The sequence below is a fragment of the Meriones unguiculatus genome, chromosome 21, assembly GCF_030254825.1.
Source record: "Meriones unguiculatus strain TT.TT164.6M chromosome 21, Bangor_MerUng_6.1, whole genome shotgun sequence".
In the NCBI taxonomy this organism is placed as follows: Eukaryota; Metazoa; Chordata; class Mammalia; order Rodentia; family Muridae; genus Meriones; species Meriones unguiculatus.
In genome coordinates, this window is record NC_083368.1 from 21,991,283 (window position 1) to 22,063,371 (window position 72,089).

Genomic DNA, 72,089 nt, shown 5'->3' on the forward strand with positions numbered 1-72,089 from the left:
AAAGTAAGTTTAAACACAAATGGAAAATCTTGTATAGCATTCCAAAACCAATGGGATGCATGAATGTAGTCAAAAGAGGAAAATCTACAGCTCTAAGTGCCTTAATGAATCAAGGAACTCAGAGATGGTCAAGAAGCATTTTAATGATATTCTTTACAGTCTTAGATAATGAAGAACAGGCTGAAAACCCAAATCAGTTAACAGGAAACATTTTTAAGATGAGGGCAGAACTGCACAAAACTGAAGTCCAAGTGGATCAAAGACCTCAACATAAAACCAGACACATTAAATCGGCTTGAAAAAAAAGTGGGAAATACCCTAGAACTCATTGGTACAGGGGGAAACTTCCTGAACAGAACACCAACAGCACAGGCTCTAAGAGCAACAACCAATAAATGGGACCTCATAAAACTGAAAAGCTTCTGTAAAGCAAAGGACACCGTCATCAAAACAAAGCGACCACCTACAGATTGGGAAAGAATCTTCACCAACCCTTTATCTGACAGAGGACTCATATCCAGTATATATAAAGAACTAAAGAAGCTGAAAAGCAGCAAACCAAGTAATCCACTTAAAAAATGGGGAACAGAGCTAAACAGAGAATTCTCTGTAGAGGAATACCGAATGGCAGAGAAGCACTTAAAGAAATGCTCAACCTCACTAGCCATTAGGGAAATGCAAATCAAAACAAGCCTGAGATTTCACCTTACACCCATGAGAATGGCCAAGATCAAAAACTCAAGTGACAACACATGCTGGAGAGGTTGTGGAGAAAGGGGCACCCTTCTCCACTGCTGGTGGGAATGTAAACTTGTACAACCATTCTGGAAATCAATCTGGCGCTTTCTCAGACAACTAGGAATAGCGCTTCCTCAAGATCCAGCCATACCACTCCTGGGCATATATCCAAAAGAGGCTCAAGTACACAAAAAGGACATTTGCTCAACCATGTTTGTAGCAGCTTTATTTGTAATAGCCAGAAGCTGGAAACAACCCAGATGCCCCTCAACTGAAGAATGGATGCAGAAATTGTGGTACATCTACACAATGGAATATTACTCAGCAATGAAAAATAAGGAAATCATGAAATTTGCAGGTAAATGGTGGGATCTGGAAAGGATCATCCTGAGTGAGTTGTCCCAGAAGCAAAAAGACACACATGGTATATACTCACTCATATAGACATACAACATAGGACAAACCCACTGAAACCCGTGCATCTAAAGAAACTAAGCAAGAGAGAGGACCCTAACTAAAATGTCCAATCCCCATCCGGAAAGGCAAAGAGGATGGACATCAGAAGAAGAAGAAAACAGGAAACAACCTAGGAACCTACCACAGAGGGCCTCTGAAAGCCTCTGCCCTTCAGACTATCAAAGCAGATGCTGAGCCTGATGGGCAACTGTTGGGCAGAGTGAATGGAATTTTAGGTAAGAACTGGGAAATAGTAAGACCTGGAGAAGACAGGGTCTCCACAAGGAGAGCAACAGAACAAGAAAATTTGAACACAGGGAACTTCCCAGAGACTCATACTCCAACCAAGGACTATTCATGGAGATAACCCAGAACCCCTGCACAGATGTAGCCCAGGGCAGTTCAGAGTCCAATTGGGTTACATAGTAATGTGAAGAGGGACTGCCTCTGACATAATCTGATTGGCCTGCTCTTTGATTACCTCCCTCTGAGGGGGAGCAGCCTTACCAGGCCATAGTAGAGGACAATGCAGCCACTTTTGATGTGAACTGACAGACTAAGATCAGAAAGGAGAGGAGAACCTCCCCTATTAGTGGACTTGGGGAGTGGCATGCAAGCAGAGGGAGGAGGGAGGGTGGGATTGGGAGGAGAGGAGGGAGGGGCTTATGGGGGGATGCAGAATGAATAAAGTGTAATTGATGAAAAATTTAAGAAAAAAGGGAAAAAAATAATTTAAGAACCTTAAATGACTTTCAAAATTGGAGGAAAACATGGAGTTAGTCAATTGGCATGGAGCACGTCTCGCCCCTGGGGGCAATGGTCTCCTGAACCTACTTAGACCTCGGACACCACCACTGCTAGTTCTAGAACTGACGCAGGATGTTCCAACGAGGGGTTAAGGCTTCTCATAATATTTCCTATAAGCCCACACCTGTTTGTCTATATCCCCCATTTTTATTCATTATTAGCCAGATAGAGCCAAGTAATTGTGGTAATGATACTTGCTTTTTTGCCCAATGCTGGAATGCTAGTAAATTTAGGTATGCCCTGGTTACTCGCATGCCTCACTGGGTGCCTGTGCCCGTTGATGCCCCTCACGCTATGACTCTCTTCAGACAAAAAAGGGATCTTGGAACTACAGCCACCATTGTTACTACCATCTCATTGGCAGCTGTTGGAGCTACCACCAGGGCATTAGCCATGAGTCATACTGGGCAGACTGCTCAGACCCTGAATAATCATTTAGCCAATGTAGCTCATGCCTTAGTTGTACATAAAGGAATTAATGCTCAACTAAAAGGAAGCTTGATGGTGTTCAATCAGAGGATTGACCTCGTGCAGGAGCAAATTGATACCCTATGGCAAATCGCTCAACCTGGCTGTCAATGAAAGTATGCTGGACTTTGTGTCACTAGCATACAACATGAGAATTTTTCCTGTGCTGCAAATCTGTCTAAACAATTGTCGAGCTATATTTTAGGTAATTGGACTGGAGAATTCGATACTACGATGGAGCAGCTGAGAGTGGCCATTGTCACAGTAAATTCTACCGGAGTGGACACAGGACTAGCCACAGGATTATCAACATGGATTGCTGCAGCCATGAATCATCTGAAGGAATGGGCGGGCATGGGAGTGTTAGCAGGCCTTCTGGTGTTGGTCTCCTTGGTTTGCCTGTGGTATATATGCAAGATTAGAGTCTCACAACAGTGTGATGCAGCCATGATCATTCAGGCCTTTACAGCCATTGAAGCAGGACATTCTCCCCAAGCATGGTTGGATACCATAAAAAGCTAAAATGATACGCTCAGGATGCGAGGCTAAGCACTGCACTCAGGGTCAGCCGCTTTGGACCCAGAGAAGAGCATGTCTGATTGCATGCGGGTTGATGCCCCAGGTCCCGCCTCTGAGAAAAAGGTATCAGACGGGTCTGATGCTCTTTGGGTGGATGACACCTAAATGAACATCTGTACAAAGTCCCAATTTATTTCTAATATCAGAGATCAGACCTCTACTCTTGCCTGATGCGTCTAAAACAAAAAGGGGGAACTGTAGAGAGCTGCGGAATGCTATGCCTTAAAGATGGAGCTGGTTTCTGCCTTCCACCTTCCCGATGGTGAGTGCTCTCTGTCACGAACAACTCCACATTTGGCTAAGGCCGAGGATCTGGCTTGCTTCCATGTATGTGGACCTATCTGCATTGCCCCCGTGGCACGCCTGGGTTGGCTACCCAGAGGCTATTTAAGCTGTGGGCTGGCTTTCCCCAGGGTCAGATGACTGTTCAAGGTTCCTGAATAAAATGCATTAAAAAAAAAAAAAAAAAAAAAAAGATGAGGGCAGAAATTACTGAAATGGAAATGAATAAAGCAAACATTAAGTAACAATGAAACAAATAATTGCTTTTGTTTTTGAAAAGACACTAGGTTAAACTAATATATTTTTCTTTATTAATTATACTTTATTCACTTTGTATCCCCCCTGTGATTCCCTCCCTCCTCCAGTCCCAATCTCTCCCTTCCTCTACCCTCTGCATGCATGCCTCTCACCATGTCCAATTAGGTCTCATTAGGAGTGGCTGCATTGTCTTCTTCTGTGGCCTGGTAATGCTGCTTCCCCCTCAGGGGGAGGAAATTAAAGAGCAGGCCAATCAGTTCATGTCAGAGAATTACAATAGAACCCACTTGGATACTGAACTGCCATGGGCTACATCTGTGCAGGGGTCTTAGATTATCTCCATGCATAGTCCTTGGTTGGAGTATCAGTCTCAGGAAAGACCCCTGTGCTAAGATTTTTTGGTTCTGTTGCTCTCCTTGTGGAGTTCCTGTCCTCTCCAGATCTTACTGTTTCCCACTTCTTTCCTAAGAATCCCTGCACTCTTCCCAAAGGTTGCCCATAAGTCTCAGCATCTACGTTAATAGTCTGCAGGGCAGAGCTTTTCAGAGGTCCTCTGTCTCAGGCTCCTGACTTGTTCCCTCTTTTCTCCTTCTTCTGATGTCCAGTCTCTTTGCCTTTCTGGATAGGAATTGAGCATTTTAGCAAGAGTCCTCCCTCTTGATTAGTTTCTTTAGGTGTACAGATTTTAGTAGGTTTATCCTATCTTATATGTCTTTATGAGTGAGTATATACGGTGTGCATCTTTCTGCTTCTGGGATAGCTCACTCAGGTTGATCTTTTCCAGATCCCACCATTTACCTGCAAATTTCATGATTTCCTTGTTTTTTATTGCTGAGTAATATTCCATTGTGTAGATATACCACAATTTATGCATCCATTCTTCCACTGAGGGGCATCTGGGCTGTTTCCAGCTTCTGGCTATTACAAATAAGGCTGCTACAAACATGGTTGAGCAAATGTCCTTATTGTGTACTTGAGCATCTTTTGGATATATGCCTAGAAGTGGTGTAGCTGGATCTTGAGGAATGGGACCTCATGAAACTGAAAAGCTTCTGTAAAGCAAAGGACACTGTCCTCAGAACAAAAGGACAACCTACAGATTGGGAAAAGATCTTCACCAACCCTATATCTGACAGAGGGCTAATATCCAGTATATACAAAGAACTAAAGAAGTTAAACAACAAAAAATCAAGTAATCCAATTAAAAAATGGGGTACAGAGCTAAACAGAGAATTCTCTGCAGAGGAATATCGAATGGCAGAGAAACACCTAAAGAAATGCTCAACCTCATTAGCCATCAGGGAAATGCAAATCAAAATGACCCTGAGATTTCACCTTACACCCATCAGAATGGCCAAGATGAAAAACTCAAAAGACAACACATGCTAGAGAGGTTTTAGAGAAAGTGGAACCCTCCTCCACTGCCGACGGGAATGTAAACTTGTACAACCACTCTGGAAATCAATCTGGCTCTTTCTCAGACAACTAGGAATAGCACATCCTCAAGATCTAGCTATACCACTCCTAAGCATGTATCTAAACTAATTAAAAGATAGAAAACACTCAACTTAATAAAATTAGAGTTGAAAACGGAGCTATCAAAACAGAATGTAAATTCAGAAAAATCACTAGAATACATCTTTAAAATACTCTACTAAATTAGAAAATCTAAAGAAATGAATTAAGCTCTGATTGCTTATGATCTACCCAACTTTAATAAATGACATAGATAATTTAAAAGGTATATGACAGATAGCAAGATTACAGCTGCCATAAAGTGCCTTCCAACAGAAAATAGTCCAGGCCCAGATACATTCATTTCTAAGTTCTACCCTCAAGGATGAAAGGATGAACTAAGACCAGTGCTTTTGAACTGTTCCATAAAAAAAAAAAAAAACACACACACACACTAGAAACCATTTTTTCTTTACAAAGCTAACAATATCCTGATACAAAAACAAGATAGACACAAATGAAGAAAAGTATATACCAATCTCGCTAATGAATGTAGATGCAAAAGTTATCAACAAAATACTTGCAGACTGAATTTATTATCAGGACCAAAAACTATTGGAACACAGATTACAGGCCCTACAAAAGAAACTACAACTTTAATCTGTTAATTAATGCCATTAAACCATCTCCAATGAATTATCAATCACTGTGCCCATAGATTAGCATATCTTCAGCTTTCAACTCTAATCAGACGAGATTACTTTTGCAATAGATGGTGATCAATACAGAGACCTGCAAATGTCCACGGTGAAGAGAATAAGAGATGGTGGAATCCTCAGCTTCAAATGGGAACTGTGTGTCCTAATCCTTACCCTACAGCTCATGGATCATTGCATAAAAAGGGGCAAAAGGAGTGTAAGAGATAGAGGTGGTAGTTGACTACAAGAAAGAGTGTCTTCTGGATACAGCAGGGCAACCACACATATGAGCTTACAGCCAGTATGAAAGTGTATACAAGAACAGGAAGCTCAAGAGGGACCAAATATCAACTTTGAAAAGAGAGGCATGAAGTGCCTCCTCCAGCTATGGAGATATTAGCAACTGATAGCATCTTGGAGAAGGAGGGTCAGTGTTCCAAGTGTGTGTAGCTTGGTTGGTTCACCACACTCCAATGAACAGTGAAATATTCAATAGTGTATAAATGTTAAAAACTGAACTTGATGAGTTTAAACAAAAAAGAATCAGGGAAGAAGCTAGGCCTCGTAGGAGATGGAGATGTAAACTGAACATGGTAACAATATAAAATTCTTAAAAAACTATCAATGTATGATATGTACAAAGTAAAAACTAATGAATTCTTATAAAACTTCAAAAACTAAAGATGAGTATATTGTGGAACCTATTTTCCCATATATATATATATATATATATATATATATATATATATATATGTATGTATAAAAATTAGAGTTTATATACATTAATATTGATACTATATGTGATGCTCGATATCTTCCTTTTATTGTCACTTAAATTATCGATAATAATGAATACTATGAAAGGAAATAAAATATTTTACATGTAAAATATGACTTCACATATATAAAACTGTTAACTAGAAATATTGTTAATCGTTAAATAGGAATATTGATGCCTAATAAGTAGGAACAATACCTAATAAAATTGATTTGAATGAAAATAAAAATATTCTTAAAGGGGCTAAGGAACTAAACAGAGTTCTAAGAAGAAGAAGTGTAAATGGATAATCAATATTTTAAAGAGTATTCGATATCATTAGCTAGGGTGGCTTAAAAAGTTTTGACTGCCGTAGACATGTGTTCAAAGGCTTGGCCCATGGGAAATGGCACTGTTGAGGAGGTATAGCCTTGTCAGCGAAGGCATGACCTCATTGAAGGAAGTTTGCCACTCTAGGAGGAGGGTTTGAGGTCTCCTATGCTCAAGCTTTGCCGGGTGTGGAATCTGCTTGTCTCCTGCCACCTTTAGATGAAGATGCGAACACTTGTCTCTTCCGGCACCAGGTCTGCCTGCACACTGCCATGCTTCCCACCATGATGAAAATGGACTAAACCTATAAAACTCTCAGCCAGCCCCAGTTAAATGTTTTCCTTTATAAGAGTTGCCTTGGAGATAACCTAGAACCCCTGCACAGGTGTAGCCCATGGCAGTTTAGTGTCCAAGTGGGTTCCATAGTAATGGGAAGAGAGACTACCTCTGACATAATCTGATTGGCCTGCTCTTTGATCACCACCCTCTGAGGGAGGAACAGCCATACCAGGCCACAGAAGATGACAATGCAGCCATCCCTGATGTGATCTGATAGACTAAGATCAGAAGGAAGGAGAGGAGGACCTCCCCTTTCAGTGGATTTGGGGAGGAAGGGCATGCGTGAAAAAGAGGGAGGGAGGGTGGACCGGGAGGGGAGGAGAGAGGGGCTTATGGGGGGTATAAAGTGAATAAAGTGTAATTAATAAAATAAAATTAAATTAAATTAAAAAAAAAGAGTTGCCTTGGTCATGATGTCTCTTAACAGCAATGGAAACTCTGAGATGCCATTATGAAAAGGTAGATTAAGGCTGCTGTGATATTCCATCTGAGCCCTGTCAGAACTGGTATCATCAATAAAACAAAGGTCAATACATCCTGATGAGGATATGGGGATATTCACTGTGCGTGGGGATGTAAAATTGTGTAGGCACTATAGAAACCAGTATGGGCTTTTCTAATTTTATATATGTGCACTCACATCAGAGTAAAGAATACAGATGTCAGTAACTAGAAATGGAGTGGGGTGAGAAGGTGGGAAAAGAAGCTTTATTGTTGATTAGTTAGAAAAATACAACAGAACATCTAAGACCCTCAAAATAAAAAGAGAAATAGGATGGGGAATGTAGCTCAGGTAAGGAATATTTACATGAGAAAGTCATGGTTCAAATATCAGTAATCCCCTAAAAATTAGAAAAAAGAAAGAAGGGCCAAGAAAAGAAAGGGATGGAAGGAGGGAAGGAAAGAAGGAAGGAAGAGAAAGAAAGAGAGAGAGCTAGAGAGAGAGTAAGAAAGAAAGGAAGGAAGAAAAGAAGGAAGGAAGGAAGGAAGAAAGAAAGAAAGAAAGGAAAGAAAGAAAGAAAGAAAGAAAGAAAGAAAGAAAGAAAGAAAGAAAGAAAAGTATGGAGGGAGATGAGGGGTTGGGAAGGAAGGAAGGAAAGGAAAGAAGGGAGGGGAAAGAATGCTGTCTTTGATCACAAAATACCAAAAACCCAAGAAAATGTATTTATATTTCTTTTTCCTTTACCACACAGATATGATAATCTCTTTTATGAGCTATGTGCTGGTTACAAAGCCAGACTCAGTGTATTAAAATCCATGAAATGAAGCTTTCTGTTTATGACATATGCAGGCTTCTGTATGTATATCACACAATTTTTGAAAAAAATATATATATACACACACCATTTTGGCCTACATGTATGTCTGTGTTACCGTGTCGAACCTCTGTAACTGGAGATGCAGACAATTGTGAGCTGCCATGCAGGTGCTGAGAATTGAACCTGCGTCCTCTGGAAGAGCAGTCAATGCTCTTAACCACTGAGCCATTTCTCAGTTAACCATATGAAGTAAGAATAGTAATAAACCCATTATTTTACATCTATAATATAGAAGCTGTATGAGCTTCAGTTGGTAAGAAAGAGAAATATAATGTGAAAAATCTTAGTATTTCCTAAGTTAACTTGAATGACATATAAGGATCTATTACTTAGATAGATATTAGTCAAGAAAGCATTCCACACACTTTCTTTTTTACTTGAGAATTGTTATTTCTTTGTATCAGGTTGAAAAATGTCAGAAAATGTTCAGAGTAAATATGCCAATTGGACTTCAAGAAAACTTTGAAACAACTCTAGTTTGTTCTACAAATCAATTTTTCTTAATAAATGACATGAAAATGCAAAAATTCTGTGATGAAGTAAGCTTGAGTATTAATGGACTGTTGAAATTTAACAGTTTGCCACACTAAAAAAAATCCAGAATTGAAATTTACTGTTTCCAGAATCTTATATTCATGTACATGAATGGGCGTCTTATACAGTACTTTAGAGATACATTCTTTTCCTTGTCAGTATCTAAAATTAGTCAGAAAAAAATATATTACCAAATGAGGGCTCAGTTAGTGAGTTACATTATACCACTGGGGCAAAAACTTCTTGATGTTCCTTTGAAAAATTCTAGTTTATTCCTGTTTTCAGCTTAAATGTTACAAGAGTAGTCTTCTGGTGTCTCAACCTACTGTGGACAATTATACCTTTAGATAGTAACCACAACTCAGTTCCTAATTTAATATTGGTCAATTTGAATTTTCCCTTTTATGTTCATCTTAGCTACATTTCAGCTTGGACTGATTGGGTTACACATGTTTTTGAAAACATATATTTTAAAATCCTGTTATTGTCTATCTTGGTTCTAACACACGTATGTCCTGATAAGCTTCTGACATGTTTGCATTTTTGATTCTTGCTACTTGAAGATAAGTTTGGCGGCAACTGCCAACAACATGTGAGCTGTTAGCGTTGCTACTCTTATATGACCTAGCTCTAAGTAATATCAGTGACGTCACAATTTGCAAACCAGAATCAATGGTGCAACTAGATCCACATAATTATTGCTTATATATTGATCATTAAGCGATCCAAATTTTTCCGATAGAAATGAAAAGCCATAGCATACCCACCTTATAATTGTACTTATATTTTTTCTGACAACAAATTTTCTTCTCAATATCTATTTTATCTTAACCTCCAAAGCCACTATTTCTCATTACTCATGAGGTGTTTTTAAAGATAAAAAATTTAAATTATCTGTATTTGCCAGTTATGTAACCAGATTTAAAAAAGGAAATGTCAATTAAATCTCCTTTTTTCACATCTTTAAATGACTCAATTTGTTTTTTAAACCTTGTACCTAAATGAAAATGTTTCACAGTGGGGCAAATGTTGCTATGGTTGTGAATTTTAAGCACAGCGATAGGAAAGTTGAAAAATACATTTAAGGAAACTAAATATTTTGGATTTAAACAAAGTACATACTAAAAATAAATAATGTATGAAGAATTTTTCTATAATTACATTTTTTAATTAAAATTTTATATTAATTACAGTTTATTCACTTATCCCAGCTGTAGGCCCCTCTCTCATTCCCTCCCAATCCCACCATCCCTCCCTCATCTTTTTCCATTCCCCTGTCCAAGTCCACCGATAAGGGAGGTCCTCCTCCCCTTCCATCTGACCCTAGCTTATCAGGTCTCATCAGGACTGACTGCATTGTCCTCCTCTGTGGCCCGACAAGGCTGCTCTCCCTTCAAGGGGTGGTGGTCAAAGAGACTACCACTGAGTTCATGTCAGAAACAGTCCCTGTTCCCCTTACTAGGGCACCCACTTGGAGACTGAACTGCCATGGGCTACATCTGTGCAGGGGTTCTAGGTTATCTCCATGAATGGTCCATGGTTACAGTATCAGTCTCATAAAAGATTCCTGGGCCCAGATTTTTTGGTTCTGTTGCTCTCCTTGTGGAACTCCTGTACTCTCCAGGTCTTACTATCTCCTCCTTCTTTAGTATGATTCCCTGCCCTCTCCCGAAAGTTTGGTTATGAGTCTCACCATCAGCTTTGAGACCCTGCTGGATAGTCTTTCAGAGGCCCTCTGTGGTAGGCTCCTGTCCTACTTCCTGTTTTCTCCTTCCAATGTCCATCCCATTTGTCTTTCTGAGTGAGGATTGATCATCTAAAACAGGGTCCTCCTGCTTGCTTATCTTAGGTGTATAGATTTTAGTATGTTTATCTTATATTATATGTCTAGTATCCACTTATGAGTGAGTATATACAGTGTGTGTCTTTTCTGCTTCTGGGACACCTCACTCAGGATGATCTTTTCTAGATCTCACCATTTGCCTGCAAATTTCATGGTGCTTTCTCAACAATTAGGAATATCACTTTCTCAAGATCCAGCTATACTACTCCTAGGCATATATCTAAAATATGCTCAAGTATACAATGAGAACATTTGTTCAGCCATGTTCATAGCAGCTTTATTCGTAATAGCCAGAACCTGGAAACAACCCAGATGTTCCTCAAGAGAGGAATGGATGCAAAAATTATGGTACATTTACACAATGGAATACTGCTCAGCAATTAGAGACAAAAAAAAAAATCATGAAATTTGCAGCAAATAATTACATTTAAATCAACCAAAAGGAGCTGACTTAAAGATTATACTGTATGCATTATGATGGATTATTTAAACTATGTTCCCATTTCTTAATAAATAAATTTTTATAAAGTTTTTCTATATTTATTTTCTATAGTTTTACATTATTTCTACAAATCATTGAAAATAGACATTCATGTCATATACATACATACACATTGCACCTAATTTACACATATTCACAAATTCCTCACAGACAATATTTAATCGTGCTTAATTTTCTATATTTGACTCAATCAACGTATCTAACAACCTTATAAAATAATTACATATAAAAATGTAATTTTTAAAAAAGAAACTCATTTGATAAAAGCATTTGGAAAATGTTTATTTTTTCACATTTATTTTTTTAATTTCATGTGTGTATACTGTATTTACATCATTTCCACTCCTTTTCTTATCTTTTTCAAGCTTCTTCTGTGTACCCCCAGTCACTCTCAGATTTTATTATCACTATATTATTATTGTTACATAATAAATATAAATTATATTAGTATAATCTACTGAGTTCATTTAATGTTGACCATGTATATGTATGTGAAGGGCCGACCACTTGGAAGCAGATAGCTATATTAACCTAGTAGGGAGCTCATCCATGCAGAATATTGAGTCTCCTCTTCTCAGTAGCCACTGACTGCTTCAAGCTAGAGTTGGGTGCCCTGTGAACGTGTCCTCATGCATGTTGACATGCCTTTGGTGTAATCACTCTTCAGGTTTTGTTTATGCAACTATTGTTGAAATTTAATGAAGGCAGCTATCTTGTCTAAGGACTCTCAGAATAGGGATTCCATTAGCACAGGGATTAATGTCAATAATAGACAAATTGAACCTACTAAAGCTAAACAGATTCTGTACAGCTTATAAAACAATCCATTGAGTGAAAAAGAAATCCACAGAGTGGGAGATAAACTATGCCTGCTCTATTGCTGAGAGAGGGTTAGTATCCTGAAAACATAAAGAACTTAAAAAGAAAAAGTCAAGAACACAAATGACTCAATTAAAAGTGGGCTGTAGATCTGGACAGTGTTTTCAAAACAACAAATAAAAATGGCAAAGAAATAACTGAGGAAATGTCTGTCACCTCCACCAATTAGAGAAATACAATTCAAACTATTTTATGATTTCATCTTACCTCAGTCAGAATGGCTAATGTCAACAAAATAATCAACAAGGAAACAGTCATTGACTGATGGTTGTAAACTGGTACAGCCACTCTGCATAACAGTGAAAATTTCTCAAAACACTAAAAATAAGCTAATCACATGAGTCAGCTATACCACTCATTGGCACAGGCCCAAGATATTCGATATCCTACTCCTCATACACTTGCTCAGCTATGTTCATTGTCACCCTACTCAAAAGGAATATATAGTTCCAGCCATTTGCCTGCAAATTTCAACATTTCTTTGATTTTAATGGCTAAGTAGTTTATCACTTGACCGGTAATGACTAATGAGAAATGTGATCAGAAGTCAAGTGTGGATAAAAGACATAAGGCTTCTCAGTTAAAGGATTGGTTGTTTCTGATAGAAGAGGTTGAGAAGTACAAACACCTAGGCACGGCAACCAGGCAATGGCCTGGAGAAAAATGAGGTCTATAATTCTTCCTATAGCACCTTTAGGAACCAATGCTTCAAAAATAGAGAATCTTTAATACGCTGAGGAAACTTCCAAAACAGTCCTTCTTGAAGCTGCCCTAGAGTTCTGGGGCATTTTCTTCATGGTGAACACCGAGGTAACAGTCATTATTTTAAACATCCATCAAGATAGGAAGATGTGATATGGTTTCCTTCTTCACGATCTAGTCACCTGGTTTCCACTGAGCTCCTTCTATACATCGTGTATCAACTCCAAGCACCACATCATTTAACAGGTGGTCGGTTTTAACAGCTATGGTTACTCCTCCAGCTGTGTTAGAATACCTAACACTTGTAAAGATACATGTTTTTCCTTAATGTTGCCATAAAAGCTGAATTCCTTTTATTCTTTTTTTTTTCAATGCAGTTTATTCAGGAACATTGAACAATCCTCGGACACCGGGGAAAGCCAGCCCACAGCTTAAATAGCCTCTGGGTAGCCAACCCAGGCGTGCCACGGGGGCAATGCAGATAGGTCCACATACATGGAAGCAAGCCAGATCCTCGGCCTTAGCCAAATGTGGAGTTGTTCGTGACAGAGAGCACTCACCATGCCTTAAAGATGGAGCTGGTTTCCGCCTTCCACCTTCCTTTTATTCTTTATGAAACGACATATGGAAACATGTTCTCCTGTCTACAATGCGTTCTTTTAAATACCAAGAGAAATCCTGGTCTTGAAAATCACAATGATCAATGATCACATACAACACATTTTTTTTCCATGCTCCAGATGAAAGCCACATTGATTGTATAGATGTCTGTGTTCTGTGCTGCCTCTGGAGACTATGCTGATGTCTGTGATCAGGGCTGCCACAGAAGACCACGAGGTCCATGCTAACACTGGAGGCCATGTTAACGTTAATGATCCATGGCATAGTCAGAAGCCATGTTCATGTCTGCGGTCCCTGCTGGAGCCAGAGTTCACACTGAGATCCATGTTCCATGCTGCCACTAGAAAGCATATAGTTTCTTTGCTGTCCCTGGCTGCTATGGGCAAGGAAGCTTCTTTCACAGCAGTTCCAATGTCCACAGACTCATGATTGTAAATGAGAGACATGGAAGGCTTTTGTGGCTACCTCTACTGTTCCTGTCCTGGACCCCAAAAGTAATAATCTAGGCAGAAATTATTGAAGAAGACCCTTAAAATTTTTGATAAGGTTACTGATCTCAAGCTCAAACACTTTGATGACCTCTGGTGTGGGTAGGGATGGAGAAGAACTCAGTAATTTTGAAGAGATTGGCCACTGGGAATTTGACCTTGTTCCAATGATGGAAAACATAAATTGGATTTGGAATATTTTTTATTTATTTTTTTGGGGAGGGCCCAAGGGTGGGAGAGTGGACCTGGGAGGAATAAGAAGCAAGAGTGATGGGAAGAAATGTATGAAATTTCCAAGTAATTAATAAAAATATTATGTTGCAGATTTTTAAAAAATAAATATTTGACCACATATGCAAGTTTACTTTCTTCTTTAAAGAAAAAAATGCCAGTATTATTGTAAAGCTTTTAAAAATATTATAAGCATTTAACCTCAGAAAACCCCTCCTTAGAATTTTGTTAACTGAAAGTTCATTCTCCACTAATATAAATCTGCTTTTACCTAGTTAATAGTAATTTTGTAACCTAATGTGAAGAGATCGTATGTTTTCAAAATGAATTGGTTTCATTGTTTGTTTACATTTGTTACAGAATACATTTGAAAGGATCCCTTGTGGAAGTGAAAGCACTTGAGCATTCTCTTCATTGTTCATCTACAGGGAAGTCCCTGACCCTTGGCCAGCTATGTGTTTATCTCAATCCATTAAAGACAGAAGTCACTGTCATGATTATTTAGTGAGCCTCTCTTGTTAAACAAAATAGCTGAAATAACAGAAAATATCAATTCTGCTTGCTTTGAAATGTTTGGCTTCTTTATTTGTATTCCAAAGGGAACTTCTGCTTCCTTTTCATGTATTTACATCTGGTTTTCCTTGTAGGCCAGTCCAGTTGCAGGTTCTCTATGTAACATTACCAACCATAAACAACCTCATGAGCTGTTCTTGACGTTTAGCACAACTAATGTGCAGAGAGACACTCATTTGTATCTTTTCTTCTCTCCTAGAACCCTTGAGAAGGGTAGGACATGTCTGACACTCCTTTCCTTCCAATTCTCTGTTCCCCACTCTGTATTTTCTTCCCTTCTATTTTGTCTGTCTTTCTTTTATGCTCTGGATCCACATCCTAAATAAAAAAATAGCAAAAGGGGTTGGGAGCAATGTCTCAGGAGTTAAGTGGACCAGGGAATCCAGTACCATTTTCTGTTCTCTGTGACCATCTGCACTTACATGCATATACATTCATTCACACAGGCACACACATATTTTAGCAATGTATTTGTATTTCTAATATATACTATGTTATATTGTATTTCTTACATATACTGTATTATTATAATGTAACATAGCATATATTATTTTATATATAATAAAACATAAATTTAACGTATTATAATATAGTATATAATACATATTATAATGTGAGGTTTTGAAATTATACACAGACTCCTGTGAATGCGCACTTTACAAGTTCAACATTTTTAGTATATTTTTAATTTATTTATTTTACATGCTGATAGTATCCCCTTCCCTCTTCTCACGCCTCTCCCACCCTCCCTTCCTCCTTCCCCCATCTCTCTCCCCTAGTCCTCAGAAGGGGACTTTTTTCTAAACTTCTTTCTTTACCACCTGTCCCCAGCCCATCAAGTCTCATCAGGACTGCATGCATCTTCTTCACCTGTGGCCTGGAAAGCCTGCCCCACTAGGGGAGAAGTGATCAAAGAGCAGGCAACAGAGTCCATGTCAGAGACATTCCCTGCTCCCCTTACTAAGGGACCCACATGGAATCTAAGCTGCTTAGAGGCTACATCTGAGTAGGGGGCTTATGTCTTCTGAATACATGGTCTTTGGTTGGCACATCATTCTCTGAAGGCCCCCTGGACCCAGATTTGTTGGCTCTGTTGGTGTTTTTGTGGAGCTCCTGTACCCTCCAGGTCCTTCTATCCTCCTCCTCTTCCATAAGACCCCATTGTACTCTGCTCAAAATTTGGCCATGAGTTTCAGCATCTGCTTCCATCTGCTGCTGGTGGAGTCTTTCAGAGGATATCTAGGGAGGGCTCCCACCCTGTCCTGTTTCCTCTCTTCATCTGCTTCTATTTGCCCTTCTGAATGAGAATTAAGCATTTGCCCTAGGGTTCTCCTTGTTACTTGGCTTGTTTAGGTCGGTGCCTCCGTAGCGTGCTTATCCTGTACTATATGGGTAAAATCCACTTATAAGTGAGTACATAACATGTGTGTCTTTCTGGGTCTGGTTTACCTCACTCAGAATGACCTTTTCTAGTTCCATCCATTTGCCTGCAAATTTCATGATTTCTTTGTTTTAAATAGCTGAGTAGTATTCCATTGTGTAACTGTGACACAGTTTCTTTTTTCATTCTTCGGTTGAGGAACATCTAGGTTGTTTCCTGCTTCTGGTTATTGTGAATAAAGCTGCTGTGTACATAGCTGAGCAAATGTTCTTGCTTTATGGTGGAACATCTTTGACTATATACCCAAGAGTGGTATAGCTAGGTCTTGAGGTAAAGCTATTCCCAGTTTTCTGAGAGAACGCCAGATTGTTTTCAAAGTGGTTGTACAAGTTTGCACTCCCACCAGCAATGGTGGAGTGTTCCCCATTCTCAAAGCCCTCTCCAGCATGTGCTGTCACTTGAGAATTTGATCTTAGCCATTCTGACAGGAGTGAGATGGAATTTCAGAGTCGTTTTGATTTGCATTTCCTTCATGACTAAGAAAGTTGAGCATTTCTTTAAGTCCTTCTTGGCCATTGGAGATTCTTTGTTGAGAATTCTCTGTTTAGGTTTGTTTCACATTTTTTTTAAATTGGGTTATTTTGTTTATTGGTGCTTGATTTCTTGAGTTCATAATTTATTTAGTATATTATCCCTTTGTCAGATGTAGATTTGGTGAAGGTCTTTTTCCAATCTGTAGGCTGTTGTTTCACTCTATTGACAATGTTCTTTGCCTTATTTAAGGTTTTCAATTTTAAGTGGTCCCATTTATTGATGGTTGATCTTAGAGCCTGAGCATTTGGTACTCTGTTTAGAAAGTTGTCTCCTGTGCCAATGAGTTCAAGACTCTTCCCCACTTTCTCTTATAATAGATTTAGTATACCTGGTATTATATTGATGTCTTTGATCCACTTGGAATTGAGTTTTGTTCAGGAAGATAAATGTGGACCTATTTGCATTTTTTACATGTAGACATCCAGAACCATTTGTTGAACATGCTGTCTTTTTTCCATTGTATGGTTTTAGCTCTTTTGTCAAAAATCAAGTGTCCATAGGTATGTGGATTTATTTCTGGGTATTCAATTCAATTCCATTGATCAACCAGTGTATTTGTTTGCCAGTACCATGCAATTTTTATTGCTATTGCTCTGTAGTATAGCTTGAAGTCATGGATGGAGATACCTCCAGAATGTGGTATGGTCCCAAGTGACACATAAAACAAAAGCATTTCTGATGAATTTTATAAATGCCATGAAGCAGGCTCATATATTAGTTATTAACATCAGTGGGTTCTCTTATTAAATTGACAATTAGAAATTAAATATAACTGCTGAAACATTGCAAAATATCTATAAAAGTTATGTATGTGCTGTTTTGTGCTTTTAAAATAAAATGTTTAAAAAGTTATCTTCCGTTCTACTTCTAATTAAAGATGTGAGTCTTAGATGCTCATATAAGCTGCTACAAAACATATTTATCCTTTCCTAATTTCATGTTAAAATAGCAGCATTAAGGTGAGATCACTGGGTAGTGACTAGACTGTGAGGAATCCTCATGAGTATGACTAACCCCAACTTTTTTAAAGGTGAAGCTGGTTGTGTTGAGTCATATCAACAATCCTAGCACTTGAGAGCTCATGGCAGGACGATCAGAAGTTCAAGGTTAGGTTCATCTGTGTAAAGATCTGGAAGTCATCCTGAACTCTGTCTCCAAAAATTAAAACTATGTGAGCCACACTTTTTACTGCCTTTGTGCTCTTCTGTCCTAGGCCACATCATGATAAAAACCAGCAAGATACCAGCACCTTAACGTTGGACTTCCTGGGCTTCAGAACTAAGAAAAAAAAATAGTACCTTTTTTTTCTCCATTAATTTTCTGACCTCCAGAAATTCTTATAATCAAGCACAAAAAAGCCCATGAAAGAAGCTATTTTACAATAGTATTGAACATCCAGCATTATATTCAGTTGGTGTGGCTCAAATCCAACAATCAAAATTTCTTGTGAATTTGTCTGGTTTCTGAGCAATGGAAGAGTTGTGCCCAATTCAAGAAACCCCAAAAAGAACACCAGGAGTCAAGTCCTTTGCAAATCACATGAGGATCTTTATTCAAGCTTAAGCTCAGGCCAACAATCTTCTCTGACCCAGCAGGTTAAAAAGTGAGGTCCCTCAGCATCTGCCTTGATACCCTGATGGGTAGAGCCTTTCAGAGGCCTTCTGTGGTAGGCTCCTGACCTGTTCCCTGTTTTCTCCCTTCTCCAATGTCCATCCTCTTTGCCTTTCTGAATGGGGATTGAGCATCTTAGCTAGAGTCCTCCTTTCTGATTAGCTTCCTTAGGTGTACAGATTTTAGTATGTTTATCCTATATTATATAATATCCACTTATGAGTGAGTATATACCCTGTGTGTCTTTCTGCTTCTGGGATACCTCACTCAGGATGATCTTTTCCAGTTCCCACCATTTACCTGCAAATTTCATGATTTCCTTGTTTTTTATCGTTGAGTAATATTCCATTGTGTAGATACACCACAATTTCTGTATCCATCCCTCAACTGAGGGGCATCTAGGCTGTTTCTAGCTTCTGACTATTACAAATAAAGCTCCTATAAACATGGTTTAGCAGATGTCCTTGTTGTATACTTGAGCGTTTTTCGGATATATGCCTAGAAGTGGTATAGCTGGAACTTGAAGAAGTGCTATTCCTTGTCTGAGATAACACCAGATTGATTTCCAAAGTGGTTGTGTAAGTTTACATTCCTACCAGCAGTGGAGGACTATTCCCCTTTCTCCACATCCTCTCCAGCATGTGTTGTCACTTGAGTTATTCATCTTAGCCATTTTGATGGGTATAAGGTGAAAGAAATCTCAGAGTTGTTTTGATTTGCATTTCCCTGATGACTAAGGACGTTGAACATTTCTTTAAGTGTTTCTCTGCCATTCAATATTCCTCTATTGAGAATTCTCTGTTTAGCTTTGTACCTCATTTTTAAATTGGATTACTTGATTTGTTGCTGTTTAATTTCTTGAGTTCTTTATATATGCTGGAAATTAGCCTCTGTCCGATATAGGGTTGGTGAAAATCTTTTCCCAATAACTTTGGGCAGAGTGCAGGGAATCTTAATGAAAGAAGTGGGAGATAGTAAGACCTGGAGAGAACAGGAGCTCCACAAGGACAGCAACAGATCCAAAAAGCCTGGGCACAGGCGTCTTTTCTGAAACTGATACTCCAGCCAAGGACCACTCAGGTAGATGGCCTGGAACCCTTGCACAGATGGCAGTTCAGTGTCCAAGTGGCCTCCATAGTAATGGGGACAGGGACTGTCTCGAACTCAGTAGCTGGCTCTTTTATCACCTCCCCCTGATGGGGCAGCAGCCTTACCAGGCCACAGAAGCAGCCACTCCTGATAAGACCTGATAGACTAGGATCAGAGGGAAGGGGAGGAGGACCCCCGTATCAGTGGACTGGGAAAGGGACAAGGGTGGGGAAGAGGGAGGGTAGGATTGGGAGGGGAGGAAGGAGGGAGGTACAGGGAGTATATAAAAATGAATAAATTGTAATCAATAAAAATAAAAATAATTAATAAAAAAAAAGTGAGGCCCAGAGTCTCAGGGGGTAGAGTTTTTAAAGAGAGAGAGGAAAAAACAAACAAACAAAAAAAAAAAAAAACCAACACAAGCAGGGAATTCCAAGCCTCAGTGTTACAGAGAAGGGTAAGATTGGTCGATTGGGTATGGGGGAGTGGACGGTTCCGCAAGCGAAGTGACTTTTAGGCTAATTGTTCCAAGCCACCTGGCCAAACCGCAAGCTATCTAAGATATCTATATGATAGCCTGCTAGGTGGAGGACCCATTAACGCACTCTGTGGAATCCAGGACAACCTGCAGAGTGGAAGGTCAGGTGGCCCTTCTCGGAACCTGAAGGTGAGGCTAAGTCCTCCAAAGACAGTCAACTTTAGAGTCTGAGAAACAAAATGGAGCCACCCCTGCCATCCTCAATTCCTTCAAGTCCTGCAAACTACGGACATGCAATTTTGGCATACACACCTACACAAACACCTAAAGCAAACATTAAACATTGTAAAGCCAATTAGACAAAATAATTGCTAATAAAAAAGAATATGTCTTTTTAATTTAAGATAATAGATAAATCAGAATTTTGGAACTCTTGCATTAAAAAAAATCACTGCATGTTTCTTTCCTCTTTCAAAATTATATTTATTAGAAATATGCATTAATAAACAAAGTCACTATTGGGAATGTGCCATGCAGTAGGCTTGACTTGCTGTATATGTCACTAAGTTATACAAGTGACCATGTCTCCTCAGTGTTGCAGGATACTTGATCACATTGTGAAACCAGAGATAGTGAACTGGAAAAACCAGTTTCCTGTTGTGGTATAGCCCAGCCCTAACACAGGCCTTTAACCCAAGAGCTTTCTCTATATAGTGAACAGGTAATTTTGGTGAGGCTGAGTCTCAGCACACACCTTTTATCCAAGAGCTTTCTGTAAATAGGATTAGATAAATTTATCTCTATGTCAAGAGGTGGAGCTAGCACCGAGCTGACAGGGAGTGAACATAAGTAAACACAGGAAGGAGGGTCATTGAGTTGAGGGACATTTAAGAGAGCATGGAGAAGGAAAAGAGAGTTTTCCTTCTGGGATGTGAGCCGAGTAGGAAATGTTTTTTGTTTATTTTGTTTATTTTTTTCCTTCTGCTATTTCAGCTGAGAAGGAAGGTCTCCTGGGTGTTTTCAAGGCCTCTCCAAGGTAAAAGTCTTACCCCAACCTCTTGCTCCTTAATCTTCACTGGGAAAATTGAACATCTGTGATTTTTTTAAAATTCTTTTTGTTTTTTATTTTTAGTTTATATATTTACTTTACATTCAGATTGTAGCTCCCTCCTCTCTTTCTAGTCCCTCCCTCCACTATAGTCCCTTCTTCACTATATCCCTCTTCCCCTTGTCCTCGGAAAAAGGGAGCCCCCTCCACCAACCCACCCCAGAACAACATGTTGCATCAGGACTAAGCTCCTCCTCATCCACTAAGGCCAGGCAAGGCAGCCCAGCTAGGGCAAAGTGATCAAAAGCAGGCAGCAAAGCCTATGTCATAGACAGTACCCACTCAGCTGACTAGAGGGCCACATGAAGATTAAACTGTACTGGATTTAGTTTTAAAACAACACCTCAGTAAAACTTAGTATCTGTGAAGTGAAGTAATTTTAAAACTTATTTTAAAAACAAAGGAGGGAGGGTGGAGAGAGGGCTCAGAGATTAAGAGCACTTGCTGCTCTCCCTAAGGACTTGATTTCTGTTCCTAGTACCCATGTCTGGTGGGTCACAGCCACTTATAACTCCAGGCCAGCTCAGCGAATGCTCTCTTCTGACCTTTTCAGTCACCTGTATACACATACACAAACACACACACACAAACATACACAAATAAATCTTATAAAATAGAAAAAAAATCACTCAAACAATGCTTAGGAAAGGAAATAGTTTAGAAATGCCTTAAAAATTACAAATGGAATCAGTCTTTTGGGTCTAGAGGAGATATGGTGACTGCTCTGAATACCAGGTGGCCATGACGTTTGACTAGCTGTAAAATGGGCACACACGCAAAAACAATAATATTGTGACAGTAAACACAAGACAAATCTATCTTATTCAGATAGATAAGTGGCCAGTCATTGGTTTATAAGGAACAGCAAATCTCAGGTTCCTTTTTATATTTAGGTTTTGAAAGTTTACTGTCTTAAATTTTATCTCAAGACCGTGTACAAATCCTGAATCTAAAAATAAAGTTTAAAAACATTTGGAGTGGAGGAGATCTAAGAGAGGTGGGAAAAGCAACTATTTCAGCATGGTGGGTTACAATGAAATTATCTCACTGCTGGATAAAGGAACCTACAATGCCGAAATCAGTTACAGCCATTGACAATTTTTTTTTTTTTTTATTCTCCATTGTCAGTTAAGATAAAAAACAGCGCATCTTAAAACATTTCCCACTAATCAGATTGAAAAACTAAAAGATCCTTCAGGGCTCTCTTACATCCTTCCATTTCAAAAGGGCTCCTTGGTAAATTGGGATGTCCAGCAACAAGTTTGGGATTATCTTTTTTGGGAAAGCAATGTATAATGTTGGTTTGTTTTTTTTTTTTTAGATAGTAATATTATTATAACAGAATCATATTTTAGCTTAACTTCAATTTCAGAATCAATAAATGACATTCTATTTGAAGACTATCAGTTCCAAGCAGTATTAAGAGTAAATGCTGGTGCTCTTAGCACACACAGGTATTTCTGAGATAATCCTTCTGAATTATGCTGCATCTTTGTTGATAGTGGCTGTTCCTTCACACACACAGTACTGTAGAAGCAAAAAGAAAAAAAGAAGTGATTATTCAGATAACTGTGGGTGGAAAACTCTTAACGAACCAAAGAGATCATACCCTCAGGCGGCTTCATATTATGAATGAAACTCACGTGGTTAATCAAGTGAAAGAAGACGTATGCCATGTGTCTCGGGATTTCCACAGAGGCAAGTGTGTTTCCAAGTTAAAAGAAGACAATACAGTTATGATTGACTATGCTTTGCCTGTCGTCAGTACAATTAAAAAGGGCTTTTGTAAGCCAAGAGAAGAGATGGTGCTGAGTGGAAAGTATGAGTCTGGGGAACAGTTTCTTCCCCTCACCAGCGAGAGATTTGCCATTCCAGAAATACTCTTCAATCCCTCTGGCACCAGCATTCAGGAGATGGGGATCCCAGGAGCCACAGTGTATTCGATTCAAAGCCTACGTGAAGAAATACAGGAACATATTTTTTAAGCACATTGTTTTGAATGGAGGAAATGTGCTTTTCCCAGGATTCAGAGATCGTATTTACTTAAGAAGTCAGGTGTTTGATGCCAGTAAATCATGACGTTTCTATCAAGTTGCCTGCAAGCCTGTTTCCTTACTCCTGGGAAGGTGTAAAATGCTTTTACTTACTCCTGGGAAGGTGGAAAGTTGATATCTGAAAACGACTACTATGAAGATATGGTTATTACAAGAGAAGATTATGAAGAAAATGAACATAGTGTCTGGAAAGACACATTTGATATTTAAGAAATATTTCTGAAGGAAAGTCTTGGAAAGTTTAATTTCAAAGTTCCTTTTAAAGGAGTTTAAGGACTGTGCTACCTTTAATCTAACCATAAAGTCTTGAACTTACATAAGTATTTTGAGTCATGCTTGATGTTCTCAGGCTTCTTTGGTAGGCTATTACTGTAAACTGTAATTCAGCCTGCATTTCATTTAGTAGTTAGACTACTATGACAATACTTATACTGTTTCTGATAATAGATTATTTTCCATGAGAGAGTGAAAGAGTAAATGTTTAATTCTTTGTAGTTGAAAACTAATTTAAATATCCTACCAGTAAAGGTTTTCCTTAGAAGATACTTGGTATAATTTTGGCTGTGCTTGGCTAAAGTCTACAGCCTGAGTCTGCTCTCTTAGAAGTATTTTATTTAAAGTTTGTTATTCTTATTTGTACACAAATAAAGTTGGAAAGACCGATATTAAAAAATATTCTATAAATTCTTTTTTATGAATTTCAAAAGAGAAGGCTTATCTTTCGTTGGAATTATTATTCTGCCATGAAACACCATGACCAAAAGCAAGTTGGGGAAGAAGGGCTTTATTTCACTTGAAGGTCCATATCACTGTCCATCATCAAAGGAAGTCAGGACAGGAACACAAATAGGGCACAATCCTGGAGTCAGGAGCCAATGCAGAGGCCATGGAGGGTTAGTACTTACTGGCTTGTTCCTCATGGCTTTGATCTGCCTGCATTCTTATAGAACCCAGGACCACAAGCCCGGGTATGGAACTACCCACAGTGGGCAAAGCCCGTCCCAGTCAATCACTAATTAAGACAATGCCTTCCAGTCAGATCTTCTGGAGGCTCCCTCCTCTCCTATGGCTTTAACTTGTGTCAAGCCGACATAACACTAGCCAGTACAGCCATGATGGTTTCATTCAGTATGTGCTCAATCCTTAGTATGGCAATCCCTCACTCAATAATCAATCCTGATTCAGAGTTGAAATTCTCTGCCTGCAAATAAGTTCTCTGACATTTTAGTTTCCTAGTTTATTTCAAATGAATATACTAAGTCTGTTGCTCTTACATTTAAACTTCAAAAAAATAATTGTAAACTTTGAAATGATCTATGCCAAAATACTATGAGCACAGTAGAAGGTCAAGTTAGAATAAGCATGTTAATTCCAGTTACTTCTGAGCCGAAGACCAGATGTTGTCAAGGCCTCCTATCCAGGGGCCCACTTGTCTGGGCTGCTTTTGACAGGCTCTGGCTGCCCTGTCACTTCAGTGCCTTCGGTGGCTGGAAATTAAGCTTCCTGTCACCATACCCAACAATATTTGTAATCTCATTTACTTAAAGTCTTTTTCTCTAAGTCAGATTGTATAGAATAGAACATATGTATCAAGAGTAAACTATTTTCATACTCTATGAGATTTTAGTCTGTAATGTATAAAAATTTTTAAAGATTTATTTTTTTTATTATTTGTACAGTACTCTGCCTGCATGTATACCTACACAGCAGAAGAGGGCACCAGATCTCATTATAGATAGTTATGAGCCACCATGCTGGGAATTGAACTCAGGACCTTTGGAAGGACAGACAGTGCTCTTAACCACGGAGCCATCTATATGCAAAATATTTAATGAAGGCTGACATATGCTAGAAATACATTTTTATTTACTATTTTGCATTTTATTAATAGTTACCTCAAGTTTATTAACATTTATGGTAAGTTTAAATAGAAGTCTTTGGGTTTGTTAAAGGGCAAAGTTGCACTTTAAAGACTTAATTACCCTTAGTTCTTTGGCCACACATCAAGCTGGAAGCAGAATTAGTATTGAGATGAACCAAGCAAAGGAGACTCATTTCATGTCAAGAAAGGCTAAAAAAGGAAAGAAAAAGGACAAATTTTGAGTTGGTAGTTTGGGGGTAATGGCTTTGCTTTGAATATTATACAATATATAGGAACATCATGTAGTACCCAAAGCATACTTAAGTTGTGTATTAATTTAGGAAAAAGAACAAGTAAATTTTATCATAAGGGAAGGCTGGGCGATCGAACTTCAGAAAACTAGAAAAATTCTGCTTAACCTTGGGTCTATCAGATTAGTCTTTGTCAGGGTCTGGCTGGGGGCGGGGAGTGTAGTGGTTTGAATAGCAATGGCTTCCATAGACTCATCTGTTAGAATGCTTGGCTCATGGAGAGTGGCCTTATTAGGAGGTGTGGCCCTGTTGTAGGAGTGGCCTTGTTGGAGGAAGTGTATCAGTGTAGGGCGAGGTAATATATGCTTTTGCTCTACCCTGTGTAGAACACAGCCTGAAGATCAAGATGTAGAACCCTGAGCTCCTTCTCCAGCACCGTGTCTGCCTGCATTCTGCTGTGATGATATTGGACTAAACCTTTGAACCTGTAAGCTAGCCCCAGTGAAATGTTTTCCTTTGTAAGAGTTTATACTTTATTATAACTCCACTTTGACCTTGTCTGTACTGATAGGGTCCATTTAGGCCATCAAGCCAGAACAGAGAGCTCCAGCAATATTTTCATTTAACAACTTGATATGAGGCTCCACAGTTATTCATAATCCATAAATTGAATGTAGGTTATTGTCACGTGGAAAATGAATACTAGGATGATATACCACAACGGACCGCATGAGTCAACATCCTAAATACCTTGACAGGGTACACAAATCACCTTTTTATACTACTTTTCACTGGAAATTAGTAAGTAAAGCTGCTTTTATTACTTCAATAACAATATTTCCCCCAAATATACCCTTGACAGTACTGACAGGATTACCGGTTCAGGATATTGAAAGAGGTTTGCACTTATCCTCTGTTTCAAACACACACATCACCAAAGTGAAGTGTTCTGAGATGGGCAGCATGCCAGCTAATGGAACAGCTCTGGCAGAGAAGTTGGTTGACCTCTCTAACTGCCATCATTACAAGCAAAATAACTTGGAAATGGCTTCATTGTTATGCCTTTTCCCACCTTTGATGTTTCTCTTAGAATTACAACGTGCTTGTAACTTGTGCTTGTAAAATAATGGCAATAATTAAAATATTAATAGAAGAGGTCTGTTATCTATTTTGCATCAGTTTTGTAAAATTGCCTGTAATATTGTGAAAAGTCAAGTAAGAAAGACAATAAAATCCTTTTCACATTATTAAACATGTGAACTAAATGTACTAACCACATCCAGAATAAGAATTACATATGCTTCTGTAATTTAGATTAGTTAGGAGGTTTTTGTTTTTTAGTAAATAGCCATTATAGTTGTTGTTGATTGAGACATGGTCTTCCTCTGACTCATACTACTCTGTAGCTCACTATATTCACTGTGTAGTCCAGGCCAGTCTTGTTGTTATATTCTCTCTCAATAATGCTGGGACTATAGGCACTAGCCACAGTACCCAGAATATTTCTTTTTTAAATATATCTTTTGCATTTTTATTAATTATTATTATTTGTTACAATTTATTTACTTTGGATCCCACTGTAGCCCCCTCACTTGTCTCCTCCCAATCCCCCCTCCTGCCCTCTTCTCCCCCTATGACCCTCCCCTAGTCCACCAATAGGGGAAGCGCTCCTCCCCTTCTATCTTACCCTAGCCAACCAGGTTTCATCAGAACTGACTGCATTGTCTTCCTCTGTGGCCTGGAAAGGCAAGGGGGAGGTGATCAGAGAGCCTGCCACTGAGTTCAGGTCAGAGACAGCCCCCGTTTCCATTACTAGGGATCCTCTTGGAGACTGAGTCTATGGGTTACACCTGAGCAAGGATTTTATGTCCTGTCCATGCATGGTCCTTTGTTGGGGTATCAGTGCCTGTAGGGCCCCTAAGGCCCAGTCTTTTGGCTTTGTTGGTCTACTTTTGGAGCTCCTATCCCCTCCAGATCTTTCTATCTTCCCCTTCTTTCATAAGGTTACCTGCACTCTGCCAGTGTTAATTGTGTTATAAGGTGCTATCCAGTTTATTGGAGAGAAAGGGCATCGGTTGTCTTGGTCTTACCCAGTAAGTTTTGCCCAGGCTCACAATATTGAACTAGCATTTCTTCCCATAGAGAGTGTCTCAAATCTATTCAGAAAGTTGTTGGTTCTCTCCAAAGCAAATATTGCCGCTTTTGCCCTATTGCAGTGAGAACATATTGTCTAACAGGTTAATGTTTTATTTACCTTCATACTGGTGATAAAATCTATTCTTTGTGAACCTCTAAGGACTCCCTCTCCAGCAACTTACAAAAGAATATCTGTCGTCTAGCCATGGGATTTTGCTTAGAGGCCTGTGGACTCTGAAGCTGAATTAGCCATTCACATGAAGCACCTCCATTCATGAGTTAATTAAATATTTTAGTTACCTTATAAATTGGCATATTTCTGTGTTGCTTTTCTTTTTATCCTGAGCTGGTCTTCCCCTTCCTAACTCCCCACCACCTGCATTTCCATGTAAGGCTTTCCCAGTCTTAGAATTCCTCCCACTCCACTTTGATAGAAGATTTCTGCCATCCTAAGAATGTACGTGTGTCAGGTATCTGTAATATCAGTGCCTCCTCCCTTGTGTGTGCATTCTGTTCCCCTTAAACCATATTCCCAGTCTTCCTGTGCAGCTGGGGTGGCTATGTGGCACCTACTTCTAACGAATAGGAAACATGCTGTGAGGGTTTCTATGGAGACTTGCTCTCTATCTCCATATAGTAGACTAACCCTAACACTTCTCCATCTCATTTTTGCCTGGTAAACAAAAGCGACAGCTTTTAAAGTTGCTAGTATATTGTGGATACAAGACAACAATTTTTAAGCTAAATACAGCATGGCACAATTAGTGAAACTGAAATGCATAAAAATTGCTTTTGAATGTCAAAACCAAAACCAATAGCAAGAATTTTCAACAGAGTAAAACATCCAGTTTTAAATTTTTTTTTCTTTTTTATTTTTTACATTAACTATAATCCTTAACACAATAAAAATGATGCCTTTTGAACTAGTCTATTAATTACCTCAGAAAAAAATAAATTATTCTACAGATGCTTGAAAGATAGATGTTGAAGTCTAATATTTATTCATGACTGTACAACAAAGATTATAGTAAGCTATGGAGAATGACACACACCTACAATTCCAGTAGTTAAGACACCAAAGCAAACAGATAGTAAGTTTGAAGGAAGGCTGGTTTGGCCTATCTCAAAAAATAAAAAAAGACAACCAAATATTAGAAGTATTTAGGTGGCAACTGCAGCTTTTAGCAAGATAATATGTTTTATTTTGTCATTAGAGAAAAATAATTAATTGTCCATTGACTGTTACCAGTGGTCACCTTATTATGACATCTAGAAACTAAAAGCAGCCTTCGCTAGAATTGTCAGTGCAATGCTTAGGTTTTCATGAGTATGTCTATCAAGGATGATTGTAATCCCCTTGTCCAAGCTACTGCCTTATCTAATGAATGAACACAACAGTATTTTAAGTCTCCTCACTGTCTCTGGCCCTTCCCACTCCATTATTCAAAAAGTTATCTTCAGAACACCATTATGCTGCATTCTTATGACAACTTACTTGTGTCTTTCCATGCTCTTTCCAAGCATTCTCCTCACACACCACCTTCTCTGTACCCAGTTGCTTTTAAGCAATCTTCTATTACTTCAGCTTTCTAAAAGTCACAACATCATGACAATCTACCCTTCCCTCAAATTAATGCCGTATCCTGCTGGTACATATTTTAAGGTATTTTGTCTTATTTTTTTGTCAATTTGCCATTTTGTAATTCTATATTTACATGAATAATCACCACATTCTTAGATTGAGCAATAGAAGAGAAAAAAACAAAAGCATTAGTATATAGCCACTTTGTCTTCTCTTCTCTCTCATAGCTTTTGGCAAGGCAATATATAGTTTTGCTATGAATGCTAAGATAGTTGCTGATGTAGAAAGAGACATAAATCATTCACCTGAGATATTCATTTCTAAGTAAGAATGATATGTCTTTTGATTAAGATTTATATTTCTAATATTTCAGAGCTCTTACTAAGAGCAATTTATATTAATGTACAGTATTTTGACTGAGTATTCATAGTCTGCAAAAATATTTCACTAAGGTTTATGTTTTACTTTATTCTTTGTGTGAATAATGAGATGCTTAATTCATTAGTCATGCCTCAGTTTTTAAAAATGTTTTCATGAATTTATATTTTGCAATCACTCATTAACTTGGTTCTGTGTGTGTCGTTATGTTGTCTTTTTAAAAAAATACATAATTTATATGAATATAAACTTGAATGAGCATAAACTTTAGATGATAAAAATCTAGATTAAGTATGATCACCTACTAAGTGTGCACCTAGGGCCAATATGATGCATTTTATATAGGGACAGAGCAGTACTACCTAAAGCAGTCATTGTAAACAACACTTATGGTAGTACAGCTACATGCAATTAATCCAGGTTTCAAACACTTTAGTTGCTTTCCTGTGCAGGTAAATGCCAAAGTGTGTGCTGGTTGTGTTTATTTGGTTGTTTTGGTTTTGCTTATTTGCTGTGGAACACATGAGCCACACTGATGTGGAGGGGATAGACAGAAGCGAGGTTGTAAGGAAAGGCTGCTTCACATATGGTATTGTGACTTGGAGCAACATGATAGTAAACGGAGATTACAGGTGCTCATAGATGACATGTGTAGTAGAGTTCCCTCAGTTATGCTAGCTCCAACTCAACTGTCTAGTGAGTGATAGCTCAGGCTCTGGGGTGCAGAGATGTTCTTTTGCTACCAGACATCTTCCCCAGGACATGGTGGCTTGTGCCTGTGGAATCAAGGCTGGGGGCCTGACAAGGGAAAAGGGTAACTTTATCAGCTGTTCAGGTGAGGAACTGAGCAACCTCCAGAAGAGGTCTCAAGCCTGTGCTAAGACAGCATTTGAACAAACCAGCCACGGAGCGTGTTTCTCTCTCTTTCTAACTCCTTGGCTTGGTCTAGAAGCTGCACTTCTTTTAAATTAACTGAATTTTGAAACATTACCTGTTATGCTGTCAGCCCTTCAACTCCTGAATTGTTGAATAGAAATTTATAAGCATTGAGCCTAGGTTTTTAATTATTATAAAAAATTATACTTCAGTGACAAGTTCAAGAAGGAATTCAAGCCAATCCTATAAACCTTGGCCAAGACTATAAACCCCACCCGAAGCATGTGACTTGGTCCTTGGGTATAGGATAAAGACTCTTGTGCTGCTAAATTTACATGGCTCTAAAACTACCTTCTTAATACTTATGTCAATAGTCATAATTAAATCATTTCCTCAGTTTTGAATTCAGAAGCTTCTCATTACAATGAACAGCAGGAAATGAACGTGGCTTTTCTATGAAATGCGGTCTTTTTAAGCAACATTTTAAATAGAATGAAAGTGTATTTTTAAAAAATAGTTATTTTTACAGTCTGCAAAAAAAAAAGAAAGAAAGAAAAGATGTTTGTAAAGCAGAGGTTTGGCAGAAATTTAAATTCCACTAGGGTTAGCGCTTCCTGAAATCAAAATATGTGCTCCAGGTTTCACTAAATTGCATTCTGTTTGTCCACTATTCCACTTAACACGAGAAATCACATATGAATGTAAAGTGGGGTTGATCAGTTAGGGATAAAAATGTGACAGGAATACTTGAGTCAGAAATTAAAGCCCAAATGGGAACCCCTGGCTGATTTGGCATCTCTACACCCCTTTCGGCAGAAGTAAAACATTTTCTCTTGCTGAAACACTTCGGATTGTGTGATCATTTGAAAGAGGGGGCAAGACCTATTTCTAGTATGTGAAGAAAACCATGGTTACTGAAGGACTGAGAATAAATGGTGACTGCATTTTCGGGCCTGAGCAAGACATTTGTAAGACCGCTCCCTCAAGGCTAAGGAAATATCATAATAGAGATGATTGAAAGAATGTATCTGCAAAACAATTTCAACATTTCTTTTTCTGGGAAACTTTGGGTAAGGAGATTTTTTTTTAATGCTATGTAATTGCAATTACTGCACTTTGATCGGTGTGAAGGAGCTCATTCTCCTAGTGTAGCGAATGCCTGTCTAATTCCAGAAAGTCACTTCTTTATGTGAACATATGCAGATATCCAGTAATGAGCAATATCCTATCATTACTTACAATAAGTTTAAAACTTCTGGTAGTGAAATAATTGTGATACAACTGTAATTGTCCAATTTCGGAGTCAGGAGAGCGTGCTGTTAACAGTTTTCCTAATAATTAGCTTTGGTAATTCATTTATAGTAGCAGATACTTACAAGGATGTTTAAGTATGGCCAGCGCTTTAGTCTTACCTTGTCTTTTCCTTGAAGAGGGAGAGGAGACATGAGCTGACAAAGAGTTTGTTACAGTGAGAAGTTTCTGAACTCAACAACAAATGGACATCAATTCTATAAATTACAATCTGAACATAAACTGCTTAATGCTAATGTTTAATGGTTCATATGTTTCATGTGTTTTTAAAACCACACTCATTTTTAAGTTAAATGCTATAAAATGCTCATTAAGGCTTGCCTTGAATATTTTTACAATTATTTATTCATTATTTGTGTGTGCATGTATGTATGTATGCAGTTACCGGCATGTACCACTGAGCACCTGTAGAGGTCAGAGGACCATCTGAGGAGGTCAGTCCTCTCCTGCCACCATATGAGTCTCTGAGAAGCGAACGCAGGTCATCAGGCTTGCCGAAGAAACCCCCTATCCATATAAGCATCTCACTGTCAGTAAAATCTTTTAAAGTATAGTCTGTTGGTCAAATGATGTTAAATGAGAGAGAGTGCAAAACTTGGGTCTGTAAGTTTCTTCTCTGAGGCCTTATATTTATCAGAGATTCAAGACATTAAGTAAAATATCAGTTTTACACATATGAGAAATATCTTTCAACCCCACCTACAGATATTGGATTTGCAGGAGGGGATTGAGCATGGAAGCCAGTCATTTTGTCATTGGCTAGTGACAGCTTAGCCAGTTCCTTCTATCACACAGAATACTTTTCTTTTCACTTCAGCCAGCTGCCTCCTGTGTGAGCCCACCCAGTCCTATAGACCTCTCCATAGCTCTGTTTCCATTTGTCAATATTATTTATAATTGAAGGAAGACACTTTGCTATGTCCACATTGTTCAAATACAGTAAAATAACATATATATATATATATAAAACATATATATATATATATATATATATATATATATATATACAGAGAGAGAGAGTTATAGAGTTATGTAGTTCAGTGAAGTCCATTCCGCATTGATTCCAGCCACAGCCACATGGCAAGACTCTGTCTCATGAAGAATATGCTGATCAATAACTGCACATATGGAAAACCAGAAGTAAGTTCTACATGAGGGAAATTAGTGTATACCCCACAAGTGCGAATATCATGTTTGATTGAGCAAAAAAATATTTATTGGAAATAGTAGCTGAAGAAAATAAATTCTAAGGTATTTATAGTCATCACTATATTAACATTTTACAGAAAAGAGAGGGTAAAAGGGTTAATAACTTTTGTACTATTATGATCTTAACAAACTAAAGAAGTGTCACTTTGAAAACGTGAAAAAGCTGTGAGAATGTTATCAGTAGTTGCCATCTAAGTTGCCAGTGTTTCCACGTTCTTGGCATCATGTTCAAGGAGATGAAATAAACGCACACACAGCAACAAGAAAGTATTATTCAAAAGCAAAGTGAAGGTATAAATCAGAAAGAAACACAATCAGGAATGACAGCGGGACACATGAATGAGGGTACTCAAGGGACGAGCTTTTTATTTTGAAGATTCTTTTTCTAAGAAAAAGAAGGTTTGGTTACTCAGGGGTTTAGGGCACGTAGTTCTCTGTTCTGATTGGCAGATTTGGAGTACGTAAGGCTTTGTTCAGTGCACAGATCCCTTCCCACAAAGCATGTCAGTCATATGCAATATGATATATAAGTGTACAGTGGTAAATAAACTTCACTTAGAAGGCACAATTTTGTGCATGCACCCGGAAGTTCCACGAGAGGGCAGTAGTGACAGTTATGAGGAGAAAGAGAAAACTACTGTTTGCAGAAATGCATAGGTATAGCTTGATGCAGGCAGGATCCTCAGAATGTAGCAGTATTATTTTTTATGTGTATATATAACATAGTATATTGAATAATAATATTTATCTCTTCTTCTAAAACTGTAGTAGGCAGTGGAGTAGACAGCAACCACATGGCAGTTAGGAATGACTTCAAATGTACTTCGTCCAATTAGAAATAAATGACTGTGAGTTTAAAACCCTCACCAATAAGGATGTTTGGAAAAAAACTATAAGGAATCATGTTGTTTTGCATTTACTCAATACTGAGTGTAATATTGTATAGATATATGCATATACTTGAATATTTTCGAATGAATTTATTTCATGTGGGCTGAGAATGCTCAACCCATTCCATATCTATCTAACAGTATCCCAGAAGCTGGCACGAGAACCTCCTTACTGAGTTGCTGGTTGATGGAGTCCAAGAGATTTCCAAAACAATGTAAGCGGTGTCTATTGTGGTTGGTTGTCTCCTGGAGGTGTAGAGTAAGAACCTGTTCCTGAAGACACTGTGTCCTTTAGACACAGGGTGTGAAGGATCCAAGCCAGATCTGGACTGAAAAATTTCTCCCTGAGGACTGCCCTTCATGGTAGTGGAAGATGCTACTCAAGCTGCCAATGGAAGGAAGCACCCATTAGTCCTACGCCACTGTGATGCCTACCAGTCAAAACAATGACCTGCGTTACAAGATATCCCTAAAAGTGTAAAAGTGACACTGATAGGCAATAGTCGTCTAATGAGAACTAAGGCACAGTCAATAGGAAGGAAACCATGAAGGCTTACTTTGCTTAAATAATGGACAGTAGATACTTCCTTAAACAAACTAACTTATAACAGCTTAAGCTTTGTTCTAAATTAGGCTTTCACCACTGTGCAGCACCATAGACCAGGAACTCCAAGGCCAACCTGCCATAGACTAAAACCTCCAACAGTAAGGGCCAAAATGGTCTTTAGACTTGGTAAGCCGGTTCTCTGGGATTTGGTGAGAGTAACTGAAAACTAACTAGACATCAAATTTTGTACACCACATAACACATCATACCTTTCTAAAGGTGCTTAAAGATCTTTATTCACCATCATTACACAACCGGAAGGACACTATCCTGTTCTCACTCTATACATGAGGAAAATATAGTTTACACCTTGTTTGCTTTCTCCGGTGTTTCAAAGTTAGGGAGTGTACTGGGATGTTCAGGGACGCTGGGGACACTTCATAAATTTCCCACATATTATTTTTCTTTGTTTCTAGTTGTATGCATCCCTCCCATGATTTTTGTAATATGTAGTAGATGTAATAAAAGCATTATAGACTGCTTCTTAGGTTTCTCATCATAAAATAAGTTGGTTAAATAAATACTTTCACATTTATGATTCAAAATTTTTAAATTCATGTATTTACAAGCTAAGCTAATTTGGAACATTGTAGTGCTGTCCAGTGTAATTGCAATACTGTTAAGATTCTTATTTGGAGTTGGTTGAGTACGTAGTTGGTAGAGTGGATGTCTAGCATGAGTGTGATCTCATCACGAATAACCGGGGTATAGGGATTACATGGCTGTAATCTTTCACACAGGTAGAAAGCAGAAAGATCAGAAGTCAGGTTTATCACAGATTACATAGAGGGTATGTAAGGCCACCCTGGGATACTTAACACTCTCAAAACAACAGCAAAAATGTAAGCAAAAGCAATTTATATATGTTTTCTTTAACCAAAACGATATGCCAGCACTTTTGTAAACGTTAGATTTAATAATCCTTTATAAAGTGCCTTTTAAGCCGGATTTCATTAGAATACGTTCCCTCGGCTATTTGACGACTGTGAAGGAGTGGGGGAAGGAATAGAATGTGACAAAACTATGACAAAGGGGTTAGGAAAGACATTTCAGGAACACAGAGAACTAATTAACTCAGACATATGGTTCATCTCACTCTGGAAAGAGCTAAATGCCTTTTACGCACCCCAACTTTAAAAGTACAATGCTGTGTCAACTCATGTGGACATAAATAGAAAAAGCACTAGAAAGCACTGATATTTATAATACATGCTAGTTTTTTTTTTATTTGTTTTATTCTTAGTTACATTTTATTAACTCTGTATCCCAGCTGTAACTGCTCCCTCATTCCCTCCAAAACCCTCTCTCCCTCCCTCCCTCATCTCCTCCCTGCCGCTTTCCAAGTCCACTGATTGGGGAGGTGCTAGTTTTTACACAATAAAACATTTTCCTTTTAGTTGAGCATTAATTCCTTTATGTACAACTAAGGCATGAGCTACATTGGCTAAATGATTATTCAGGGTCTGAGCAGTCTGCCCAGTATGACTCATGGCTAATGCCCTGGTGGTAGCTCCAACAGCCGCCAATGAGATGGTGGTAACAATGGTGGCTGTAGTTCCAAGATCCCTTTTCTGTCTGAAGAGAGTCCTAGCGTGAGGGGCATCAATGGGCACAGGCACTCAGTGAGGCATGCGAGTAACCAGGGCATACCTAAATTTACTAGCATTCAACTAAAAGGAAGCTTGATGGTGTTCAATCAGAGGATTGACTTCTTGCAGGAGCAAATTGATACCCTATGGCAAATCGCTCAACCTGGCTGTCAATGAAAGTATGCTGGACTTTGTGTCACTAGCATACAACATGAGAATTTTTCCTGTGCTGCAAATCTGTCTAAACAATTGTCGAGCTATATTTTAGGTAATTGGACTGGAGAATTCGATACTACGATGGAGCAGCTGAGAGTGGCCATTGTCACAGTAAATTCTACCAGAGTGGATGCAGGACTAGCCACAGGATTATCAACATGGATTGCTGCAGCCATGAATCATCTGAAGGAATGGGCAGGCATGGGAGCGTTAGCAGGCCTTCTGGTGCTGGTCTCCTTGGTTTGCCTGTGGTATATATGCAAGATTAGAGTCTCACAACAGTGTGATGCAGCCATGATCATTCAGGCCTTTACAGCCATTGAAGCAGGACATTCTCCCCAAGCATGGTTGGATACCATAAAAAGCTAAAATGATACGCTCAGGATGCGAGGCTAAGCACTGCACTCAGGGTCAGCCGCTTTGGACCCAGAGAAGAGCATGTCTGATTGCATGCGGGTTGATGCCCCAGGTCCCGCCTCTGAGAAAAAGGTATCAGACGGGTCTGATGCTCTTTGGGTGGATGACACCTAAATGAACATCGGTACAAAGTCCCAATTTATTTCTAATATCAGAGATCAGACCTCTACTCTTGCCTGATGCGTCTAAAATAAAAAGGGGGAACTGTAGAGAGCTGCGGAATGCTATGCCTTAAAGATGGAGCTGGTTTCTGCCTTCCACCTTCCCGATGGTGAGTGCTCTCTGTCATGAACAATTCCACATTTGGCTAAGGCTGAGGATCTGGCTTGCTTCCATATATGTGGACCTATCTGCATTGCCCACGTGGCACGCCTGGGTTGGCTACCCAGAGGCTATTTAAGCTGTGGGCTGGCTTTCCCCAGGGTCCGAGGATTGTTCAAGGTTCCTGAATAAACTGCATTGAAAAAAATAAATAAATAAATAAATAAATAAATAAATAAATAAATAAATAAAACAAAAAAAGAAAAAAAAACATTTTCCTTTGGCTAACTCGGTGTGCCAATACAATATTTTTTTTCTGGGTGATGTTAAATGATTATCTGAAAGTATTCATGATGTATATTAGACTATATTTTATTTTGATAAAAATACTACAACAAAGAAAAGGTATGCCAAAAATAAGTATAGTTTCTTCACTGCTTTATAAATTAGTGGATAAAAAAACACTTTCTATTTTCACTTGTAAAAGAGTGATCAAAAATATGCATATTGGTATAATACACCTCTACCATGATCTGCCCAGCTCCATAAGCATACTACCTGGATTATGTTGTGAACTGTGTATTTATCCTAAATGTAATGAAAGAATTAGTTTTGGTTGAGACCGGCATGCTTATATAAGGCCTACTTACCAAGTATTTCCCGATGAAGACTTTTTTTTTTTTACAACAAAACTTAAAATAGAAACTTTTAAAATATGAAATCATTTTCAGTTTTCCAAATGATTTTTCTTGACAGACATTTATTGGAAAGTTTTATTGCTGATAGTCATAAATATATCTATTTGTGGCTGCTATTCCAAGTCTCAGTGATTAAGAAAGGAAACTTACCCTTCATTGTCTTGAAAGGAGAATCTCTGCCTCATGCATCTGCTGAGGTTCCCTACCATATCATTTTTTTTTTCAAAATTATTACTCAAACCTCATCTAATAAGTAATGGTTTGCAGACTTGTCAGTACAGCAGAATTCCCTGGTGGGCTTATTAAAAAGCACATTATTGGGTCCTACCTAGTAGATTGATTAGGACTCAGATGAGAGAAGTGTTTCCATACTTATGAAGTCACATTGACACTAGCCTGACAATGCATTTTGAGAACCTCTCTATGTCAGGAAAGTCCAATGGCATGTTCTAACAGCTGTGAATGCTGGCTAAGAGTTGTATACACAAGTTAGCATTTATTGATGAAGACTTTGTGATAAGCATTTGAAAACTATCCTCAAATACTGTGTTAAAAATCCATTAAAGAGAACAGTGATTTTTCTTTTATATGACAAAGAATAAGTCCTTTGTTTATCATAGATATATCACTTGAATATAAACTAGTTCTGGTAGAAACATGAAAATACCCAAGAATTTAAAAGTTATTATTTATTTATATGCTATCTTATATAAATGACTCATTTTAATGTTGAATATTCAGATCCTTTAAATAACAAATAAGTAACAAATGTTCTTAAACTAATTTGAAAAGGTCATTTTGGAACAAAATGTTCAGAATATCATATCTGATTCTATCAATAATTTGAGACTTGAGGCCACATGGAAGTATAACCACTGAATATTTATATTTCTTAAATCCAACAAAAAAAATGCTTGTATTAAATTGATGGTTGGTTTCCTCTGTCCTGGGGCACATCATGGTTTGTGCTGAAAACAAAGCAAAATTTTAAAATACTGTCTTTAATTATACCTCCTTGGTAGAACATCCCAAGATAAGCAACAGAAATCCAGGAGACACAGTACCGTTGAGAAAGAACTACTGAATTGCAGTATGTATCAACTAGCATTTGAGAGAGGGCCATGTCATTTGTGTCTGGTGCTAAGTGCCTAAGAAATTGTAGCTAAGTTTCAGTGTGGATTATCAACGTGCTGGATATAGAATCTAAGCAAATATCAAAAAAAATCAACTATGAATAGAGTCCAAAAACATTATAAAAGCAGTAAATATAATCGGAATAATTTATAGGTTAAATAAACCTATGGTGCCTAGCAAAAGAACGAAAAGAGTTATCTTTAAATTGAATTTTAAGATAAATGGCAAGCATTAGTTTGTCTGTACAATTAATGAATATATATCACTGCTTATTTTCCCTTTGTTTTATTGATCCAATAAGTAGAGATTCTAAATTGTACTTTCAAGAGTTATTTCTTTTCTTCCTTTTAACAAGAAACTTATATTTTAGTACCTTTTATTTCCCTTAATAATGTCAGTGCCCCAGGCATTTAATAAATCTTATAAATTAATATAAAAACATATCAGCCAACACTTCTGATTTTTATGAGTATAACTTGCCTTGTGAGTAGGCTGGGAAAAGAAAATACATCATTGGCAATACAATTCTTTTCCAAAAGTTCAGTATAATTTTAGCCTATCTTAACAGACTAGGAATCAACTAGTCTGTCTTAGTATTTAGGTGCTGTATGACAGTTAAGATATTTTTGTCGACCATAAATATGTTTCCCTCTAATATACAGAAATATTTAAAAAGTAAGGGCACTACACATAAAAGCAAATAAAGAAAAGATTCTCATCTTTGCATCATCAGGCACCTATTTGTTCAACTCAGCACATTCCGCACATTCTTCAAGTCAACAGAAAGCGATTAGAGTGTGAATCTCAGAGTCACAGCGGAAGTGCAAACTGGAATCCTTTCACTCCTCTAAGGCTTTTCCCCCAAAAAGCACTTGGGCCGGGCTAAGGACTCAAAAGGAAAATGTATGTGCAGGTGACTTTTCAGAATGTGTTAGCAAGAGAGCTAGTTCAGTTCACTGCGGAGAGTTTTATCAACAAATTATGATAAAAATTATGTCTCGGTTCTTTCTGCTCTAAAGGGGAAATATTTTCTAACACTACCCTATGAAAAATTTGACACTCAGTTCCTCAATGCGCAGAGTAGTCCTGTGTGAAGCACATTTTGATTAAATTTTTATTTTTGTACATTAATTATATTTTATTCGCTTTGTATCCCAGCTGTAGCCCCATCTCTCACTCCCTCCAATTACACCCTCCTCCCTGCCTTTCTCCAAGTCCACTGATAGGGGAGGTCCTCCTGCCCTTCCCTCTGACCCAAGCTTATCAGGTCTCATCAGGAATGGCTGCATTGTCCTCCTCTGAGGTCTGGCAAGGCTCTTCCCTCATCAGAGGGAGGTGATCGAAGAGCCAGCCACTGAGTTCATGTCAGAGACAGCCCCTGTTCCCCTTACTAGGATATCCACTTACAGACTGAGCTGCCATGGACTACATCTGAGCAGGGGTGCTAGGTTATGTCCATGAATGGTCCTTGTTTGGAGTATCAGTCTCAGAAAAGACCCCTGTGCCCAGATTTTTTGGTTCTGTTGCTCTCTTTGTGGAGCTCCTGACCTCTCTAGGTCTTAAAAACTCCCTCTTTTTTCATAGGATTCCCTGTGCTCTTCCCAAAGTTTGTTTATGAGTCTCAGTATCTGCTTTGATACAATGCCAGGTAGAGTCTTTCAGGGGTCCTTTGTGGTAGGCTCATGGCCTGTTCCGTTTTCTCTTTCTTCCAATGTCCATCCCGTTTACCTTTCTGAGTGAGGATTGATCATCTTACCCAGGGTATTCCTTCTTGCTTAGCTTATTTAAGTATACTGATTTTAGAATGTTTATCGTATATTATATGTCTAATATCCACTTATATTATATGTCTAATATCCACTTATAAGTGAGTATATACCGTGTGTGTCTTTCTGCTTCTGGGAGGAACAAATACAGAATGGTACATTTACATGATGGAATACTACTCAGCAATTAAAAACAAGGAAATCATGAAATCTGCAGGCAAATGGGATCTAGAAAATATCATCCTGAGTGAGGTATCCCAGTTAATGTTTTCACAGCACTGCAAACATCTATTTCTTACTCATCCTCCTCTAAAAGTAAAAAATGTTAAAGAGTAACAGCAGTGGTTAAGTCTTCAAAACTTTGAAAATCAGTTTTCAGCATACAGGAATTCTTGATAATATAAATCTGAAATTTCTACTGATTTTTGGTAGATGCTGTCTTAGTATTTAGGCCTTACAGAGTATCAGTAAAGTCCAGTGGCTTGGTCAATATGTTGTTAGAGATGAATGAGGAACATATGTGAAAGGAAAATGAACTTCCTATGTAGATAAACTGCTCTTGAGTTAATATAATAAACCAAACTTGATAAACTTGATAAGGCTTTTCATCTTCCCTGAAATACCATTAAAGCATTTAGAGTAATCTCAATTTTGCAATTAGTAACATAAATGTGTGACTTGGCTAGCCAAAATTTTATGTTCAAATGCCTAAGTATGCTCATAAGAAAAAAAAAAAACTGGAAGAATCAACATTGCCAATTAAGCCCTCCCCCCTTTTTTTATCTAGAGAATGTATTTTTTTTTTCTAGGAAGTAGCACTAGTCAAACTGGCAAACAAGCTATTATAATCAGTGAGCTGAAGAAAACCAAAACGTTTTTAAATCTATTATAGAAGGTATATGAGGAGAAGTGTATCCACAAATGACATATTCGATGGAAATAACTATAACTGTCTCATGGGCATATAAGCAAACTTCTGGCTGGGTGTTATCATATGCCTGGAATCCCAGGACGTGGAAGTTATGTAAGTAACAGGAGTTACACAAATCCTAGATCAGCCTGGGGTACGAGAAACACCTTGGCAAATACCATGTAATGATTACTTTCCAATCTGGATGAGATATAGAAAGAGAATTGGTCTCTTACCCTAATGATGCCAAATTCACGTTGACACTGGACAGGTTGAATGATCTTTAATGAATATAAAATAGTCTGGTTGGGGACTATTTCAGGCTAAATAAATGTCTGCCTTATAAGCCTGAGTTAGATTTCCAGAATCCACACAAAAAAATGCTGAGGACATGGTAATACGGGTTTATTTTTCCTTTTTTTAATTGTTAATTACAATTTATTCACTTTGTATCCCAGTTGTAATGCCCTCCCTTGTCCCCTCCCAATTCCACCCTCCCTCCATCATCTCCTCACATGCCCCTCCTCCAGTCCACTGATAGGGGAGGTCCTCCTCCCCTTCCATCTGACCCTAGCCTATCAGGTCTCCTCAGGACTGGCTGCATTGTCTCCTCTGTGGCCTGGTAAGGCTGTTCCCCCCTCAGAGGGAGGTGATCAGAGAGCCAGGCACAGGTTTCTAATCCCAGGTGGATTCTAGGGACTCACTTGAAAGTTGCCTTTTGTACTTGGAAAGTTCTAGGCCAGTGACAGAACCTATCTCCTAAAATAAAGGTGTATGTGCCCAAGGACGGAAAACCAAGGTTAGGATAGTTAGACTATAACCTAGAACCCCTACTCAGATGTAACCCATGGTAGCTTAATATCCAAGTGTGTACCTTAGTAAGGGGAGCAGGGACTATTTCTGACATGAACTCAATGACTGGCTCTTTGACTACCCTTCCCCCCCTCCCAGGGAAGAGCTAGGCCACAGAGGACAACTTTGTAGCCAGTCCTGAAAAGACCTGATAAGCTAGGGTCAGATGGAAGATGAGGAGGACCTCCTCTATCAGTGGACTTGGAAAGGGGCAGGAAGGAGAGATGAGAGAGGGAAGGAGGATTTGGGAGGGAATGAGGGAGTGGGATACAAAGTTAATAAAATGTAACTAATATTAAAAAATAAAAATTTAACTAAAAAGAAAAAGAGAACCAACGTTATCTGCTACCTTCCATGTACATAGGCACATACGGGCTCACTGCTGTCCCCCTCCCCCACTCTCCAGACTTTGTTAGGTTAAATCCCAGCATTGATCCGCCTATGAAGTTTCATGATTTTAATAGATTTAAGATAAAGAGAAATCAGGTTTAAATTTACAAATGGATTTTTGTGTCAATATTCATTTGTTCTTTTGACCCAGTAAAAGGTATTTTGTATGAAGTAATATGTTGATTTTCTAAACAAAACTAACAGCAGAAAGATCAAGGTACCCATTTTTGCTATTGCTATTTATTGAGATAAAGGCAGGTTTGTCTAGCAACAATTTTGAAAAGAAAAGGAAAAAGGTGCACAGGCAACAAAATACAGATTTCCAATAGTTTGTTTTTCCAACCTTAAAAAAATAAGAAAGAGTAAAGAAAACAAACAAAAAATTTCTAAGGTCCAATTAAAGAATGTTACAACTTTATCTAATAATTCATTATAAAATAATAAATACATATCTAGCACTAGAGAAATTCCTCTGCTATAGATATTCATTCCTGAAAATCACATTTGTCCTTGGTACTCTCCAAAGAGATTAAATAAAAAATCATAGCAGTATCTCTAGAGTTTTATTTCTATTTGAAATCTGTTTTCTCAAATTTGAAAGAATGAGTAGCCAAAAAGAAGGAAAAATATGTATAGCAATAGGCTCTACACTAAAAATACTTTTGGTCACAAAACAGAGGCAGATGCACCCTTCAAAATCATCCCCATAGTGGCGACTGTACCATTTCATAAGGATTCCTTAACACAGGGTCCTTAAACCTTTACTAAGTGGTCACCTCACTTAATTTGGACTGTAAAGCAATCAGTCTTTCCTTGCAGGATGATGGTGTGCTCTTTTGATCTGATGTGAAAATAAAATGTTTAAATTACACTTGACAAAGAAATGCCATAAAGAGCTGGAAACCAAAGGTGGAAACTGCATCTCTTGCCTCCTGAGCTCCCCCATCCCCACTCCCCACCCCCCACCCCGAGCAAGTCTTCCATCCTCGCTGTTGTCACAGTACCTCTGTTCCACCAGTTAGAATCCACCGAACACTGTGGTGCACGTGGACTGAAGAAGATGCATGGAAAACTAAGGGCTCCAGTTAGTAATTTTCCTGCTCGTTAAGCAAAGTAGTTTGTAGAGCCATCCAAGTCCAAATATGTTTTAAGCCATGGCTGTGCATACGTCATCATGCCATTTCCCGGAGAAGGAGAACTGGTCCATTTTAGAGTGGAGAGTGCCCTTGAAAACCTGCTGGCCAAGCACTGGAAAGGAAAGGCTTGGCAGGGAAACTACTTAATAAGGAACCTGTTTTAGAAGGTTACTCTAACTAGCATACAGTCAGTGTCCCCTTTGAGACTAATCACGATCCCGATTGCTGAAATATGAGTTGCTACATGAATTGGTGAATCTGAAATCTACTATTAGGGGTATTTTTTCAGGATAATTTTTTTCAGTATAATATATATATATTTTTTCTGTATAATTGGTTCAAATCTTACAGGAAGGTATTGGAGAATGTTTTCCTAAAGTTGAATAAATAAATTACATTACTAGGCATAGAAAGAGTAAACAGCCACGGTAAACTGTGATTAAAATTCACATTGATCTAGAAACCACAGCTTCTGTGCTCTGTCCCGGATAAATTTACTTTCCATCAGTTCTGTGGGTTTCACCTCAAAGGAGGGCTGTGTGCCTCCATGATAAATAACTATCATCTTCTAAACTCTTTGAGTCCGCCTTAATGTCAGTGTATTTCAGTTACCACCCAAAGGAATGGTTTTTCTGTGACGTTTCCTGACAGTGGGTTTACACACTTGAAACTATCATAGGGAACAGACAAAGGAAAATATGATATTTGTCTTGGACAAATGTATTTTTAAATTTGTAAATTCGATCATGAATAATAAACTCAAACATTATTAAACCTTCAGTCTTCTTGTTCATTTAAAATTAAAATTTTCCTAAATACTCATTTTAGAAACATAAGAGCCAAGACATTGAATTACAAGCAGCAAGCAGGTTCCTCTTGGTCCTGTATGTCATCTTGTCGCATGGTAACTTAGAGAATTTCAGAGAATTCCAGGACTCTCCCATTTTATGAATGTGTACATGGAGCTAAGGAATGACTAATATTAAATAAGATTTTATTGAGTTCTCTCATACATAATGAACTCATTTTATAATGTAACTTTGATTTGACATGCGTATATACTTATGAAAGCTTTGTGTTGATCCACTAGATAAAGATGTTCATTGCCTAAATACAACCACAAAAGTTTCTTGTGCCTCTTTGTACTTCACTAGTCTACAATGAATGGTCACGTTCTGGATGCATACATAAGCACACATGTACAAATATCACTTTACACTTCATAAAGTTTGTGACAGTGATGATGCTGGCCATCCTTTGTTAGCGTGGCTTCTTTCACTAGTTATATTTACCTTAAGATTCTCTTTGTCATTTCTTTACGACTACAGTCTTCTAGGGATACTGATGCCCTGTGAATGGAGTCACAGACTGTCTCTGTTTGAGACTGTCTTCAAAAGAGATTGGTATAAAGGAAAGTATTTGGAGAGAGATACCCTCTCAATTCAGAGCCAACGTCAGCTTTGTTTAATGTCCAGCATAATAAAGGTCTATCTATCTACAGCCACCAACATCAAAGCCACTTACTGCCTCTATGCAGGCATGACGCACTCTGCTTCTCAGCCCTCCTCTGCCCGCCCCCTTGGAATTGCTATTTTCAAAAAGAAAAAAAAGTCAACTATCTGTTTTATTAATTTTCTAATTTGTGTTTTTTAATTTGTATCTCCTCTCTGTGTGCGTGTGTCTGTCTGTCTGTCTGTCTCTCTCTTTCTCTGTGTCTGTCTCTGATAGAGTCTCATGTAACCCAGGCTTGTTTCAAATATGGAGAACAAATGCTTCCTAGAGGTGAGCTCCAGATTCATCAGACCTGTCAATTAAATAAACAAAGAAGCAAAAACATGGCAGACAGAAAGAGGCAGTTTCATGTCTCAGCCGGAGATGGAGTTTAATTCCCACCTTCCCCTCTATGTAGGGATTTTGTCTGTCTGGATTCTGCCATCATAGTTACTGAGAGTTCATATTTATGCCTTCTCTGCTCTTCCTGGAAAGCACTTTTTAATGTTACAAACTATCTCTGGCTCTTACAATGTTTCCATGATCCTCTTTCATGAAAATCTCTGGGCCTTAAGGAAAGAACTGTGTTTGTATGTTCTGTTTAGGACTGAGAGGCCTCAAATGGGCAGAGAAGAGAAAATAATATCAAAATAAGAAATCTCAAAATTGGGTGAAAAAAGAAGAAACCGAGATGCTAATGTCTAGAGTCGTGCAGTTGGATGTCTTTAAATATACTGTATAAATTCCCAAAGAATTAAAAAAAAGCATTAAAAATTAATGGTGCCTAGATGTCACAACCAAAAAATATGGAGATGCCAATGTGAATTTTGTCTCTAAAGCTGGCCTGTCAGAGAAAGGGAGTCACAAGTACACCAAAGATTCTAGCTTTATTCACACGGTATGAAAAAACAAGGACTTTTTACATCAGGGCCATCTGCTTTGTAGGTGAGGTTTCTTCTACTTCCTCCTTTTTTCTTCATAATCTTTTGTCTTCTCCATGATCTTCATTTGTCTCATTACTTTTTCCCTCCTCAGAAGTGTGTCTTTCTTTAATTGCTCTTACTGTTATCATTCACTGAGTTACAGAGAAGTAGCTTTGAATGCACTGTTTTTCCCTGGAAGTCTATCAGTCATTTATCATTGTTTTCAGTGAACTCATTCAGTGTATATACCCTTCAAAGCCAAAGAAAATAAAAATGCTTTTTCTTTACACAACTCTCTGTATTCTGTGTTTCTGAAGCCTCAGAAAAAACACTTATGCATTTCAAATATAATAAAATTATGATAATTTTGAAGGGTTTAAAATTATTAGGAAAGTGACATTGTAGACTTAATTACTTCTAAATCTGTTACTTAAGTGGATAATAGTAGAATTTAAAATAATCACAGCAGCAGAGCAATGGCTTTGTAGCAAAGAGCTTATTCTGCTATTGCTATGCAAGGTTCCATTCTCAGCATCTATGTCTGGCAGCTCACCATCACCTGTAACTCCAGAACATCCTACCCTCTTCTGGGTTCCACAGGCACTAGCACATATGTGGCTCATGCATGCACATACATACTTGTACACAAACACAGAAAGGTAAATGGAAATCTGAAAATACATTTGTAATTTAAAATGAATGTTTCTTACTATATTAAGAATTGATATTTTTAGGGTCTGGAGAGATGAGTCAAGATGTTCTAGAGCCTTGTCTGATCATCTGGAGGACCCAAGATCTGTTTTTGGCACACACACCTGGGGGCCCATCAGCACCTGGAATGACCCCCACACCTGTCCCAACCTCCATAGGAACCTGAACTCATATTTATCTCCATATAAATAATTTTAATTAGATTATTTTTACACAGAGAATAAATATGGAAATCAAGAAGTATGAGAAGATCATGACAAACAAACTGAAGAAATATTTGGGACCTTATAAAACATGTTCTGCCACAGCTTGGTTCGATAAATACAAATGTATATACTCTTTTCCTGTCCTAAAAATATTCGGCTGTACTCCTGATGAGACCTAATTGACTAGGATCAGAAGGAAGGAAAAGACCTCCCCTATCAGTGGACTTGGGGAGGGGCATGCGTGCAGAGGGGGGAGGAAGGGAGGGATTGGGATGGGAGGAAGGAGGGAACCATAGGGGGGATACAAAGTGAATAAAGTGTAATTAATAAAGAATTAAAAAATATTCGGCTGCTAAAACAGCAATTAAAAGTCAACATAAAATAACTTAGTAAATCTTTATTGCTCATGTATATATTAATATATCCTACAATTATTTTATAATTCCTAAGAACTGTATTAATGAATGTTTAATTTTAGTGACCTCTGAAAATTTATCTATTAAAGCTCTCTAGAATGTTAGACTTTATATCTCTTAAGTCTTGATAAGGAACTCTCTGTCTCAAGCGTCTGCTGTGGACTTCTGCCTCATATACAATCAGTGGGACTTGAGTATTGCCTGTTCTGTGTATAAGACTTTAACTTTATAAACTAAGGATTTTATTGAAAACTTCAGCATAACCTTTCTCAGATCTACATGAAGTATGTAACATCTGTAGCAGCATAGCACACTTGCAACTCAACAAGAAACTAAAAGGAGAACTTAGCACATCAAACCACAAAATGCCATCCCACAGTGGGCTTCTTATTTCTAACATGGAAGAAATGTCTTCCATGTTATCTTAAAAGTTATTCTGGAGATCCATTTTAAGGTGGGAGTGGCGTCATACGCCTGTAACCAGCACTCAGAGGCCAAAGGCAGGCAGATCTCTATGAATTTGAGGCCAACATGGTCTACAAAGCAAGTCCAGGACAGCCATGGCTACACACACAAAAAAAAGAAAACAGTCTCAAAAAGAGTTTATTAAAATATTAATTAAATGTTAAGATCATTGTTTTATTTATTTATTTCATTAATTTATTTTCTCATATGTTACATCCCAACCTCCCAACTGCAGTTTTCCTTCCTTCCCTCTAACCTTCACCTTCTCCACCTCCTTCACCAACCCCCCATTCCATCCCTCCTCTGTTTCTATTCAGAAAAGAGCAGGCCTCCCAGGAATCTCAACCAAACATGGATGGCATGTCAAGTTACAGTAAGATTAGGCACCTTCCTCATAAAAAGCTGGACTAAGCAACTCAGTATGAGAAGTACAAGGGTCCCAAAAGCCAGTAAAAGCATCAAAAATATCCACTTCCTCTGTTAAAAGTTCCAGAAAAATACCAAGCGGCACAACTATAACATGTATATATGTCATACACACACACACATATATATATGTATGTATGTATGTATGTATGTATGTATAGAGAGAGAAAGTGAAAGAACGAGAGTGATGGTATAGGTCGAAGCCATTCAGACTCCCTGATTGTTAGTTCAGTCTCTGTGACTCGCTATGGGTCCAAGTTTGTTGATTCTGTGGGTTTTCTTGTGGTGTCTTTGACCCCTTGGGCTCCTACAATCCTCCCCTGCCACCAGCAGGTTTGCCCCCAAACTCCGCCTAAAGTTTGGCTGTGGGTCTTTGCTTGTGTTTCCAACAGTACTCAGTGAGGCCTCTCTGATGACAGTTGTGCTAGGGACCAATCTAAGAGTGTAGTAGAGTATAATTAGGCAGCATTTCATTGACTTTTTTTTCCAGTCCTGTTTGGTTCTATACTAGGTCTCTGGGCCATCTGGCCTGTGATTTCTTGTCCTCCAGAAGTTGTGAAGTCCTCCTATTTACTTAGCCTCCTTGGGTCTGTGGATTGTAGTTAACCTTTGCTTTACAACTAATGTCCACTTATAAGTGAGTATATACCATGCTTGTCTTTCTGGGTCTGGATGGCCTTATTCAGAATTATCTTTTCTAGTTCTATCCACTTGCCTTCAAATTGCACATCTTATTGTTTTTAATGGCTGAGTAATACTCCATTGTGTAAATGTACTGCATTTTCTTTATCCGTTCACAGGTCAAGGGACATCTAAGCTGTTTCCAGTTTCTGGATATTACAAATAAAACTTCTATGAACATAGTTGAGCAGGTATCCTTTTGGTATGGTAAGGTATCCTTTGAGTATATGCCCAGAGTGCTATAGCTGGGTCATGAGGTAGATCAATTCCCAGTTTTTTGAGAAGCCACCATATTGATTTCCAAAGAGGCTGTACAAATTTGTACTCCCACCAGCAATGGAGGAGTGTTCTGTTTGCTCCACATTCTCTCCAGCATGAGCTATCACTTGTGTTTTTATCTTAGCCATTCTGACAGGTATAAGATTGAAACTCAGTCATTTTGATTTTCATTTCCAAGAATGTTGAGCATTCCTTTAAGTGCTTCTTGGCTATTTGAGATTACTCTGTTGAGAATTCTCTGTTTAGATCTATAGCCCATTTTTAAATTGGATATCTTGGTTTTTGATGTTTAGTATTTTTGCTTTCATATTGTCCCATTTATTAATCATCTATCTTAGTTCATGTACTATTGGTGTTCTGTTTAGGAAGTTGTCTCCTGTGCCAGTGCATTTAAAATTATTCTCCACATTTTGTTCTATCACTTACACTGTTTCTGGTTTTATGCTGAAGACTTTGATCCACTTGCACTTGCGTTTCATGCAAGATGATAGATATGATCTACTTGCATTCTTCTACATGCAGACATTCAATTAGACCAACACCATTTGTTGAAGATACTTTTTTTCCATTGTATAATTTCCATTTCTTCATCAAAAACAGGTGTCCATGGGTGTGTGGATTTATATTTGTGTCTTCCATTCATATCACTGTTTCTTTTTTGATTCACCAGTCTGTATTTTTTAACATTAGGAAAAAGACACTGCTGGAATATATCTTTGAAATGTGAATATAATCTATGAATTCATATTTTGTGCATTAGAATACAGACAAAATAAGAATACCTCGTAAGAATTTGGTAACACAATATTTATTTATCTTATTTTAAAATGGAAATGACATAGACACAAATGGGTGATAAAATTAAAACAGTCCATATTATAACCAAGTTGATAAATTTTCTTTTCTTTCTTGTTTGTTTTTCTTTACATTTCTATTTCCAGATTTTCTATATCTTAGTTCTAGGAGTGACTTCATATTTGCACATTCCAGAAAGATCTGAGAAATCTTACTACTTTTACACTAAGTTATCTAAAATAAAGTAGTATATCTAGGGCTTCCCATCAGATTCTTGACAGAATTAGGTAAATCTTTCTTTTGAGTATATACCTCAATAAAATTCAAGTAAAATACCAAAATAAAACAAACAAACAGATAATAGTTATATCAAAGTTCTTTTGCATAAATATATTTGTAATGTCTGGAAGTCCATAGCATCATATCTCATACAGACATCTTTATAGTTCTAAACTAAATTTGATTGAAATTCATAAGAGCAATTTAGTAAAAACTAATTGAATGTATGTGTTTATCCTGAACCTAACGCTTTTCTGGAACCAATGAAAAATACAGCACATCTAAGCATATGATAAGGGAATATGGCATAAATTATGACTCTCGGGGGGGGGGAGCCCATTATTTTATATCACAAAGGTTGCAAATACAATAAACAATGAATTCATTATTATTACTGATTTTAAACCAGAATAAATCGCAAATGCTGTACAGTTTAATCATGGAAAAGAAATGGGCCATGCTAGCTGTGGCAATGCTTTTGTCATGAAATACCTTGAGTTGCATAGCAATCACAGCAGAAGCTGCATTTAGGAGGTTAGTGATTATGGCTCCTCTGGGGCAGCAGTGAAGTATTACTATTATTCTCCATTTCAAAAGGAAATATAAATTGAAGGTCATGAACCACATTCCCTTCTACTATTTAGCAAAATGGATGTGGAGTTTAATATATCACAAACCTCTGTAATAGTCTCATTTTCCCTCTAAAGTGGAAAGTGGTCTCCATATTTCACAGTCTAACAAATATAAACACTGAAGGCGAAAAAGCAGCAATTATGTAGCTCAGCCTGGTTGCCTTCAACCAGGACAATAGCTGTACCATGGACCACTTATGCACCTGTTTTTTTCCCTGGGATCTTTGCAGTAGTGTTCTGAACTCTAGGAGCAGGCTGCAAAATTCTCTTGATAGAGAATTCTGCTGTGATAGAACCAAAATGTCTTGAAATTCAGTGGCTGAAAGGAACAATGGTGTTTGCTTTCAGGAAGGATGGAGTTTATGGAGACTGCTCATGCCTCTTTCTTCAACTTACTTATAAGTTATCCTGGCTTGCTAGCTGCTAAATTCAGCTCTTAGGTACTTTCATTGCAGTGATAGCTTGGCTAATGTGGTCCTTACTGGAAGAGTCACTGTGTGAGACTGATCAGATTCCTCCTGAAATCTCTGGCTCTGGACCTGTCCTGCTGACAGATCAGTTAATCTGGGGTGACAGAACACTGCCCTAAAAATGCAAAAGCAGGTGTTACCAAGCCCCAAAACTTACATTGAGAATTCCTAGGCTGAGCAAAGTGTGACTTCCGCCACATTTTAACAGCTTCAGAATGAAAAGGATGAAACCACAAGGATATACACAGTGGGAGCCTCTTAACAGATAATGACATGCATTAGCATTGTACCTGCAGGTGTTACTAACTGATGACTAAATTCTAGGACATCTAAGTCATATAATTTTAACGTATTTTGTTTGGGTGTAATGCTTTTCATGATGGCTAACCAAAATTTCCCTATGTGACTTAAGTACATTTTGTCAAAGTTGAAATTACTGTAGGTTTTAGTTGGTATGTGGTCAAAATTATCTTCACAAGAGATGCATTTGTTTAAAGACAAGTGATCAATCAGAGAGCCATTTACTTGCTTCCCAAAAATTGAACTTTTTTTTTTTTTGCAATGTAGGAAATGCAAACATACAAATAGTTGGCAAAGGGAATTAATGACTTTTTCTTGGAAAGTAGAAGAGTTTGGGCTTATTTTGTATTGGTTTAAACACATATAACATGCTTTGACTGATGTCAATGTGATGGAAAAGAAAAATACAGTGTGAAAGAATTTTCTTTTATAGTCATGAGGTGCAGCTTTGGATTTTAAAAATCTTCATTCTGTCACAAAGAGTACCTCTTAAACTACACACTTCATTTCTCTAGAGGTCCAGTTTCTCATATGGGAGATTTTTTTTTTTAAGAAACCTCCAGTAGGAGGGAGGGTGGGATTGGGAGGGGAGGAGGGAGGGGCTTATGGGGGGATGCAGAATGAATAAAGTGTAATTGATGAAAAATTAAAAAAAAAAGAAAAGAAACCTCCAGTTACAAAGCTACAAGAACCTTTACATAAAACTTAAAACATCAACGGGTAAAGATATATTTGATTTCTTTCTGCTGACATAGATTTGTGTTCATGAAATAATAAAAAAAAATCTTATTTGGGAAGCATGAATACCTTTGACATTTTTCACCTCCTCTTTAGAATAATTCTTAGGAAAGTTCTGAGCTGTTTTGTGTTTGAGAAGCACTTCTCTAGTGATATCTGTAGTCCCTGAGGAAAAAGAGGCCATGAGCTTGAAAGAAAGAAAAAACACATACAGGGAAGGTTAGAATGATGAAAAGGGAGGGGAAAATGATAGAATTATATTTTAATCTCGAAAACATGAAAACAAATTATAACAGAAATGGTCACTGGGAACTCTTTTTTTTTTTTTTTTTTTTTTTTTTTTTTTCAATGCAGTTTATTCAGGAACATTGAACAATCCTCGGACCCCGGGGAAAGCCAGCCCACAGCTCAAATAGCCTCTGGGTAGCCAACCCAGGCGTGCCACGGGGGCAATGCAGATAGGTCCACATACATGGAAGCAAGCCAGATCCTCGGCCTTAGCCAAATGTGGAGTTGTTCGTGACAGAGAGCACTCACCATCGGGAAGGTGGAAGGCGGTGCCTGTGCCCATTGATGCCCCTCACGCTATGACTCTCTTCAGACAGAAAAGGGATCTTGGAACTACAGCCACCATTGTTACTACTATCTCATTGACGGCTGTTGGAGCTACCACCAGGGCATTAGCCATGAGTCATACTGGGCAGACTGCTCAGACCCTGAATAATCATTTAGCCAATGTAGCTCATGCCTTAGTTGTACATAAAGGAATTAATGCTCAACTACAAGGAAGCTTGATGGTGTTCAATCAGAGGATTGACCTCTTGCAGGAGCAAATTGATACCCTATGGCAAATCGCTCAACCTGGCTGTCAATGAAAGTATGCTGGACTTTGTGTCACTAGCATACAACATGAGAATTTTTCCTGTGCTGCACTGGGAACTCTTGTGAGGGGTTTTCTCAATCAAATTAATAGAAGCAGGAAGACCCGCCCTGAATGTGGGTGGGTCCTTCTGGAAGCATGCCAGTAAAAGGCTGCATCTATTCTATTGCTGTAGCATTCCTTTGCCGATATTAGAAACAATTTTGAGTTCCACTGTGGTCTCTCATGTATTTTGAGTACCAAATGTCCTGTATTTTGAGCACTAAATGTCCTGTATTTTGAGTACCAAATGTCCTGTATTTTGAGCACTAAATGTCCTGTATTTTGAGCACTAAATGTCCTGTATTTTGAGTACCAAATGTCTTGTTGTCTATTCGTCTGTCTATCATCTATGTGTCATCCTTTACTTGCTGTCTATTCGCTTACTTTACTTGCTGCCTACTTAACGAACTCACTCATGCAAAACTGGGACATAGTTCCATTTGTAAGCAAAAGTTTTTTTAAAAAGTAAAAACAGCATTATAGAATCTTAAATCTATATTAGAGTTTGACAAAATTAGATCATCCCCTCATTTCCTCACTGCTGTTTTTCTCACTGTAGATCTGTTGAAAGAACCCCATTGATTGGCCTTGAACAAATCATAAAGCAAAGCAGTTGCTAGCACAGTATTTAACCGTACTGGACTTAGATTGCATTCTGTTGTGAAAGATGAGTGTGCCCATCTCTCTCACTATACAACCAGTAAGGTGAAATGAGCCATCATTTATATTTACATACTTTATTTTCAACTTCTTATGTAAAGTCAGTTTATCAACACATCCAAGCCACTGAAACCCAGACAGAATACAGAGATAGAAATTGGCAGGAAATGGAAGCATGTATTTAAATTGAAACTTGAATTTAGTGTTAGTTCTCTAGCAGAAGCATATTTCTGTTTTATGTTGAAACATTGTCTTGCCTCTAAGCCAAGACAATGCTGACATGTTAGAAGAACACAACAGATGACGGTTGAAATTGAAAATGCTTATCAGCAGAAGAGACAGTAGTGGCAATGAAGACTGAAGACAAATTACATAAATGTTTTAGGATGTCGTGAAGGCATTGAGCTTTAAGAGTAAAATCAGAGAGGGGGTATAGAAAAGTGGCAAACAAGGAAGTAAAAACAAATGGCTACTAAGGGAGAATAATTTGGATCCTCTGGGGCAAATAAACTAGTTAGAAGTATAAAGGATGAAAGGAAAGGTAGAACAGTAGTTTAAAAATATTCTTTTGCTTTTGAAGAAAAAAGGAGGTAATTCTCTAATTTACACTGTATTGGTGAAAGGAGATGGGAGATAATTATAACTTGGAGAATCAAAGCTTTAGGATCTGATAAAGAATTTCATGCAAAAATTAAATAAAAGATCTCAAACAAGAATCCCAAGCTTTTCCTTGAGTCATGACTTTCTTTACTAAAATTGCAAATACCATAATGGAAATCACAAAGGTAAAAATGGATGTCCCTACACTAAATAATGTATTTTGTTAAATATTTATTATTTGCAGAAGGAAAAACTGCCAAATATTTGTTCAATATATGAATAGTGGGGCACAAGGGAACTGCTCTGTGTTAAGAAAAGAAAAACAAAGCAACTGAAAAAATCCCAATGTGCTCCAACATCTATCAGTGAAAAATTAGTAGAAGCTCAGCTCAGTATGAAAGGGAGACAAAGAAATAAGAGAGAGAAATGGGAGAATCTGTGGTCATTGACGTGGAGAAAAAATTTGAAGTTGAGAATATGTAATTGTGAGAGTTGAGGGGTCCATCTTGGTGCTGGGGATGCTGAGGAGCAAAGGGAGTTAAACGGAGCCTGTAGCATCAATTTAGTCTACAAGTTTCTCTAAGAAAGGCAAAAGAGACTTGGGAGATTAGGTTGAAGGGAGGCACTATCTTTAGGATGAGGAATTCTGAATCACCACATACATCAATGAGAATGAGGGGAAAGAGAGGAGCAGTAGGACAAACTCTGAGGCCAAATGGATACAGCGAAGAGAACTGATGAGCACATGACGTGGTTAATGTTGCAAATATTCAAAAAATGTTATGAAAACAAATTTAGGAAGGTAGGAAGACGGAAGGAAGTGCTGCATATTGGTGAGTACAGCAGACAAGATAGAGTTAAGATGGTGTTTCTGGGGCATCTGCAGTGAGGTTTTAAGATGCACAATGGACACAGAGTTCCTTCACTTTCCTTCTACAGTTCCCTTGAATAAAATTACAAACAAACTTCCAGATAAACATACAAATATGTACCTTATTTTCCATAATGCTGTGCTTTCCATATGCGGAAAGAATAGTCTACAAATGGTGGTCTTCATAGAACTAGATATCCAAATGCAAGGAGTGAAATCCGGCCATTATTCCTCATCACATATAAAAACCCATTGCCAAGTATTAATAGTGAAACAGAATTCTGACCCTTAAAAATTACTAGAAGATAAGGAGAACCCCTAAGTCGTTGATGCTGTGAGCAGTTGTTCTCTGGATATGAATCCAAAAGCACAGGAAAACAAAATATATATAAATATGCAAGATTAAAGCAAATTAAAAAATGTCATCAGCTAAGGAACCACTCAATAGCATTACCGAGTGAGAAAAATGTTTTCTACTTATGTGCCTGACAGGGGGGCTATTTCCAAATACATAAAGATGTCAATAACACCAGCAAAAAATTAAGCTTTTGTACACTATATATGTGAACAGCTATTACGGAAAAATATGTAAGTTTTACAACCAAAGTAGTCTACCATATAAATCAAGCTAAGCCTAGATGTATATCCAAGGAAAATAAGTCAGTATGTCAATAAGACATCTGTACCATCAACTTCATTGTAGCATTATGTGCAGCAGTGATGGTGTAAAATCAACATACATGCCAGAGCTGCTGCAAGGATAGTAATGAAGTGCTACTCAGCCTTTGAGAAGGAAATGTTGTCACTTGTGTCAACAAAATGTCTTACATGCAACCATATTAAGCAAAGTTCCAAAAAATCTAAAATACCATAATACTTGCATGTAAAACATACAGAATAATTCTCTCAGAAACAGAATAGTGGTTATCATACACTGCAGTAAGTATAGAAATGAGAAATGAGGAAATGGCAAAAGGAGAAAGATTACAGTCAGGTGAGTAGGATGCACTCAGGACATGCGCTGAACAGCCAGGTGACTCTCATTAACAACAACATATCATCCTTCCAAAACTGTTGGAACACTAGATCTTTCTAGTAGGCAAACACAGGAGGCATTTGAAGTCCCGTGTGAGCTAACTAGACTGCTCCCGATTCAACAGTGTATGTGTGTCCCAGCTTGTATATGCTGAATAAATAAATTACACACAAATTCATAGGTAAAACATCGCATTTTATTTTCTACTAGTAACCATTAGCTAGACCAGTCATTTTACATATCTCTCATTATTGGCTATCAGAATATATTAGCTCATGCTATAGGACACTTTCTATCATTGGATATTAGCTGTTGATATCCTTTTACTGTCTGAGATTTTTGTTGTTGTTGTTGTTGTTGTTACGGGTTTTCATGACATATGCTAGAAATTTACTTTCTACTGTATATATTATATGTTTTAGAGGTATTATTAAAGTTTATATTAAAATGTTCTTTCTTGGCCTTTGTCTTACAGACAATAATTATACAGATAAATCTGGCAAAGCCCTTCGAACTATATTTGTGGGTGTTCTTCTGAATTTACTTCAGAAGCTTTCACATACGTGGTCTGCCTCAGGGTTATTGCATGATAGAAAAATGTAAGTCCTCAAATATATAATATCAGTTTCTAGATCTTAGCCGTAACATGATTTTCTTTGTCCTTTTTAAAGAATATATTCCATACTTCTGTACTTCAAAGTGTCCATGTCTTATTTAATGTCAATTATAAATCATTTTTAAATTATATTTAAGTATTAAATAGACATTAATAGGAATTACATAGTTCATAGGTTAGTTTGACACCTAGTCTACAGATACAGAATATGATAGCATTTATTTAATATTTCATTCTTTAGTTATAGTTTTTATTAATTAATTTTGTCATTTGACACTTTCATATATTTACAAAATATACTCCAATCATTCTATCCCACCAACCTTTTCTTTTCTCCTTGTCATCCTTACCAAATCCCCTATCTCATCCCAACCAGTCTTTTCCCCAAGCTTGTGACTTAATGTTATTTTGCAACCTACTCTTCTACATTGTTTTCTCTTACTGTGATAATCACCACCAAAAGCAACAGGGAGAAGAAAGAATTCCCTTCATTTTACACTTCTGGTTCATCGCTTAAGAAAGGCAAAGCAAGAACATAAGCAGGAGCTAAATCAGGAACCACGGAGACAGCCTGTTGCTGGCTTGCTCTCACTATCTATAGCTTCCTCTATGCTATCTTCATTATAAGTTCAAAGTTCAAGACCAACTGCTAAAGGACAGAGTGACCCATAGAGGACAGGACCCTCATCTCAATCAAGTTATTTCCTCACAAACATGATTGAGGGAATTGTTTAGCAGAGCTGCCCTTTCCCCATGTGACTCTGAGTTGTGTCAAACTGACAATAAAAGTTAACCACACTATTTAGCTTAATTTATACATCTGTGTAAGTAGACGTGTCCACTGGGGTCAGGCGCAGGTCATCGGGAGGCAGAGGACTGAAGTCAATGGCCTCCCACTCTCTGAAAACAGGGAGAGTCCCTCTCCGTGCCATGCCTCACTGTTGGTGTGGCATAACTGCACTCCTGCTACGATTTGGACAGGTGGGCATCTTGCCTGGCAGGTTGGTTTCATGGATCACAGGACTCAGCTGGAAGTAATTCATGCATTCCCCCCTTCCCCCCCCAGCAGACTGTATAGTACCCTCTAGGACTAAACATGACTCTAGTTATTGAGAACGTGTAGCTAACAGTTGACAAATGAGATCTTGTGAAACTAAAAACAAAACAAAACAAAAAAACTTCTCTGCAGCAAAGGAAACAATCAAGTGAGGAACAGCTTATGGATTGGGAGAAAAATCTAGAAAGGAAAGAACTCAAAAAAGAAAGAAAAAAGAAAAGAAAAGGAAAGGAAAAGGGAAAAGCAATCCAGTTAAAGAATTGGCCAAAGATCTGAACAGAAATTACTCAAGAGACACAATTGGGTGAGTACATATATATTTTTTTTTAAACCATCAACTTTTGCCCGATTCCTATTTTCAAGAACAAGATGTTCTAGTTTACTTTCCTGTGTTCCTGCAGATGTTGGACATTCATTAGTGTCCCAGCTTCTCTTCCCTGGGAATGTCATTACAAATCAACATCAAGGCCTCAGTGGCTCTCACCTCACAGTGGCTCTGTTGCTACAAGATGAATGCTTACCTAGGTTATTGGTTCCTGCTAAAACTAGTGTGTTAGATTTCCAGCACTACAACAGTACCTGGAATAATAAGGAGAGTAAGGAGTTATTTTGGCTAAGCAATTTTGAGGTTTTTATTACATGGTCCTGTACACTTCTTTCTCTTAGGAAAGATCACCGTACCGCAACAGTGGACAGTAGAATAGAACTGCTAATTATCATGCCAAGAAAGAAAATGAAGCTGGGAAAAGAGGTTATGGGTCAGTATCACTTTCAAGACGCACTCCTTAATGGCCTAAAGGTGTCTCACCTCAGGCATGTTGATCATCCTGGGAAATACACCTGTAACATATGGGCCTTTGAGGAGCTTATAGGCCAAACCACAATTGCCAGTTCAATCTAAAACCAATCACACACACACACACACACACACACACACACACACACACACTTAATTCAGCCCCCTTTAATCTTTTTCATGTAATCCTGATAAGCTGAATTTTCTCCAGTTCCTAAAACATGTAATCTTTATGTATGAAGCCTAACTTAATATTAGTACTGCTCAATAACTGGGTGCTAAGAGTTTTTATTTCCTTTAGACCCAAGGAAATAAACACTTACCAATAAGCGTGCTCATTTTCTTGTAGTTTTAATGTACTTACACACTGAATACTGTAGAGTTCCTTTTGAATTCTTTAAACTCCTGTTTTGTCAAGTTCTAATATGCAAGCTGAGATACTGTGCTTTTAAGATTTCTTCTGTATTCTGTCCTCATGTTATTCCATATTGTAATATGATTGCCCTTCCTTTGATGTAATATTCTCCCTGAATATTTTAATATTAACAAAACTTTAAAAGCACATTACAAGTTCAAGTGTGTAAGAACTTCCTCCCTTTGAACTTAATATTTGAAAAAGGCTGTGAAAGCATTTATGGAGGCTGCATTTTGGGAGTGTGAGTAGATTAAAATAGCCAACCTCCTGAAGAAACTGGAAAGGAAGATGTTTTCAGTATATGGGTTTTTATGACTAAAGTAATATGGCATTGCAGAAGAAAGAAATGGAGGGAGGGAAGCAAGGAAGGAAAGAAAGAAAGCTCTGAAAAAAATTAATGGCTCCATTACTCTGGTTATATCCCTCTTGGAACTGAATGTTCCTACATCTCTGCCTCTCATAAATATGAACATGGAACGAACTACAGATGTAGAAATAAAAATCCTAAGAATAATGCATTATTCCATGACAAAAGGAAACTAATTTGTCATATATAATAAACAAACACCAGTAATTTAATTTTTACTCTTTTAAAGTTTTGAAATTATAATATAACATTACCATTTCTCCTTCACCTTTCCTCTCTCTGTAACTTCCTTTAAACCTTTTTTTTTATCTCTTTCAAATCCATGGCCTTTTTTATTAATTGTTGTTATATGCATATATGTAAATGTATATACATGTATATTCCTATAGATAACATGCTTAGTCTGTATAATGCTCATTGTAAGTATATTTTCAGAGCTGACCATTTGGTGCTAGATAACCAATTGGTGTGTTCTTTCCTGGGGAAGACTCTTTCTCCCAATCCTAGCATTACTTAGTTGCCCATAATTTTTCGTGTAGTTAAGACCTCCTGAATTATCCCCATCAACATGAGTATGGGTATTTGTGTGATCTTTGCTCATCTCACATTCAAGCAATCATGCTGTTGAGACTTCATGGGTGTAGCTTCTGATATTACTAGGAGACACACTCTCACACCAATCTCCCTGATCTTCTGGCTCTGATGATCTTCTGCTTCCTCTTCTGCAATGTTCCCTTGAGCCTTAGGTGAGGGAGTGTGTCACAGATGTATCCAATGGGACTGCACTCCACAACCCTTCAATTTGATTGGTTGCAGTTTTCTGACGTGGTCCCCAATCTGCTGCAAAGATCAGTTTCCTTGATGAGGAGTAAGGACTACACTTACAGGTGGATATAGACAGTTAGGTAGGTTGCTGTTGCACCTACTCGGGTTTGGTAAAGTGGTGACTGTAGATTCCTCTCCAAGATCAATGACTCCACCCTGGAAATTGCTTAGGTTTACAGTAGATGGGAACTAATAGAGAGACCCAAAACTGGACTATACATAATACATACATACATACATAATACATACATACATACTATATATACATACATAAATATATATATGTATGTACATATATATATATATGTATATATATACAGAGAGTGAGAAACCTTGGAACACTCAGTCCCAAGTGGGATGTCTTCATCAAACCCCTTCCCTTGGTACTCAGGGAACTATGTGGAAGAGGAGACAAAAATATTGTAGAATCCAAAGGGGATGAATGACACTGAAGAAATCATGTCTTTTGGTCACAACAGAGATAGTGGTAGCATGCACAGGGCCATCACAGACTGAAGTCAGATGGAGTTCCAGTGCGAAGAGGGGAACTAAACATCAGCTCCCATCCCTAGTCCAGAAGCTTTCTCAAAATGACAACCACTCACAAAGACAAAAAGTAGTTCTCTCCAATGGAGTCTCACTGGGTATACAGACCACACTTACAGGCAGGCTCCATACCAAGCAGAAGACAGCCAACACACACACACAAACAACAACAACAACAAAAAAAAAAAACCACTGGTATCTTTGGAGATGTTTTGTCTCATAATGCTTTACTTGGGAATTTTTTAATTAATTTTTTATTTTTTATATTAGTTACAGGTTATTTACTTTGTATCCCAGCTGTACTTTCCTCCCTCATTCCCTCCCAATCCCATCCTCCCTCCCTCATCTCCTCCATGACCCTTTCTAAGTCCATTGATAGGGGAGGTCCTCCTCCCTTTCCACCTGACCCTAGCTTCTCAGGTCTCTTCAGGATTGGCTGCAATGTCCTCCTCTCTGGCCTAAAATGGCTGCTTCTCCCTCGAGGGTGTGGAGGGCAAGTCAAAGAGCCAGGCATTAAGTTCATGTCAGAGACAGGCTCTGTTCCCCTTACTAGGACACCCACTTGATACTGAGCTGCCATGGGCTACATCTGAGCAGAGGTTCTAGGTTATATCCATGCATGGTCCTTGGTTGGAGAATCAGTCTCAGAAAAGACCCCTGTGCCCAGATGTATTTGGTCCTTGTGGGTCTCCTGTCCTCTCCAGCTCTTACTAACTCCCCCTTCTTTCATATGATTCCCTGCACTCTGCCCAAAGTTTGGTTATGAATCTCAACATCTGCTTTGATACACTGTTAGGTATAGTCTTTCAGAGGCCCTCTGTGGTAGGCTCCTGTCCTGTTACTTATTTTCTCCTGCTTCCAAAGTTCATCCTATTTGTCTTTCTAAGTGAAGATTGATCATCTTACCCTGGGTCCTCATTCTTTTTTATCTTCTTTAGGTGTACAGATTTTAGTATGTTTATCCTGTCTTATGTCTAGTATCCACTTATAAGTGAGTATATACCATGTGTGTCTTCCTGCTTCTGTGATACCTCACTCGGGATGATCATTTCTAGGTCCTACCATTTGCCTGCAAATTTCATGATTTCCTTGTTTTTAATTTCTGAGTAGTATTCCATTGTGTAAAAGTACCACAATTTTTGTATCTATTCCTCTGTGGAGGGACATCTGGGTTGTTTTCAGGTTCTGGCTATTATGAATAAAGCTGCTACGAACATGGTTGAGCACATGTCCTTGTTCTGTACTTGAGCTTCTTTTGGATATATGCCTAGGAGTGGTATAGCTGGATCTTAGGGAATGAAACTGAAAAGCTTCTATAAAGCAAAAGACACTGTCATCAGAACAAAACGACAGAAAAAAAGACTGGGAAAGGATCTGCACCAACCGTGTCTCTGACAGAGGGCTGATATCCAGCATATATATAAAGAACTAATGACATTAAAAAGCAGCAAATAAAGCAATCCAATTAAAAAATGGGGTATGGAGCTAAAAAGAGAATTCTCTGTAGAGGAATATCGAATGGCAGAGAAACACTTAAAGAAATGCTCAACCTCACTAGCCATTAGGGAAATGCAAATCAAAACGACCCTGAGATTTCACCTTACACCCATCAGAATGGCTAAGATCAAAAACTCAAGTGACAACACATGCTGGAGAGGATGTGGAGAAAGGGGAACCCTTCTCCACTGCTGGTAGGAATGTAAACTTGTACAACCACTCTGGAAGTCAATCTGGTGCTTTCTCAGACAATTGGGAATTTTTTTTTAACCTTGGTAGCTTTTGGCTTATATATTATGATTTCCACTTTTTGTTTGTTTGTTTTTGTTTAATGTGTTCTGGAGTTGTATGTGCATATGTGCATGGGTGAGCATGCATGTGCATGTGTACATGCATTGTAGTATTTTTCTCTCTTGTCTTTTTTTTTTACTTTTATTTATTTATTTGTTTTCTAAAGAGGGGGATAAAGAAGGCATATAGTTGTGTATGATTTCAGGAATGTCACTTGATATTGAATAATCAATCACTGGTGGTCATCCCTGGAGAAGATTTCTCTCTGTGTGTCTGTCTCTGTCTCTGTCTCCCTCTCATGTGCTGGTGTACTTTCAGCAGTGACTAGTCATCTTCTGTTTTTCCAGAGGGGGGTATTCCTTCCACATTAACATATCTATCGCTGTTCTTCTTGTTTGAGTTTTGTTTATTAATAAAAATTTACTACCTCTATTTCTAAACATGTGGCCCTGGAACAATCCTTTGCCCTGGGATGCAATAACTAGTAACTCAGCGGGTACACAAGGACCTGTTTGGTTGCCCTTCACAATCAGATCCCCATGTATCACATACTAGGACAGAAAAAAGTAGTAGTATTTTTCAATATAAGTATACCACCATATTACTAAAATAATACTTTAATTCTTCCTAGGATACCGGTAAAACACCCAGCATCCCACACTATTATCTAGAAAGATCTTGATTGGAAAGATTAAATGAGAAAAATTTATTTTTTTTTAATTAAAATTTTGACAGGTTAAGACAGTGCAGAGTTTCCTCCATCTTGTATTCTTCCTAGAGTCATTTTAAGTTTGAGCTGAGTTTGACCTCCTTTATAGAAAATCCTTTGGAAAATTACCCAACTATATTCTAAGAACCAGAGGGCCAATATACCTTAGCTGATTTATCTTGGCTTCTGTTAAACTTCCTGCTTGTTCAAACCTCCCAATCCAGCTCACTGCTTATTTTAGATTCTCTTGAATAGTTTTCTTGCCCAAACCCCTAAAGCTGCAAGCAAGATAACAGGGTTCAGGTTTTGCCTTTAAAAGTGCCTTGCTCTAAACATTTGGTGCTTCACTGAGTCCCCAATACCAGAGTGTAGTTCCAGCTAGCTGAAATAAAGACTTTCAATAGACTATAGACTATGGCTGAGTAGTCTTCTGCTGAACTCCCTGTAACAAAACAAAATAAAGATTATAACATAAAACTTTATTAGGGAATTGATATAAGGAGCAAATAAAAATATAACATTAAAATCACAGTAAATATGAGTTCCTAAGTATCATTACAACCGGACCAAAAATGTGGTAATGAGGACCTCTCTTTCACAATAGGTGTGCAAATCTGAGTAATGGTGATATTTCTGATACCTCTGCCTTTGTGGTAGCCAACTACAGGCTCATATTTCAGGACCAAGGACCTCAGGTATACACACAGATATACAAAAAGAATAACTGAATTTTCTGGATGTAGACACCGCTATCCCATAAGCAGGAACCTCAGATGCAATAAAAGAAATGAAATGAAAAAAGTTTTGTAACAGACCTTTCCTGTTGTGATAAACTGAAACACTGAATTAAAATCTTTCTTTTTGTTCTGCTCGTGTATTTTGTGACATCAATCAAAATCTGACAGATGCAAACATCAGTGTAGAATAAACATGCCTTCTACATTATGTTGAGCTTTAAACTAATCAAACTTTTTCTCATAGCCAATAGACATTAAGCCCAATACATAGAGTTGCAAGAATGAGAGATGAGGAATGTATATTTTGGGGGAAGAACAAGGAGAACAAATCGGGAGCTGGTGTTTTTTTGTAAAGTCTACATAATAAAATCTGACCTCTAAAATCCAAGCCCTTATGAAGGTGAAGCAGAGGATTGTTGTTTTTTTTTTTTAATTTTATTTTTCTTTTTAGTTACATTTTGTTAACTCTGTGTCCCAGCTGTATCCCGCTCCCTCATTCCCTCCCCAACCCCACACTCCCTCCCTGGTCTCCTCCCTGTTGTTGTGATTGTCCTGAAAGCTACAGGTCGAGATGCTGCCCCCAAAAATTAACTAACTAATTAATTACAGTAAAATAAAATCTGACTTCTGATTTTCCATATCCCAATTAATTTATTTCCATCCCACTGAATATCAACTGAGGTTTATGTCTGATGTTTATTTGATAATGATGTTATCAACCCTACAGAGCCTTCCTGCTAATTTATTCTCATGAGCCTTGAGAAAATTTATACAGGACTAGCTCCTAAAACAGTCATAAAATCAAAGAACTGAGACTCAGTAGCCTACTGTGCTTCCATAAGGGATGGATAATCAGAAGGTTGCTGAGGAATAAGCATCTGGCCAGAGCCGGCAATTGTCAAGTGGGTAGTCAGTCCTGCCCCACTTGTTTCCTGTTTTGAAAAGTAGAAACTGTGTTGTTTTGAAGAGACAGATCGCTTTCCCTCCTCTTAGTAACATTAAAGGGACATAACAAATTATGTAGTTTTTTCCTTGTTGAAACTAAATATCCATTCATAGTTTACAGTTCTTATGAGTGATACAACAATGCTCAAACACTGAATACTGGATTACCTAAAAAGCTAAATTGAATTTTTCTGTGGATTTGAAGTCATTCAGTAACACTTACCTCTAGATAATAGTATGTTCTTCAATGAGGTACATGACCTGTTCCTTTTAACGTTGTGATTCTGTTGGCGGCTCTTTCAACAATCTATCTGGAAACTAAATAATTGTACACAATATGATGTTTTTCTGTGAGATTTAAAATAGCCTTCTTAGAAAACTTAAAAAAAAAAGAAGTAATTTAGGATAATAGTAAATGTTGAGTTAAGTTCTAGTATTATATACAATGCAAAGTTTTTTGTTTTTTGTTTTTTGTTTTTTTAATACAGTTTATTCAGGAACCTTGAGCAAGCATCTGACCCTGGGGAAAGCCAGCCCACAGCTTAAATAGCCTCTGGGTAGCCAACCCCAGCGTGCCACATGGGCAATGCAGATAGGTCCACATACATGGAAGCAAGCCAGATCCTCAGCCTTAGCCAAATGTGGAATTGTTCGTGACAGAGAGCACGCACCATCGGGAAGGTGGAAGGCAGAAACCAGCTCCATCTATAAGGCACGGCATTACGCAGCAATCTACAGTTCCCCCTTTTTGTTTTAGACGCATCAGGCAAGAGTAGAGGTCTGATCTCTGATATTAGAAATAAATTGGGACTTTGTACCGATGTTCATTTAGGTGTCATCCACCCAAAGAGCATCAGACCCGTCTGATACCTTTTTCTCAGAGGCGGGACCTGGGGCATCAACCCGCATGCAATCAGACATGCTCTTCTCTGGGTCCAAAGCAGCTGACCCTGAGTGCAGTGCTTAGCCTCGCATCCTGAGCATTACATTTTAGCTTTTTATGGTATCCAACCATGCTTGGGGAGAATGTCCTGCTTCAATGGCTGTAAAGGCCTGAATGATCATGGCTGCATCACACTGTTGTGAGACTCTAATCTTGCATATATACCACAGGCAAACCAAGGAGACCAACACCAGAAGGCCTGCTAACGCTCCCATGCCCACACATTCCTTCAGATGATTCATGAATCCATGATGATAATCCTGTGGCTAGTCCTGCGTCCACTCCGGTAGAATTTACTGTGACAATGGCCACTCTCAGCTGCTCCATCGTAGTATCGAATTCTCCAGTCCAATTACCTAAAATATAGCTCGACAATTGTTTAGACAGATTTGCAGCACAGGAAAAATTCTCATGTTATATGCTAGTGACTCAAAGTCCAGCATATTTTCATTGACAGCCAAGTTGAGCATTTTGCCATAGGGTATCAATTTGCTCCTGCAAGAGGTCAATCCTCTGATTGAACACCATCAAGCTTCCTTTTAGTTGAGCATTAATTCCTTTATGTACAACTAAGGCATGAGCTACATTGGCTAAATGATTATTCAGGGTCTGAGCAGTCTGCCCAGTATGACTCATGGCTAATGCCCTGGTGGTAGCTCCAACAGCCGCCAATGAGATGGTAGTAACAATGGTGGCTGTAGTTCCAAGATCCCTTTTCTGTCTGAAGAGAGTCATAGCATGAGGGGCATCAACGGGCACAGGCACCCAGTGAGGCATGCGAGTAACCAGGGCATACCTAAATTTACTAGCATTCCAGCATTGGGCAAAAAAGCAAGTATCATTACCACAATTACTTGGCTCTATCTGGCTAATAATGAATAAAAATTGGGGATATAGACAAACAGGTGTGGGCTTATAGGAAATATTATGAGAAGCCTTAACCCCCTCGTTGAAACATCCTGCGTCAGTTCTAGAACTAGCAGTGGTGGTGTCCAAGGTCTGAGTAGGTTCAGGAGACCATTGCCCCCAGGGGCGAGACGTGCTCCATGCTAATTGACTAACTCCATGTTTTCCTCCACTTTTGAAAGTCATTTAAGGTTCTTAAATTATTTTTTCCCTTTTTTTTTAATTTTTCATCAATTATACTTTATTCATTCTGCATCCCCCCATAAGCCCCTCCCTCCTCCCCTCCCAATCCCACCCTCCCTCCTCCCTCTGCTCGCATGCAAAGTTTTTAAAAGCAAAAAGATGGGATTTTGTTAGTCCACATCTTTATGTCACAGAATAAAAGATTTTAAATATCTCAATGAAAGTGCTCAATAAAATGGAATCATATTGTCTTTGTTTTTTAGAAGTTGGTTTTCCAGTGTAATGGTTTCAACACCATTGGCTAGAAGCCATGGCTACATATGATTCTGTCTATGAGATCTTTAACTATATATCTATGAACCATTGTGTCAACAAAGAAGCAACTTTCAGGCATGTGGGTGTATTGGGTTTATTTAAAACATACATATTCTTTATGCAAGTGTAATAAGTAAAACCTGATTGTGACAAATCTCCACATGTTTGTGAACATAATAAAAGTAATGACTAAATGTTTATGAGATATGAATAAATATGTTATAGTAGACTGGTTTGCTAAGTAGAGTAGGTAATATTTTTTTTTTTCAATGCAGTTTATTCAGGAACATTGAACAATCCTCGGACCCCGGGGAAAGCCAGCCCACAGCTTAAATAGCCTCTGGGTAGCCAACCCAGGCGTGCCACGGGGGCAATGCAGATAGGTCCACATACATGGAAGCAAGCCATATCCTCGGCCTTAGCCAACTGTGGAGTTGTTCGTGACAGAGAGCACTCACCATCGGGAAGGTGGAAGGCGGAAACCAGCTCCATCTTTAAGGCATAGCATTCCGCAGCTCTCTACAGTTCCCCCTTTTTGTTTTAGACGCATCAGGCAAGAGTAGAGGTCTGATCTCTGATAATAGAAATAAATTGGGACTTTGTACAGATGTTCATTTAGGTGTCATCCACCCAAAAAGCATCAGACCGTCCGATACCTTTTTCTCAGAGGCGGGACCTGGGGCATCAACCCGCATGCAATCAGACATGCTCTTCTCTGGGTCGAAAGCGGCTGACCCTGAGTGCAGTGCTTAGCCTCGCATCTTGAGCGTATCATTTTAGCTTTTTATGGTATCCAACCATGCTTGGGGAGAATGTCCTGCTTCAATGGCTGTAAAGGCCTGAATGATCATGGCTGCATCACACTGTTGTGAGACTCTAATCTTGCATATATACCACAGGCAAACCAAGGAGACCAACACCAGAAGGCCTGCTAACACTCCCATGCCCGCCCATTCTTTCAGATGATTCATGGCTGCAGCAATCCATGTTGATAATCCTGTGGCTAGTCCTGCGTCCACTCCGGTAGAATTTACTGTGACAATGGCCACTCTCAGCTGCTCCATCGTAGTATCGAATTCTCCAGTCCAATTACCTAAAATATAGCTCGACAATTGTTTAGACAGATTTGCAGCGCAGGAAAAATTCTCATGTTGTATGCTAATGACACAAAGTCCAGCATACTTTCATTGACAGCCAGGTTGAGCGATTTGCCATAGGGTATCAATTTGCTCCTGCAAGAGGTCAATCCTCTGATTGAACACCATCAAGCTTCCTTTTTGTTGAGCATTAATTCCTTTATGTACATCTAAGGCATGAGCTACATTGGCTAAATGATTATTCAGGGTCTGAGCAGTCTGCCCAATATGACTCATGGCTAATGCCCTGGTGGTAGCTCCAACAGCCATCAATGAGATGGTAGTAACAATGGTGGCTGTAGTTCCAAGATCCCTTTTCTGTCTGAAGAGAGTCATAGCGTGAGGGGCATCAATGGGCATAGGCACCCAGTGAGGCATGCGAGTAACCAGGGCATACCTAACTTTATTAGCATTCCAGCATTGGGCAAAAAAGCGAGTATCATTACCACAATTACTTGGCTCTATCTGGCTAATAATGAATAAAAATGGGGGATATAGACAAACAGGTGTGGGCTTATAGGAAATATTATGAGAAGCCTTGAGTAGGTAATATTTTAACTTGACTAGTCAAGATGAATAGAACTCAACAGAAAAAAGAAAGAAGGGGATTAAATGAATGTCTCTTATGTATGACAACTGGTTACATTAAATCATTATTGTGTTGAACAAAAGCTTAGATTACGTTCCTAGAAACAGAATGAACCAAGACCCTGTATTTAAAAACAGATATCTTCTGGACATGTGGAAATCAGATGGTGATAGAGCATGAAAAATGCAGTGGGTGTTTAATAAAGTAGGAAGGTCCCTGACTGGGCCCTCCAGGCCTGCCTTAGGGAGTTCTGAAGAAGCACTTGGGAGGAGGGAGAAAAAAAGATTGAAAAGCACATCACCAGGAAACAGAGTTGGGAGTTAGATGAAAAAGATTATACATAAAAGAAAACATGAGGTTTCTAGGTAGCTGCCAGAGAGAAAATGAATACATAGAAATACAGTTGTATTTGTAGCAATTCAGAAAAACCATGTTAAAAGTTTACGAAGTATGAAGGCTTGGTTTTATCTTTCAGAAATAAAAATCTAGAACACAAAAGAGTTTTTCATTTTTAAAGTTCAATTTCAATACAATTCAACCATAAAATCTGATTTTAATGTTCACCATTTATATACCAATACTTAACAGTTCTGTTTACTGTAAGCATAAACTCTTTTAATATAACACTATAAACCTGAGGGAGACTATGATTATAATAATCTCATGCTTATGCAGATTTTGATAGGTGATGTATTTAGCACCTTTCCTCATGTATTTAAAAAACTTGCATCTCAATGTACATTGATACTTACTTTTCCCTTGAAATACTATTAAAATCTAGGAATATGTGAATACTGCAATTATATGCAGTATACCTTCCTTCTTAGACCTCAGCATTGAGCTCATCATCATGTAGCCATTAGAGCTGCATCAGAAATATTCAAGAACATATATTTTGTTAAATGTTGAATCTGAATGATTTTTAAAATGTATGTAATGAAATTTGAGCAATTCTCAATATGTTATTTGTAATATGCTTTCTCATGAAAGAAATGAAGATCTGAGGATTAAATAAATCAGAAAAGAGTGACAGCTAATTTCTAAATATATAAACAAATGAGAGTGGAAAAAGAAAAGGCACTGACAGTGTGAAACAAAACAGAAATGTCTTCTGTTCCATTGAACATGGTTGTGTATTTTTGGCTTTATCATATGAATATATTACATTCATTAAACCATCACAACTGAGAAATGTAGAAAATGAGGAAAATTAATACATAAGTACAATTTAATAATGCAATCATTTTCTTTGTGGAAAGACACCCATGCCTTCTTCTGTTTCTGACATCATACCCTTATGACATCTCTTGCACTCTTGCCCCACATATGGGGAAGTGAAGGTTTTGCTTCTTTCCAGAACCAGGGGTTGTTACCAGCCTAGAGTGACTTCAGCTCCCAAATGTTTAGAAGACACTGAGACTCAATGCTTCACCATTGCTGTAGAATTGCTCTCAGCCTCCAAAACCATAGAATCCTTTTCTATTATATTTGCTATTGTTAGTGTTAGTTTTATAAAACTGTTTTTGCTTCTCAGTTTCTCTCTTAACCCATCTATCATACAAATAACTGAGATTCCTTTATATTTGGCTTAATATTAGGTTTCACAAAACAATGAGAGCAGTTATAACCCTATTCTTAACCCTCTAAACTAATTTAGCTTCCTCCCAGTGTGCTTTCAAGGGATACCTTCACTTTGTAGCATTTCTTGCTGAGTTCTCTCTCCTCTTGACCCTGGCTGAATCCCCTAGCTCCACCCCTGGCTGGCAAGAAGTCTAGCCCTATTCTTTCCCCTGCTCAGGGACTGCTGGTGAGCTGTTTTATTGGTTTTCAGGGAAAATTTGGGGAGTAGTGTTTACACAACACTGAGACAGAAGATTCTCAAAACAATGATTGCAACCAGATATGAGGGTATAGAAAACAGCATTTGAATTACACAATAATCTTATGCTTACATGCTATATCAAGGCTCTTCTTCCAGTTATTTACCTGTATGTTTAGTTTTTTATTTGTTTCTTTTCCTGGGAGCAGGAATAAGGCATTATTTCTCTATCAGTGGCCCCCTAAACTCTATTGTATCAGTACTATAATTATTCTATTACAGAAGGATGCATTTGAACAATTCATTGATAAAACCCATCTATCTACCTATCCTCCATATCATAAAACTTTTCTTCCCTTATCATTGCCTCTCTCATTTTGTCCTTTAAATTTATAGCATTTACTTCTTTTCATTTCATTTTGACATTAATGTGGTAGAGCAATAATAAATGAAATTATTCTGACATTTGGATTGAGGTAAATTTTAAATAATTGAATATATTTCAAGTTAAACTTAATTTTAAATTATAAGAATTGCACATTTTTTAGTTATCTTGAAAATATATTAATTATGGCAAGTGCCTTGTAGAATATTTTGTTGTCCATTTAAATATGTTCATGTCATGAATATGCTATTTCAGAAAAATATATAAACAAAATGTCATAATTTATTGAAAAACAAAAAATTAATAAGATACAGCAGTTTAATTAACAGCAATTTACCGTTTATTCCTATTTTTCTTCAATGGTCCTCTCTAAGGCAACTTTCATTTCATTGTTAAAAACTATAATAACTTGTCACACATTACATAACATACAACAAATCCATCTATATATGTCACAAAATGGCTAC

The 72,089-nt window shown here is 38.1% G+C and overlaps 1 pseudogene; it reads left to right on the forward strand.

Moving 5' to 3' along the window:
- Window positions 1–22,242: 22,242 nt before the first annotated feature.
- Window positions 22,243–23,384, forward strand: LOC110542011 (actin-related protein 6-like; annotated as a pseudogene).
- The last annotated feature ends 48,705 nt before the right edge of the window (window positions 23,385–72,089 follow it).